Below are 72089 nucleotides of genomic sequence, written 5' to 3'. Positions count from 1 at the left end.
AAAAGAAATAAAATAAAACAAAAATCAATCAATCAATAAACAGTCAAATGTATTATATTAGTGGTATATGTTATTAAAACTACCTCTCAGAATGCATGGGTTGGAAAGATAATGAAAATGTTTCCCAGTTTGGGAATTACCTCCTTGTCATACGTCAAAAAGTTATTAGAATTAATTATTAATATTAATATTAATCAATTAATATTTACTTCCATCACTTTGTTCATATCTGCATAAGTCCCTATATTGCAGATACCTTATGTAGCCTTAATCTATATCTATACCTGTATGTAACCAAGTGTGCTGGAAATCTGAGACAAAAGAATAGCTTAAAATGGATGAGCATATTTTAGTCTATATGAAATTTACTATCAATTGAGACGATAGGTCTTAATTGATTTTAGTTATGTGTGTATGGGGGAGAGTGTAGGTAAAGGAAACATTAATTGTATCTTTGCCTCAAATTCTGACTCAATAGAAACTTGAATTTTTCATTTTAAATGTTATTTGTTTAACTATGTTAAGTTTATTTTTACCTGAGAAACTTAGGAATCACAGAGACACAAAGATAGTAGTGATCCCATTCTAAATAGTGTGGATATAAAATCTTTTCCTTATGGTGCTAGTTTGTACAGCTCATTTCCATGCCCTGTTACTCACTAATGCTATTATAGTTAAATTGGAATCTTTCTAGTGACAATCACACTACATGAAATGTTTCCTTGTAATTATATTAGAAGAAGATATGTTGTGAAAACTGTTAGCTTGACTAGTTAAAACTTGTAAAATGTATGTTATTCTTGCACTTAGCTACATATTTTTGGAAGAAAAAAAAGTATATACAGTGTTCCTTGGCACCTGTGCGTATGTGTGCTCTCTCTAAAACAAACAAACAAACAAATAAATAAATAAATTATTTTTAAAAAAGAATCTCTGATTTGTAGCCAATTCCAGCAAAAATGTGGGTAACCTGGGGACCCACTACTTGTGATTGGTGTTTGAGGTGGGACAGTCTGAAGCTTTAATCATTGGGGTCTGCATACTGATCCTGGGTAGTTAGTAACGGAATTAAAATAAATTGTAGGACATGTAATTGGTATCTGCAGAAAATTGGAGAATTTCTTGGTGTAGAAAATCTACATATTTGGTGTCTAAAGTGTTGCCAAGAGAGAAACAATTTTCTTTTAAAGTCAAAATATACTCCCATAAACCTGGAATTCCCCAGAAAATACATTGTCTCCATAAGGATGAAATAGGAATTATGCCTCCCCTGCCACACTATGGAAATGAAAAATGTCTGGATTCTTTATCATTGAGTGAGGGCAGAAAATAATTCTAAAATAAGCAGAACGCACTGTATTTATAACCAAGTGCCATTTTACATATATGCAAGTTTGTTTTGGACATAGATATTATTCTTTTTTCATGATGCCATAATGAGGTCATACATTATGGTTGCATATTTGTTTAAAAAGGTTGTAAGCTTCCAGAAGGTGGGGATAGTAGCGTTGAATTTCTCTCATTATCTTCCTGCTGCTGGGTCCAGAGCAAATGTGCAATAAATGACTTGGGTGAAGAACATGGATTATTTGTGCCAGAAGGAGCAGTAGTGTTTGGGGGAAAGGTCATGGCCGAATGCCCTTATGGATTTTGCTTATCTTGGGCAAGGGATGTTAGAATAATTGTAAAATATGGAGAAATTCCTTTTCACTCTGGAAATTTGGGTTATTTTGTGTGCAGAGACCGATATCCTGATGGCTGAGTTATAACTAGAAGAAAAACACTGAATGTGGTTGGGGACAGCCATTTCTCTTTCTTTTATGGGAAGAAATTATGGTTATTACCTGAGATTTCATAGCCATGAATAGAGTACTGATAGAAAGATTCTGAAGTATCTCAGATTTTTCTAGGTATTGTTCTAATCCAAAGAATCAAGGGTTCATAGGTAGTATGAATTAGGAAGCATACAGTTATAATGTTAAGGATTAAACAAACACAAAGACAATGACTCTGAATCCAGACTGCCTAGATTCATATACCAACTCAGCATTTTTTAAAGACTTTATTTATTTATTTATTTAATTATTTGACAGAGAGAGAGAGAGAGAGAGAGAGCACAAGCAGGAGGAGTGGTAGGCAGAGGCAGAAGGAGAGAGAGAGGGAGAAGCAGACTCCCTGCTGGACAAGGAGACTAATGCAGGGTTCCATCCCAACCCTGAGATCATGACCTGGGCTGAAGGCAGACGCTTAACCAACTGAGCCACTCAGGCACCCCTAGCCACTCAGTTGCCCCCCAACTCAGCTTTAACTAGCTGTATAACTTGGAGATACTATTTCTTTGTCTGTACAATGGGGACACCCACAAATTTCACCTCATACAATCATTGACAATATAAGTGAGTTAATTTAGATAAAGTGTGTTTAGGTCATATCTTGACACAATATTACCATATTAATATTATCTCTCTGCTTTCTTACCTGGACACCAGTAAGCTGAGGGGAAGGGAATATACTATTCAACTCTACCTGTTCCACAGCTCTAAAGGCTGCAACATAATAATAACAATAAAAATGATAATAAAATTTATTAACATCTTGTATATCAGTCGCTGTAATTTTATATTTATTTCTTTCCCTTATTACAATGAGGATAGTAACATCAATATGTCCATCTTACAAAGAAACTTATCATTAAAGAAACTTATTACCTTGCTTAAAAACAAACAAATAATAAGCAATGATGTTAAATTCCGGCTTAGTCTAACTTCTGAGTACTCTTTTAAAACCAGTTATGCCATCTTAAAAGGAGAAGAATTTGATAAAACATGCATTGGATAGATGAAAGAACAAATGAATTTCAAAAAAAAACCACATCATCTCTTTTCACAATAAATTTACTTTATGGATATGTTTAGTAATGATAATGACTTCACATTCATTTCAGCACTGGTAAATGTGTTTTTTTTCAGTATCTTTTAAAGGTACTACAGCAAAGTGGTCTCCATAAGGCAAAATAAAATGTGGTGCCCTGGTATCTGTTTCTTTAATTGAGCTTTTAAAATATATATCATTTGAATGAAATTATAATGATTTCATTAACCTATTTTGCCCTTTCTCAAATATACTGACTATAAATGTGATAGGAAATTACAACTGCCCATTGCTGGAAGAAAGCAATCAAGCTAGATTGACCAATATGATTATTACATGCCTGTCTGACAACTTTTTCCCCCTAGATACTGAAGCTGAAGTTGGCAGACCATATAAATATCTATTTGTCTATTTATGAAAAAATTAAATCAGGAAAACTCAGGATCAAAATTTTAATTAATCAGTTTTACAGAAGGAAATCTCAAATTTTTAGTTCTTAGGGATTTCCATTTTAATAGTAATTATAAAACATTCTGGCTTAGTTTGTTATACAGAGGTGATGGATATACATTCAGTGATTTTCAACGGGAAGCTTAAAATGCATTCCCAAATACCAAAATGTTTTACTGTGAAATAATTTTAAAATTTAGGAGAAAAAGAGACTATTAAGCTCTTAAAGGTGTTTAGGTTCATTTGCTAGATACCATATAAGCCAGATGCTATATGAGATATAAGGACTTGCGGATTTAGTAATTTTCTCATCTTTCAAATGTGAAGAAGTGTTGTTAGATATGCCGACATATAGATACCCAGAGGAAAAAAAGAAACAAAAAGCGATGTGGTACTGGAGAGGAGGAAAATAAAATAGCAATCAAATAAAGAACAAAGATGCACTGCATTGTATAGGGGAATGCAACAAAATATTTTCTCTTTCTCCTTCCACCCCTTCTCACCTCACTCTCTCTCTCTCTCTCTCTCTCTCTCTCTCTCTTTCTCTATCTCTGTTTCTGTCTCTGTCATCTCTCTCTCTCTCTCTCTCTCTCTCTCTCTCACACACACACACACACACACACATTCACACTTACACTCTGGATTGTGACCTGTAGTTTAAAAAAAAAAAAAAAAGAAATCTAAAGTGTTTGGCTGCTGGCACAGAAGCCCCATTTATAGGTGTAGTCTTTTAGGAATAGAGATTACAGAGAATCATACATCAGAAAATGAAAAATTTTCTTTCCAAAAAATCATTGATCATTTTATTATATATATATAACTATTTAATTCACCCTACAGGCCATTTTTTCAAATAATTGCTACTTTTGCCCTTGCTTTCCAACATTATTCACTCATTTTACCCATTTGAGAAAAATCCTCCCCTTAATGAAATATATCTCAAAACAGCTAGCATAAAAGACAAAAGAGTAGTTAGAATATTGAGATTGGCTTATTTTTGTGGGTTGAAAGGATTTTCAACCCACAAAAAAGGGCTTGTTTTCAAATAGGTAGTCTCTACATACATACCTGTGAACAGGATCTAAATACCTCCTATTTAAATAATTTATTATTTGGTTAATGACTGAAAAAGAAATTACTTGTCTTCGTCCAGTAAAAAGTTATGCTCTGAATTAGTATGATGTCTTCTTGTTCAAACCACACATAAATACACAGAGACCTTGATTTTTGCTGAAGATGTGTCCTGAGATTTGATGTATAAACCCATAGTTTGCCCCCCTTTTGGTCTTTCCTGGCACTTGGAGTCCCCATCATATTTTAATATGCTTTATATTCCAATTAGCAGTCCGCTTAAAAATCAGGTTGAAAATTTCTTGTTTATGGGAAGGGACTTTTGTTTTCTCTGTAACACCATTAAGAATTAGAACTGCTGTTTGAAATAGCAGGAATAGACAAAAAAATCCATTGATATAATATTGGACGACGTCTTTCCATAGAATGCTTATTACAAATGATAAACAGGCCTTACCAGGAAGTCCAGGTCATTTAACTTTCTCAAATTATAATTATAATTACCTGTATTTTGAGTGACAGGACCAGGTATCTAGAACCTCAGAGAAGATGCTGTTTTCTCTCTCTCTCTTTTTTTTTCCCCATACCAACAAATTTAAGGGCAGTTTTGAAATAAGACATGTTAATTCTGGAAACGACAATATCACTCTCCAATTTTCTTACAATGCTGGTGCTTTCCTTCCCAGTGTCCAGTAAATTTCCTCAGATCCCTACACTGGGAATAATTAGAATACATATCTCTGTAATCCACATTCCAAGAAGCAAACTCAGAGCAAATCACAATTTTTCTTTTTGCAGAGTAACTTAGTTTATGTTTGTGAGGGGGAAAAAACAATAAGCATAAACTTACCTGTATCAACACATGATTGATTAATAACCTCAAACCCTTTCTGTTTATTTGTATTGGAAAATTGGGTACACGCTAACCATAATAATTTTTTTCTTGGTGAAATTCCAAACACTACTTTGAGTTATAAATAATTTTATGCAAGCAGATGTAGAACTTTTTTTCTTTCTTTCTTTAGTTAACTCTGAGTCTGGGGAGTTCTGCTCAGGAGTGAATTAGCAATTTTGCTTCCATCAGAACCACTTCTCTGCAGAGGTTTATTCTCCAAATAAACCTTTTTTTCCACTTAAAGTCTCCCTAGCAGCCACAAACCCTGTGGCTTCCAAATTTTGCACCTTCTAAGATTTTTCCACCAGCCTTCCTTTCCACTCTCATCTTCATCCCACACCTTTCTTTCATGAAATACCTTCCACTTAATTCACCAGACAATTGTAGAAAATTTTGCTGACCCGGAGTCACTGAAAGCCCAGAAACCAATATGTGGAACACAGGAACCTATATATATGCCTAGGACTTCAGAGTAAGGAGCTTAGGTGGTTCATCAATGAGGAATAGTTATATAAGAATACATATTAAATATACAGAGACAAAGATAAAAATAGAGGGCAGCCTGGGTGGCTCAGCGGTTTAGTGCCTCCTTCAGCCCAGGGTGTGATCCTGGAGACCCGGGAGGGAGTCGATGTCAGGCTCCCTGCCTGGAGCCTGCTTCTCCCTCTGCCTGTGTCTCTGCCTCTCTCTCTCTGTGTGTGTGTCTCATAAATACATAAATAAAATATTTAAAAGAGAGAGAGAGAGAATAGAGATATACTATAGAGATTTATGTACTATATATAAAGAAAAAGATATATGTGCCAGTAGGAATTTGTTTGAAAAGTGTAAATGGAAGAAAAAAAAAAGAAAAGAAAAGTGTAAATGGGCAAACTCTCCCTTAGTTTTTAAATTTTGTTTTGTTGTTGTTTAAAACAGTTTTAATTGTGCCCATTGTTCACAAGAGCGTGAAGAAATTGACACTCATGTTTAACAGCTGGTTTGAAAAAAAGTTCAAATTTTTCTGTAGTGTGATTTAGGAATATAAATACCAATGTATATTAGAAATCAGAAAACTGTGCAAAATATCATATGTAACAATTAGACTTCTAGGGACTCCTCACAAGAAGAATTTACAGATATGTTCACGTTCACCTCAAGTATGCTTAATACAACATTTTTATAGTAGTGAAATGTTGACAGTGATGTAAATACCCAACACAGAGAAATTATTAAATTAATAGTACACATGTACACATATACACACATGTACTGGAAAAATATATAGCTATTAAAATGGCATTATAGAAGACTACTAAATGATTAAGAAACTGTTCATGATCTATAAGATGACAAAGGGTCCTTAAATTATATATATATATAACAAGATATACACATGTGTGCATATGCATATATGTATATATACAAAATTAAACCTGGAATGAAGCCCACAAAAATGTTAATAATTTATCCCTGAGGTATGATAGTTTTGTTTTGTTTTGTTTTTGGTGAGAATATTTAAATTCTAATGTCTTAGCAATTTTCAATTATGTAACAGTGTTGTTGTCTATAGTTACCATGTTTCACATTAGATCCTCAGACTTCTTTTATCTTGTAGCTGAAAGTTTGTACCCTTTAACTAAGTTCTCCCTCTTTTCCCTCTTACCAGAGATGGATCCATCTCTGGCAACTGCTTTTCTACTATCTGTTTCTATGAGTTTTGTGTTTCTGTGTTTTGGATTTTTTGTTTGTTTTTCTTTTTAGATTTCACACATACATAATATCATGCAGTATTTGTTTTTTTCTGTCTGGCTTATTTCAGTTAGCATAAGCCCTCAAGATCCATATTGTCTTCAATGCCAGAATTTCCTTCTTTCCCATGGCAGAATAATATTTCATCATGTGTTTATATATATATCACATCTTTTTTTAATCCATTTGTCCATTAAGTGACACATATTATTTCCATATCTTGCCTGTTGTAAATAATGCTATTTTCATTTCCTTTGGATATGTACCCCAAAGTAGGATTGCAGGATCATATGATAGTTCTATTTTTAACTTATTATGGAAAGTCCATACTGGTTTCCTTAGTGGCTATAGATAATTATATAGATAAATATATAAATTCTTTGTTGAGTGAATGAATGAATACAAAACTAATGGAATAATTTAATGAAAAGTAAATGTTCAGGGTTAATTATAGTTATATTGCCTGATCTGTGCATACCACCCTCTCCCTTTATTCACTCCTGAATACAAAATTCTTCTATCACTCCATGTCTCTCATAGTGTTTAACACAATGCCAGAATGGTGTAAGGTGGAAAATCGAAGCCTATTTATAAGGTGGGATTCCCTCTATGTTAAGAAGTTCTGTGTATATGATACCTATGTGTTTTACACCAACAAACATGTTAAAAAGTAACATCTATTATCATAAATTGAATTCACTGCAGTTTTTACCACTTTTCCCTTAATACTCTTCTAATTATTATTTTTTATTTTTATGTTATAATTTCTCTGGTCAGCCCTTCTAGTGAATGATTTTGTCTTCTAGCACAGTATTTTTCTACCTAGTGGTGGTAAAGAAAGTTTTATTTCCTGATTTATCTTCAAATGCAGACCAATAATTACATAAAATACAATAAGAATTTTTAGAAAGAAATGTTAAAAAAAGACATGCCAAATAAAAACCCAAGCTTTTATATTTCATTCTAAATATAGGAATCCACTTCCATAAATAAGGAGTCCATAGGCAAAAGTGATGATAAGGGAGATTAATAACTATTTTTTCATGGAAATCTTGATAGATCTCTTTGAAACTCAGTGTTTTCACCTGCAACATGGGAATTAAGATAACTAGACTGAAGGATTATTAAAAACATCAAACAACTCACGTAAAATATCATGTAAGCAGGTTATCATGTATGCATGTTTGTGTATGTGACATCATTACGATTATTTATTTTCATTACTTGAGCCGTCTGATTCTCAAGCACTTCATAGTGTGTTCCCTGGTCTCCTCCACTCCTGGTTCCCTCAGGCAGAACATTATATATATTTTAACCAGAAGTTTCTTTTCTTTCCAAAAAGACCACTTTATTTTGACTCTGTTCTACTACTTCCCTTAGATGTTTGAAAACTGTTTTTAATATCTTCATCCTCAAGCTCATCAATTTCTGTTTTATACAGAGAGATTTCCTTTGTTATTTCTAAGTAGGATACTTTCTTGGTTTTGCTTTTTTAAGTGGCTTTTTATACTCCTATGCTGTCATATACTGTACTTCACCATATCCTTTTCAAGATTTCCCTTTTTCTTCCTTCAAAAATTTATCTTCCGGAAAGCATTCCTATCTGCTCATGCTTTCACATGAGTTAGTGAAATGTGAAATTTGTTCCCCAAAGTAATGTTCCAGTTCACTTTGACACAGGAAAATACAACAATAAACTGTAATTGTTCTCCTGTAAACAGGTACGTAACCCTCCGTTAAGCTGCTCCTGTGTGTGCAATGGAACTTGAAGTAGCGTGAGTAACCTGCTTGTGAGGAGACCACATAGAACTAAGACACACACACAAAAATGATCCCTGGAAGCTCTTTGTTCAGCCTTGCTCTACTTTCTAATAGTGGATTTTGCCTTCATTTCATTTGCTTTTCTTCTCCACGTTTTGTTTTGCACCACAGTCCTCTCTAAAGAGTGCAAGCCAGTAGTTCTCCTTGAGTCAGTCTCTCTGCATGGTCACATTCCACAGTGCCACTTTTGCATCTGGTAGCACATTTATGGTTTTGCTACTTTGATCTGTTTAATTGTACTTCCTACTGTTCTCTAGAGAACTCTCTTCGTATCTGTCTACAACCTGTGCTCCTCCTGTAAAAAGCAATGTCAGCTGCATTAAATAAAATTCATTTTTGAGTGTATATTAGAGTCCCAGTTTCACTTGTGTATTTTACTTTCCTGGAAGTACCTGAGAATCTCCTTGTAAAAAAGTCTCCAGGCCATATATACAGACAGAAGCTATAAAAGCAGGCTTGTCTCATTTCTCTGGCACCTTGCACTATACACCCTTCACACACAATCCCCCACCACTGCGTATGGGCTGCTGATGGGGTTGCTGGGAAATGTCTTCACATATTTCATCAGTGTTCAGACAGATGGTCTTAAACAGAAACTGTTTGTGTTGTTGTTTTCCTAATCAAACATTTGCTTCATAGAAATAAAATTAATATTCTTCCCACTTTCCTCTTAAAGCATGGTATCTCTTCAAATTCCTCAACCCAATAGCTTTTCTCCTTGCTACCGTTGTGCCTATCATATGTTTTATGCTATGCTTAGAAAATTCTTGAAATCAAGGTCCAGTTTCATTGTCTACAACTTTTAGTCTTTCAATTTTCAAAAATTACCAAGGCGAGATTCTGTTTGCAATTACTATTTTTAAATAGTGTAGTAAATCATATGTAAGATGTGCTTAAATATGTAAAACATTTCTTTAGAGTACTTACTTCCTTGAACTTAGTTCTTGAGCTGATCATTTCCAATAAATAAGCAAGTGCTTATTATTTTGTTGCCACCTTGCATCAGCTCAGACTCCTTCTTTCCTATTTCTGAAGTTCCTTTATAAATATTGCTACCATCATTTAGGGAGCACAAGTATCACCATTGTTTTTCTTTAGTGCCAACTTAAACTGCAACTTTTTTTTTCCTTTTACTCTCCATACTCTATCTCTGCACAACCTCAGATGTCTGTAGGAAGTGTCTTTGTTCTTGTCTGTTTTTCTCTTCTCTCACCATCCTATCTTTACAGACCTGTTATTTCCATTTGGATTACTGCTTCCATGTCCTCACCCTGACTTTCTCAGTCTATGTACTCCTTTAAAGATTTCTGCAGCTATTTTACTCTTTAAAGCTGTTGGCTTGATTCCTTCCCTGGGGAATTTTCTTTATATCATTTTTAAAAATATGAGCCACCACTTTGTGACAGCTGGAAAGGTGAACAGGAATTCTCTATTCTTGATTATTCCTCTTATATTTTTAAAAATTTCTTCTTCTCATAGGGACATTCTCAGCCTCCAAATACCTCTGCCAAATTTCTCAGCTGTTGAGAGATTAATTTCAGCTATTACCATAGCAGGATCAGAAAAACTAACATCTTTCACATTGCATTATAGAACCTCTATTTTCCCTTGTGTGTGTGTATGTATATGTATATGTATATATGTGTGTGTGTATATATATATATATATATATATATATATATATATATATATATATTAAAAAAATCTATCAGCTCCTATCATTTTTCCAGGGATCTTTTTGGTAATACAACTATAAATGTGTGTATGTAAGTTAGCATCATTTGATCTCATATTGAAGATTGGCTTACACTTTGATTTTATTGCCAAGTATCTTGGAGTCAGAAAAACCTCAAACACTAGCCCCAGAGGGAAGGGTGGAAGTAAGCTCTGGTGGCAGTTTAATGAATGTTTACCCTTTTGAATCAAAGAGTAGTAATCCTTCCCCCCATTGATATTATCACTTACTATAGATAAGCATTTCCATTCTGTGTCTCTAATTTTCCTGCCCTCAGTCTTACCCACTGATTTATAGAATACATTATTTGCTACAATTATCATCCCATACAATGTTGCTTCTGACCAAGGCATTCACTTTACAACAAAAGAGTAAAGCAAAGGACTCATACCCAAGGGAATCACTCACCTTGTTGGGTGCCTCATTACCCAGAAGCAGTTGGTCCAGTTATATAGTGGAATGGCTTATAGAAAATACCTGGTAGAATTGAAGAAATGTTCTAAATTTTTTTTTATTTATGACCACAAATGTTTTTTTCTGTCTTAGAAAACAGATTGGAAACTCAATGGTTGAAAGTGAGAATGACTCCTTTCATTATAATCCCTCAGAACACCCTCAAAAATGATTTTGTCTCCCCTCCCTATAATTTACTGCTTTGATGGTTTACAGGTGTTCGTTTCCAAAGGCGGAATTGTTTTACAAGGGCACAGTGATGGTTTCAATGAACTCGAAATTAAAAACAAAACAAAGAAAAAAAACCTTACTCTTACTGAGTTTCTAATGCAACCAAATTAATAGGTAAAGGCCAACTGTTTGTAGTTACAATCTTAATAGTAAGGTGCAATATAATTTCTGCTACACAGTAGAAGCAGAGAGGATTATGTTTGTCCAACTCATGGGTTCTCAAGGCCACAGCAATCAAATATCAAACATAGCATGATATTTAAGGAGTCAAAGTTTGAATCACCTTACTAAGCAGAGTATCACAAACTTTTGAGGCACTGACTGAGTATAAATGGAACATAGCGTGGAAAGTGAAAGAAACAAGTTTTAAATAGCAACTAAATACCAGTTGTTAAACAAAGACTAGACAAATAATCATATTGTCTTCATTGTTCTGTATCTTATCAGTTGCCTTTTTTAAAGCTTTTCTTTTCTCAGCACGCCATGACTACATTGGTCAGTAGAACTTGCGATTCTTGATCTCAGGATTGTGAGTTCAAGCTCCATACTGGGTATGGAGTATACAATAAATAAATAAACAAGTAAATAATATGAATTTAAAAAGTGAAGACTTTCTTTTTTTCTGCACAATTTTTATAAAGGGTTGAGGGAATGACTTATTAATCAGTCTTTACAGGTTATAGAAGGGGGTTTGTGATTACACTAGAAAAGAAATAAAGACTATCTAATGCTATATATAGTATAACATATGATGAGGATTTCAGGAAAAGAGCAAACACATTGTCACTTGCACATCATCTTTGTCAGTCACATGATCTTGTTGCCATTGTTTGGGAGATAAGCTTGAATAGAAGGCTGTGTACTGGCACTGAGGAAAAGGATTGTTGGTACTCAGAACCATTCTCACCACCTTCCGTGCTCTCTCCTATAGCTTAGAAGCATGTCTAGAACACAAATTTCCCAGGGTGCTTTGTGGCAGGGCTTTGGTTTAGATTATAATAATATGAGTGACTGTTAGATCTGGAAGGCAGAAGTGAAACAGTTCTATTCTTCCTTTTGCAGCAGAAAGCAAAAGCATGGATATGGTGAATGTGAGAATTTTTAGTGTCTGCTGGCCATTAAGAATCATTCTCTTCAGTGTTACAGCCTGCCCTGCAGCAACCAACAGCAGTGACTTCCCGTACCTTTTGAGCAGGGTTGGAAATAGGAACTTCATAATTCCCCCAAAGCTATCAACAAACCTGAGATCTATTGGTGGTATGCCCTGACCTTTTACTTCTCAGTCCTTTCAACAGATTTGTAAGCACTTAATTTGCTGTGCTAAACTCTAAATTGCTTGCAATATTTAAAGAGGTTTATGTTATCCTAATAGAACCATCAATGACAAAAGGTTATACATAAAGTGAATGAGGATTTATAAAGATTTATAAAATAATACTACATGGACTTCTATGCTCATTTAAATAACACTATGCATGTAACAAAATAATTTCTAGTAAATAAAGGGCTCTTAATATCAGTAATCAAATAATATCAATAAATAAAAGGCAAACATCTACAGAGAAATTAGACAAAAGTTGTTAAGAACCAGTACTTAAGAATGCGGTCATTGCTATCCCCTGCTAATTTCTTCTCTGAAAATCCAACTCAACAAAAATAGGCCAAAAAGCAAACCAAAAAAAAAAAAAAAAAAAAAAAAAAAAACCTCACAGAAAGAAACAACAACAAAACCAACAAAGGGGAATAGATAAAGCATCCATATAATGTTACTTTAAGAAAAGGGGTAATAAAAAAAAAAAAAGAAAAGGGGTAATAGGAAAACTTCCCAACAGAGAAAAAACATGGAAGAAAACCGAGACATTAAAGCAGATAAAATTTGAATCCAACACTCCCAACATTAACACAAAAATATTAAATATGTAATCACAACTTTTACAAAAAAAAAAAAAAACACTAAGCACACAGGAAAGAATGGCCAGTAAAGAGGAAGATAAATAGGAAGAAAAGAAACAGAACAGTAGGATACATAGAAAAGTGAAATGAGAAAAATTAACAAAAGGAAACTAAATTCAAATAAGTAGTGAACAAGTAGTAAAGAAAAGACAGGAACCAAATATATAACATGTGCAAAACTGAATATGTGAAGGAGAAAATGAAATAAACAAATGTTCCGTTGAGTTTATTAGGAAAGATCCATTTGGCTTCTTGGTGAAAAAGAGTATGTCACTTATAAAGGAAAGGAAACAAGACAGATAAATTGAAAATGAAGGTCCAGGTAATCACTTTGGCTGCAATATTCATTGATAGAAGATCAACACTTGCAAAGAGACTCAAGGAAAGAAAATATGATACAAGGATCTTATATCCAGCAAAGTCATCTTCCAAGTATAAAGTATATAGACAAAACAGTTTTTACCGTAAAATAGCAGGATACATTTTTCATACAAGCCTTTCTGGAAGAAAGGCTATAGTTAGGTAAGAAGTGAATGGAAAGATCCTGGCAAAAGACTATTAGGGAGAATTTATTTATTTACTTATTTTTAGAGATTTTATTTATTTATTTATTCATGAGAGACACAGAGAGAGAGACAGAGGGAGAAGCAGGCTCCGTGCAGGGAGCCTGATAAGGAACTGCAGGATAGTGCCCTGGGCGGAAGGCAGGCGCTAAACCGCTGAGTCACCCAGGGATCCTCCAGTGGAATGAATTTAATATATTCAACTAAAAATTGAAACCATAAAAACCAAGGCAGGAATAGGAATAATAGGATAGAATATAAATATTGGATATTCTGATAATATCAAATGAATAAAGGAAAACAAAATAATTTGGATATTAAAATAATTCTCCTTATTACCTTATGCACAATAGCTTGCAGCCAAAGGACATCTTTTAAAACGACAAATTCGGGCAGCCCCGATGGCACAGTGGTTTAGTGCAGCCTGCAGCTCGGAGTGTGATCCTGGAGACCTGGAATCGAGTCCCACGTCTGGCTCCCTGCGTGGAGCCTGCTTCTTCCTCTGCCTGTGTCTGTGCCTCTCTCTCTCTCTCTGTGTCCCTATGAATAAATAAATTTAAAAAATAAAATGATAAATTCAGGGACAAAAGCATAGATTTCATACAAAGATAAACACAAAAGGAAGATAATATTAAGTGACGGAGCAGAGGAAGGTATGAGGGAGGAAGAGAATGCAAGATTTTTTTCTCATAATGAATACAAAGGGGAGCCTAAATATTTTATTCAAAAGTCTCATTATAAAAATAATCACTTAAAAACTTACTAAATATTAGAGTAGTCATAATATATATGTATAATGTAGCTATATATGTAGATTATATATGTATAATATATCAGAAGATATATATTTATACTCAAACATAAGCACAAATATATACAAAATCTGATATAGCACATCACTTTAGAGTCACGGGAAAGAAGGAGGGAAAGGAGGAGGAGGAAAAAAGGGGGAAGAAGGAGGAAAGGGAGAGGAGAAAAATGGGGAAGAAGAGGAGAAAGAAAACAGATTAATTCCATAAATATTTTTTTTTTTATAATTGAGCTTTAATGAATAGTAGGAAACAATTCAGCATTGCTTCCACTCTCCAAGGGTAGGTTTTCTTTGTTATAAATATTGTTAAATGTTTCCCCAGGCAAGTGAAATATTTTAATGTAGAACTATAGACAAAATATAAATGAATATTGGAGGATATGTATCAATGATGAGTTTGAGAACTTGAAAATCTTTTACCTTAATATTGTCTCTCCGAATTAATTATTTAATGAATATTTTATTATTATCATAAAGAAAAAGAACTGTGTTGGAAAGGGACAGGGAAGGCAATTAGCTGTATGTGATTATTTAAAAAAGAGCAAGTGGTAGGAACATGTGAAGGTATCTTTTTATTTTGATTATTTTCACATATCTGGTTACAGAAACTATCATCTTTTCAGTGCTTCAAAATGCACTAGAATATTAGTTACTGTATACAGGCAGGATTATTTTTTTACTTGTTTGTCTTGTTTTTACAGTTTGCTGCCTTATTCCTAGCACCTAACACCATACCTGATCTGATATATGGTAGATGCTCATTGATAGTTGTTGAATGAGAGATCATTTTTGGAGAAGTGTTCTTGTATTAATTCTTGTTCGCAAAGCTAATGGAAAAGAAACTATCAGGTTAAAAACTGTTTGCTCCTAATAATTATTTTCATCAAATGAAAACACTTCCAGTCATGAGATCAACACAAGAAAGCATTTCATAGAATAAAACATGCAGCCATAAATATATGGAAAAGTTATAGTCATTGTTTATACACATACTAAAAAAATAACTCTATATTGAGTAGTATGTAACCTAAAATTAGAGAAAATAGCTGACATTTTGCTCAACGAATTATTACTTGCAATAGCCCCAATTGGGGAAACATCTATATTTTCTCATATTCTTAGGGCTTTTGACGTGTGTTGCTAAGTTGCCTATTCACCTATTGATATGTCTACAAGCACCTTACCACATATATTCCCGGAACAACTGTAAATTATTGTGCATTAAAAAATCATTTTCAGTTATGACAGCCTAGTGAACGATATCTGGTTATCAGTTGATCACAATTAACATTGGACTACATAAATGCAATTATTGATTACTTGTATTTCCTCCTTTGAAAGTTTCTAGGCATAACAGCTTTTTTCAGTTTCTCTATTACTATTTTTTCAAATGACCATTTTATCTCTTTTTTGTTTAAGGATATCAGATTTTTATTTCACTATTTTTTGGAAAATTATATTCTCTCACATTTTTTTTGCCTAAGTCTTTTGTTTTGAAATTTTATGATTTTTGACATGCAGAAATCTTATATTTATTTAAGCTAATCTTTATATATGGATATATATACACATATATATTCACACCCTTCAAAAATAATTTGTGCATATTATAATTCTTCAAAATATATCTTTGAGTAATATCTTATTTTAAAATATATTTTGAGACACATACATTATCTACATTTTGCAGTAGGAATTTAATCTCTCCAGCATCATTATTGAAACAAATTGATCCTCTACCTACAGGTGTCAACAGCTGAATATTTGCTTCACTTGCATTTCTTCTGAGGCCTTCTTTGGTGTTCCATTGATTCATTTTTTTGAGAATGTATAGTGCATTGCTCTTACTCATTTTTATTTTTCTGATGTTAGAGATAAAAATATTCAATTGTCATTTGTTAAATAAATCATTACATTCAATGGTTCAAAAATGTTTCAAACTAATTGAGAAGCTGTACATTTAGAATTGTTACTTCCACCCAATCCTCACTCATCTTGAGACCACTACATTACTATGTTTTTGTTATTATATTACTTTTTCTTCACACAAATAAAGCAAACAGGAATATGTACTTATATTTCTTCCTCTTACAAAAAGTTGACAATCCATAGAGAGTGTTCTTCAGGTAACGTAGCATTATAGCCTGCAATTTTTCTGTATCTGTGTGTTTAAACCGCAGTTTATTTAACTTGTTTTTATTTGTGGAAGCTTTAATAGTTTCTAGTCTTCTGCTGTTACAAATGATGTAACAGAGAAACACTTTACAAATGGACTTTATTATTGTGCAGATGTATCTTTACTATAAAACATGCAAGGTAGTACTCATATGTCAAAATTTTCATTACTTAGTCTAACGTATTCATGGTTTTACGTCAGAAAATTTGGAGAGCTGGTATTGGGAGGGCAAGTCTTCTTTATCCTGAGAAAATCTGGCCTTAGCTGCGGCTAAGTTAGAGGAAAATAAAGCATGGAGAATTTACTACAGTTCTGAACTGCCTCTGCTTACAAATGATACATGGCACCTCTTATTATAATCTGTTGGCTGGAATCAAGAACATGCCCACCAACCCAACACTAAAGAAGTAGGTTGAGAAACATTTCAAAGTACATGGAAAATGCAAAATTACTTTCTGTACAATGGTTAAACCAAATAGAACCAAATAGTCCTTTGCTTATTTCTTCCCACACATTCTGCCAAACAGAAGCAAATCTCTATCCAGTAATTGTACCCAATGAGAATCTCATGTATTTTTCAAACTACTAGCATAAAACAGGCACACTCAAGAGGTAACTGGAAAAAGTCTAATGAGAGAGAGTTACACAAGGTGGTATTTATACAGGAGTTGGGATGATTAAGGGAAATGTAAAGAACGGTGAAGCGCCTGCCCTGAACATGAAGCAGCAGCAAGCAATCAATGCGTCTTTTACCCCTTAGACGTGAAGGGATAAAGAAGGGAACGGCTATCAGAACGCTCTTAGAAGTACAGTTGTGTAATGCATGACCAGAAGCTGTGGACAGTAGTAGAGAAATACACATGTTTAAAAACAAAACAATACAAAAACACCACCACCAACAATAAAAAACACACAAACCCTCAAACGAGCAGAGAGAAACACAGAGAAATAAGAAACCTGATATGTATCTCTCTTTCATCTTCCTCTAGCGTCCGATGTGTGCATTCCATGGGCTGATCACAACTAGCAGCAGAGGCAAGACAACCAGATTGATGAAGTCCATGGAGGTCAGCCTCTGCGACACAGCAGGATTGGGATGGGGGGAAGGTAAGTCTGGGATGAGCAAATAGGGAATATCCAGTTCATCACAAACCCTCAGGTAATGTCACATAGTTTCTTCATATGTTCAAATGTGGTTCCTTTGAGTCCGGAGCTCAATGGTCTAAAATGACAGGGCATCAGCTTTCATCTCTCCATAAATTCATGCAGAAAATGCATGGTAGATCAAAGGCAGGATTACTACATTCACTAACAGGCAAATATATCAAGCACTTGTCCACAGAAATTTTGGAATTCCTGCTGGGAAGACAGAGTGAAGCTGTTCTATCCTGGGGAGTTCTCCTTTGTCTCTAGCAAGAGTGCGAGGAGATACATAAAACAAGCAAATGTGATAATGTAGATTCTCTGTGTAATATAAGTGCCTGACATGAAGCTTTTTGTTGTTGATGGTGGTGTTGTATGAGCGGTTGACATTAGGTTTTTTTTATGGCCAGGAAATTTTTATTAAAAGACAGTCATCTTGAATAAATATATTATTAGTTCTGTGACCCAACTACTAGCAAAACAACCAGGCATGGAATTAGGCCACCCCCGCCATGAAGTTTCCTTTCGCAAAAAAGCCTTAGTTAACTGAGATACTTGACAGCTTGAGGGACCCTGCTTTTACATCCCCAACCCTAATTCCTGCTCTTATGCTTTAAATTAGCTGGTGAAAAGTGAACGCATGAAACTCTATAAACACTCCACACTTGAACCCTAATAAAGGCAGAACCCCAAGTTCAGGGTTGTCTGTCTCTCTGTCCGTCCCTTTCTCTCTCCATCTTCTATGTCTCTCACCCCCTTCTCTCTACCTTGCCTTTACTCTGTGCCTTTGGCATGCCATATTCCCTCCAGGACGTGTGAGTTATAAATCTTGTTCTTCGAAGTTCCTTGATGATTTCTTGCCGAAATGTGTCCTATAACCAAAATAAAAATCATATGAGCCAGTGCAGCCACAGTATTAGCAATCTTGAAGATTCACTACAAATCCAGAATAGGCAAAGGTATAGAAACATAAAATAAATGACTGATTGCTTATGGCTTGGAAGGTAGCTGGGATCATAAGGTGGTGAAAGCTAAAGGGTACTGGATTTTTTTTTAAGGTTTTACTATTTTAGAGTAGCTTAGGTTGCCAACAAGACTGAGAGGGAGGGAGAGATCCCATCTCTCCCCCTATATCCCACACACATTATCCCATTATCAACAATCAGCCTACTTTTTTTTTTTCTACCAAAACGGTAAGCTACTTTGACACATCATAATCACCTAAAGTCTATAGTTCACCTTAGGGTTCACTCTTGGTGTTATTCATCCTATGGGTTTGAATGAATATATAATGACATACATACATCATTATTATATCATACAGAGTATTTTCGCTGTTCTAAAAATCCTCTGTGCTCTACCTATTCATTTTTCCAACCACCCCGACCCCAGCTGACTACAGATACTTTTATTGTCTCCAGAGTTTTATCTTTTCCAGAATGTCACATATTTGGAATCATGTAGCCTTCTCTATTTGTTTCTATTTCTTACTAAAATGTTAATATATATGCTAATATACTAGTACTGAAAGTTCTTCATTGTCTTTTTGTGGCTTGATAGCTCATTTATTTTTAGTGCTAGATAAATATTTATTCATTCATTCATTCATCCATTCACTCATTCACTCTTCTACTCAAGGCCATGTTGGTTTTTTCCAACTTTTGGCAAATTAAACTGAAGCTGCTATAAACATACATGTGCCAGTTTTTGTGTGGGCACGATTTTCTATTTATTTGAGTAAATACCAAGGAGAATGTGGCTAGATTATATATTAAGAGTATGTTTAGTTTTGCGAGAAACTTTGAAATTGTCTTCCAAGTGCCTGTTCCACTTTTGATCCTCACCAATAGTGTGTGAAATTTCCTCTTGCTTCCTATCCTTACTAGGACCTGGTGTTGTCAGTGTTCTGGATTTTGGCCATTCTAGTAAGTGTGTGCAGGTATCTCCCTGTTATTTTCATTTTCACTTACCTGATAACATATATTGTGAAGCATTTTTTAATACGTGTATCTGCCATTTGTGTATTATCTTTGGTAAAGTATCAGTTAAGGTCTTTGGCTTATTTTTATTTATTATTATCATTATTTTTAAAGATTTATTTATTTTTATTTTACATAAAGAGAATGTGCAAGCAGGGGGAGGGACAAAGAAAGAGGGAGAGTGAGAATCCTTAAGCAGATTCCCCACTGTGCATGGAGCCAAATGGGAGGCTTGATTCCAGGACCCCAGATTATGACCCACGCCAAAATCAAGAGTCAGATGCTTAACCAACTGAGTCACCCAAGTGCCCCTAACCTATCTTTGGCTTATTTTAAAATCGAGCTGTTTGTTTTCCTATTATTGAGTTTTAAGACTTCTTGGCATATTTAAGGGGCCCCTGAATGCTCAGTCGATTAAGTGACCAATTCTTGGTTTGGCTCAAGTCATAATCACATAGGTAGTGAGGTAGAATGGGAGCCTGGCGTTCCTTCCCCACACTGAGCCCCACCTCAGGGTCTGAGCTCAGCAAGGAGTCTTCTTGAGGATTCTCTTCCTTTGCTCCTACTCCCACTCATGCTTCCCATGCATCTTCTTTCACTCTCTTTCTTTCTAAAATAAATAAATAAATCTTGTAAATAAAAAAGAGTTCTTTGTATATTTTGGATAATGGTTTTTTATCAGGTGCATTTTTTGGAAAAAAATATTACCCATTCTGTGGCTTATCTTCTAATTCTCTGGATATTGATTTTCATTGAGCAAAAGCTTTTAAATTTAATGAAATTCAGCTTATCTTTTTTTTTTTCATGGATCTTGCCTTTGGTGGTGTGGTAAAAAGACCTTATGATAGCCAAGGTAATCTAGGTTTTCTCATATACTCTCTTCATGGAGTTTTATACTGTTCTTTTTCACATGTAGGTGAGTTATTTTTTGTAAAGGGTACAAGATTTGTGTCTAGGCCCATGTTTTTGCAGATGATTGCCCAATTTTTCAGCATCATTTTTTGCAGAGACTATCTTTATTGTATTACCTTTTCTCCTTTGTCAAAGATCAGTTGACTGTATTTATGGAGATCTATTTCTGGGATCTCTGTTTTGGCCCATTACTCTATTTGTCTGTTCTTTTGTCAATGCCACACTGCCTTGATTACTATAGCTGAGTAGTAAGTCTTAAAACCAAGTAGCATCTGCCCTCCAACTCTGTTGTTCTCCCTCAATAGTGTGTTGGCTATTCTAGATATTTTGTCTCTCCATATAAATTTTAGAATTAATTTTTGATACATATAAAATAACCTGATGGGATTTTAATTGGTATTACATTGATAGCTCCCTCTATCCCCCCTTTATATATATATATATATATATATATATATATATATTTTACATTTTCATAATATTGAATCATCTTGTCCATAAAAATAGAATATATCTCCATTTATTTAGTTTTTGTTTGTTTTTTTGTTCATCTAAGTATTTCATTTTTTTACTTATTTATTTGTTTATTTATTCAGAGAAAGAGAGAGAGAGAGAGAGGCAGAGACACAGGTAGAGGGAGAATCAGGCTCCATGCAGGGAGCCTGATGTGGCACTCGATGTCGGGTCTCCAGGATCAGGCCCTGGGCCGAAGGTGGTGCTAAACCACTGAGCCACCTGGGCTGCCCTAAGTATTTCAATTTTGAGACTGTTAATGTAAATGTTATTGTGGGTCTTTTTTTTCCAATTTTTTATGTAAATTACAGTTAACCATTCAATATTAGTTTCAGGTTCAGAACCTAGTGATTCATCACTTACATACAATACCCCATGCTCATCAAAAGTGGTCTCCTTAATACCCATCCCCCATGTAATGCATCCCCTGCTCACCTGGGAAGAGTGATCATCAGTTCCTTCTATGTAGCTAAGTGTCTTTTTCCTGGTTTGCCTCTCTTTTACCCCCTGTTCATCTGTTCTGCTTCTTAAGTTCCATATATGAGTGCAATCATAAGGCATTTATCTTACTTGACTGACTTACTTTGCTTAGCATAATACTCCATAGCTCCATCCACGTTGTTGCAAATGGAAAGATTTCATTCTTTTTATGGCTGAGTAATATCCCATTTATTTATATATACACATTTGCTTATCTATTCATCAGTCGATGGCATTTGGGCTCTTTCCATAATTTGGCTATTGTTGATAGTGTTGCTATAAACACTGGGGTGAATGTATCCCTTCGAATTAGTATTTTTATATCCTTTGGGTTAATACACAGTAGTGCAATTCCTTGATCATAAGGTAGTTCTATTTTTAACTTTTTCAGGAAATTCTGTACTATTTTTCAGAGTGGCTATACCGGTTTTCATTTCCACCAACAGTGTGAGAGGTTTCCCCTTAAAATACAACATCCATTCATAATAAAAACCCTCAGCAAAGTAGGGATAGAGGGAATCTATATCAATATCACAAAGGTCATATGTGAAAAACCCGCAGCTAATATCATTGTCTGTGGGGAAAACAGAGCTTTTCCTCTATGGTTAAAAACAAGACAGTGTGGTCCACTCTCACCCATTGTTATTTAACATAGCAGTGGAAGTCCTACCCTCAACAGTCAGACAGCAAAAAGAAATAAAACACATCCAAATTGGCAAGGGAGAAATCAAACTTTCACTATTTACAGATGACATCATACTCTATACGGAAAACCTAAAAGACTCTACCAAAAAGTTGCTAGAACTGGCACGCAAGTTCGGTACAGTCACAGGGTAGAAAATCAATATACAGATATCTGTTGCATTTCTATACATCAATAGTGAAACAGCAGAAAGAGGAATTAAAGAATTGATTCATTTACAGTTGCACTCAAATCCATAAGATATTTGGAGTAAACTCAACGAAAGAGGTGAAAGTCCTGTATTCTGAAAACTATAATATACTGATGAAAGAAACTAAAGAGGATGCAAAGAAATGGAAAAACATTCCATGCTCATGGATCAAAAGAACATATATTGTTAACATATCTATACTACTGAAAGCAATCTACATATTTAATACAATTCCTATCAAAATACCACCAGGATTTTTCACAGTGCTAGAACACACAATCCTAAAATTTGTATGGAACTAGAAGAGACCTTGAATAGCGAAAGCAATCTTGAAAAAGAAAAACAAAGCTGCAGGCATCACAATTCTGGACTTCAAGCTGTATTACAGAGCTGTAGTGATTAAGACAGTGTGGTACTGGCACAAAAACAGACCAAAATCAGTGGAACAGAGTAGAGAACCCGGAAATGGATTCTGACAACTATATGGTCAGCTGATCAACAAAGCAGGAAAGAATACCCACTGGAAAAAAAGTCACTTTAACAAAAAATAGTGCTGGGAAAACTGGACAGCAACATGCAGAAGAATGAAACTGGACCACTTTCTTACGTTCAAATGGATTAAAGATCTAAATGTGAGATCTGAAACCATCAAAATCCAAGAGGAGAACACAGGCAGCAACCTTTTTGACACCAATTGTAGCAACTTCTTATTACATATGTCTCCTGAAGGGAAAGAAAAACAAAAATAGACTATTGGGATTCATCAATGTAAAAAGCTTTTGCACAGTGAAGGAAACAATCAACAAAACTAAAAGGCAACCTTGTAGAATAGGAGAAGATATTTGTTAATGACATATCTGATAAAGGGTTAGTATCCAAAATCTATAAAGAACTTATCAAACTCAACACCCAAAAAATGAATCATCCAGTTAAGAAATGAGGAGAAGACATGAATGGACATTTTTCCAAAGAAGACATAGAGATGGCTAACAGACTCAACATCAATGAAAACATGCTCAACATCAATCATCAGGGAATTACAAATCAAAAGTACAAAAGATCTCATTTCACACCTGTCAGAATGGCTAAAATTAACAACATAGGAGACAAGTGTTGGCTAGGCATTGTGTTTTTAATTTCAAATTCCACTTGTTCATTGCTGGCATGTAGGAAATCAGTTGACCTTTGTATATTAACCTGTCATTCTGTAGCCTCGCTATACTCATTTAATAGTTCCAGAAATATTTTTGTTGAATTTTCAGACTTCTACATAGATAGGTGTGGAGTGAAGAGAAATTAAGAAAAATGGAGTGCTTTGGCATGTTTCAAAATGGTTTCTCTTCCCCTTCCCTGCTGTAAGCCCCAGGGAATTTTTTTAATAGTATTTATTGTGGGAATCTGATGGAGCTCCTAGAAGTGAGTCTAACAGTATTGTGGGAGTTTCTTCTATGACTAGATCCCCTTGGAGTTTTTAATCCCCAGAGTTGCTTGCTCTGAGACTCCAGAAATTCAAGTTTTCAAGTACAAGCACAGTTCAAATTTTCATCTCAGGCCTGGTTCCTACAGGTGTTTCCGCTTGTGAGTGTCTGCTCCAGGTAAGCTATGACTCCCTCCTGTTATTCATTCACCTTTCTATATATCCAATCTTGGGATCAGTGATTTTTCCTGTGTCTTCCCCCTCTTAAAGATCTGAGAAGAGTTGATTTTTAAGTCTATTCAGCTTGTTTACTTGTTGTTAGGACAGAGAGTTGACTTCTCAGCTTCCTATGTGCAGAACTGTAAATCACAGTTCCAGTAATGAAAATGTTCTAAAATCGTGGAGATGGTTGTACATATCTCTGAATAGGAAAAGACCAATGAATTGTACATTTTAAATGGGTGAATAGTGTGGTATGTGAGATATGGCTCAACAAAGTTGTTAAAAAATATTTGGATTCTAAACAATATAAATGTTTTGTATGCCTGTGTCCCTGAGGTGTTATACCAGTCTTTCTAGAGAATATGTGCAAACGTTGTGATTTATGGTGAACACCTGTTCTCCTGGGTTTCTGGAGCCTCAGAAACTGGTCTTGTAGGCAATGGCTATATACCTACGTGGTGGACCACCAATAAAAGCCTTGGTGTTGTAGGCTCAGGTGACCTCACTGGTAGACAATACTTCAAACAGGTTTCCTCATCTTGTTGCTAGGGAAATTAACCATGTCCTCTACTGAGGGAGAACTTTCGGGAGCTTACATCTGGATTCCTTCAGACTTTGCCCCATGTACTATTTTCCTTTAATCATTTTGCTTTATAAAAAATCACTTTGCTTTTTGTCCATTTGCTGTAATAAGCCATAATTATGTGTACAAGAACTTCTGAGCCCTGTGGGTTCTAGCAAATCACTGAATCTGGTGATAGTCTTGGAAACCTCTGACATAGCTGCTTCGGGAAAGTCTTATGTAGAGATCAGCAGCCCTCTTCCTTATCTGGAACACGTAGGAGCAAAGATTGTAAAGATGTGAAAAGGGAGTGTGTAGAAAACTCATGCCTATCTTTAATCCTCACTTGAAAGTGACACAGAGATTGGGAATTATAGGGTTCCTCACTGCTGGACAGGGCATCTTGGCAACGTAAGGTAAAATATGAACTCTGGTGAGTGATGCTGCAGGCAGGCAGGTGCGCCGCTCCCTACACTTAGCCTCCCCCCGCCCCCTGCCCTCTCTCCCTTTGCTGCTGAGAGCGTTGGAGAATGTGCTGCAGCTGGTGCGTGGGCAGGTGCAGCCACCATCTGCTCTCGGAGTCCGCATGCGCACAAGCACCTCGCACCCAGGATCTGGCCCAGGCCCCACGGATCCCAGAACCTGCCGGGGACGTGGCTAACCCCGCCCCCTCGCGGTGGCGATTGGCTGAACCGTTCCTGAGGGCGAGGCGCGGTCAAGGCGGGCGAGGGTCTCCCCTGTGAAGTCGGGGCGAGACGTGTCCAAGGAGGTGAGACCGTGGGAGGGGTGTGGGCGGGGGTCGGGTCCTCCCTGCCCCAAGGGTCCTTGAGAAGCCAGTTGGTTTCTCCCGGCGCTTGTCTCCTCCCACCGCCTCCTCTCATTGGCCAGGCCCGGGAGGCGGGTGCGCTCCCATTGGCCGGGGGCTGTGTCTGTCCCTGCCAGGGTGGGGGCGGGGTCTCCGCCGCGCTGAGCTTGCCCTTGGGTCTGGCGCTGGGTAGAGCTGCTGCCGCCGCCGCCGCCGCCGCCGCCGCCGCCGCCGCCGCCGCCGCCGCCGCCGCCGCCGCCGCCGCCGCCGGTGCCTCTGCTGCTGCTGCAGCTCGAGCATCCGGGAGCCGCCGCCGCCGGTGCCTCTGCTGCTGCTGCTGCTGCTGCAGCTCGAGCATCCGGGAGCCGCCGCCGCCAGCGCTGCGTCCACCGCCGCCGCCTCCCCTGCCAGGACCCCGAGACACCCCGAGCGCGAGCGGCGGCTGCTGCTTGCCTGCGCCCCCTCTGCCCCCCCTCCCTTCCGTGACCTGCCCACCCCTGCAGCCCTCGCCTGCACCTTCTCCAACACCCCGGATTCCTGCACCACCTGCTCGGGCAGCCCCGGCGGGCTCTGGGACTTGCGGTGCGAGCCGAGGGGAAGGCGAGCTCCGACCCGGTGCCTGCCTGACGGGCTGTCGCGGCTGCACCACCACCAGCAGCAGCAGCAGCAGCAGGAGACACTCTTCCGCCCACCGCAACCCCATTCTGCGGGTGCGTCGCAGCTGCCGCTTCTGCTGCCTCCAGTCCGGGTCCGAGGGTTCGAGCACCGCAGCGGGGACCGAGGGTCCAGCCAGGAGGACGCCGGCGGCCCCTGCACTCTGGGGCCCCCGTCACCAGCATCTTCTCGCCCCCTCGTTCCTTCCCAGCCCCTTAGAGAAGGGACCGTGACCTGGAGACGCGGCGCCGTCCTCCGCTTCTACAGCGTCTGCGGGCTCCTCTACCAGGTCATCCCCGCCCCGCCGAGGGAGCATCAGCTTCACGCCCTTCCCCATCACGCCCACTGCACCCCGCATTTCCACTCTGCCCCTTCCAGTCCCCTAGTCCCCGGCGATGTGCACCCCCCCCCCCCTACTCCCCGGTGCGGCAGGGGCGGCGGCAGTTGGCTCCAGCCCTCGGGTCTCCGGCCCTGGCTCAGCCTTGCGCTCCCAGCAGGCAGCCCCGTGCGCGGCCCCTTCCGCCTCTTCACCCACCTGAGCTGCCTCCATCCCTCACTCAGTCCCCGCCAGCAGCACCCCCCACCCCTCCCGCCTTCCGGCGGGCACTTGGCGCCTTCTCTGAACATCACACCCTCCCACCCACCCCCACCGGCCACCTCCCACATCACGCTCCTGACCCGCCCTCTCCACCCTCCTCCTCGCTCTCACCTCCCCCTTTCCGGGTCGCCTTGCTCTTTTCTCTGCTTCCCACCATCACATCCGTGTGTCTTTGAAAAGTGAGTGAGAGCCTGGGAGCGAGCTACGGAGACGGCGAGAACAGCAGCAGCGGCAGCGCCATGTGCACTGCAGTGACATCCCCGGGGGCAGGTGTGTCGTGAGACGTGTCATGCACCTCCGAAAGGAGAGGAGACTGTCTGGGATGTAAAAGAGCGAGAGAAAGGAAGAAGGAAAAGAAAAAGAAAAAGGGGGTAAGGAGAGAGAGAATAAATCAAGAAATAAACAAGGGAAAGGGGAAGGGAAAAGTTAAAAGACTCAAAGCTACTTTATCAACAAGCCTGTTTTTTAAAATTAATCAGCCTGTCTGGTTTTCTTTTCCTCTCTGTTCTTTTTTTTTGTTTTCCTTTTTTCTTTAAGCAAAGAAATCTACGCACCTAAGCAGTTACTTTACTGCGAAGGGATTTCCCCTCGGATTCCCGACCTCTCTATGGCTCTGCTCCTGCCGCTTCTTTCCGTCATTAATATTGTCCTTTCACGTGCAATGTACGAACCCCTGCGACCGCGGTGGGGGGAACCGCACAAAACGCTGTTATGATGCAAATCACTGGGTTTGGATGCAGAGCGGCTGGGGAACCGGGGTGCACTTTTCCTCAGATCCTCCCTCTTGCAGGAGGAGGAGGGGGCCCTGTGGAAGGGGAGGAGGACGCGGGTGATGAAGTGAATGGCCATGTGCGGAGTAGGAGGGCGTGGGGAGAGCGCACTTGGGGGGTGGTGAGGCGGGGGCGGCAGGCCAGGGCTGGGGGGGCCGGGCCGGGGGGAGGAAAGTTGTTGCTTTGAAGAGAGGAGTCATACAGGGATGCGGGAGTGAGATACAGGAAGGATGGATGGGAAATGATGGACTATAGGATTTTCAAAGCTAGGTGACTCTTGATTTCTTGCTAAATCTTTGCCCACCTCTAACCCCTCTGTCGTCATTTCTGTAGTTGTGGGAAGGATAAGTTGATCAAATGTATTTGTCCCTTGGTAAAATGAATCTGGAAGTAAGACACAAGTAGACCGCAGGCGTGCAAAACCCAATTGGCCTTTGGAGGATTTAAATGAGGTCAATGAACCGTCTTTCAGCAAGTCCTTGGAATGCATCCTGCCTCCTATCTTGCAGGATATGGACTGGGATGGATTTTATTTATGCATATTTATGATGTGAAGGAAAACAGAGTGGACAGAGTTTTTCTGAATTAACTAACTGACCTTGCGGAGGTATTTCTTACCATCTTTTTTGTGTTTTATGTTAAATGTAAATTCCAGATATGAAATGTGCCAGCATCCCCGAGAAAGCCGGCAGCCTTCTCCCTGCTTACGCTGCCTCCTCCCATTTCCCACCATTCGCACTCCCACCTTCTCACAAGTACCCCGGGAGGCTGACACATCACTTGGGTCTCTAATCCATGCTGAAACGTGTTCCTAGATGCCCTATTTCACCTCTCAGTAACTTGCATTTCTCAACTCTGCATGTGTGTGTGTGTGTGTGTGTGTGTGCGCGCGCGCGCGCGTGCTCTCTACGCAGGGTAGTGGGAGTGTGATGTGGGGAAATCAGTTAATTCGGTGATTGCGATGAAAACTCGACACCGCTGGATGTGTTTTCCCTGCCAATCTGTGCGTGCTGGCCCCGGCACGTCATTGCACACACTGCTGGGCTGGTGTGAGATTATTTATTATAGAGCATGTGGGCAAAGGACTGCACTTGGGGGTCGCCTCCTCTGCCTTCAACATTTCCCATGAATTGTCGATTCACTGCAGTGCAAAATAACTGTCTGCTGGTGTCTCATTCTCTCAGCCTGGAGGAGGATTTTCTCTCTCTCTACCCGGAGAGATTCCATCAGCTGCATTCTCTTTTATTAAAAACATGGGTCTCTTGTATTAAGTATGTAAGCCAATTATTTAAAAAGTGCTGCTTTTCACAGCAGATTAGAGGTGGTGGTGCAAGGGGTGTGGGCATGCCAGAGAAAATGCACCACTGCAACCCACAGCAGCACCAGCATCAGGTCCAAGTATATAAATAAATAAGCGTCCTCTACAGCAACCAGGGAGAAAGCACCAGCCCAACAGGGTCTGTGTACTTATGAGCATCTTAGATCAGGCCATGTTAAGACACCAAAGGACAGAAGAGGATTTAAAAGGAAAAAAAAAAAAAAAACTAGAGGGGGAGGGGGTGCAAAGCACCATTGGATTGTAGTCTCATGTTTATGGCTGCCTCACATTGATCAAACACTGCTCCACAGACACATCGCACTTTGTTGATATTGTCAGTTCCTGCTCAAACAAATTGCTCAGGCCTTCCTTGTTTTACTCTTGGCCAAAAACATTGCTTCAGGGTTGAGGTTGTTTCTCCCAGCATCCTACACTTTTATTAGGACTTGGTTAGGTTGTAAAATGAAAAGCTTTATTTCCTGGACACAGATTAAACACTTAGCAGGTCTTTCCTTTCCATGTGCAGAGAAAGAAGGGTGGCGGCGGAACTAGTGAGCAACTAACTGATTTTGGCTAGAGGGAGTCTGTTCTGCCTGCTGGTAGTTATGACTAGGCAAATGCTATAGGCAGCCTATAGCTTCTTATTTTTAGCTTTATCGGAACTATGGTGGTATCTGTGACTTAAGTAATACTGATCAATTAATTTAGCATTTCTATTATTATCCCCTTTCTTGCACTATGCCTTATTTTAGACAAGAAGACTCATTTGAACGTATCTTCTCTGTGTTTTATATTGTCACCAATATTTTACTCTTTCTGGGAAGCAAAATCAACCTTTTGGCTTGTTAATATGTAAAGTTAATGAGCCAGTGGTGAGAATCAAGTCAATGATAAAATAAGTTAAAAAAAATAGTACTATTCTAAAAATCTACCATTTTGTCTTCAGTGGATTCTTAGGAAATGAAAATGAATCATTAGAAGGAAATAAATATGTTTCTGACCAAAGCACAACTCGCAATGTATAGACTAGATAGACTAGACTAGATAACAAAAATTTGCTTCTGTGTTAGTTTATGGGGCATCCTTGTTTATTTTCCTCCATCACAGGTAGGGGAAAAATCTGGAATGAGGGTACAGAACAGTTTAGAGAAATGAATTTCTTTAGAAGGAGGCGTGCAAAAGCTTGCCACCTGGAACTAAAACCTCTCTTGGTTACAGAGCAGATCCAGTTCAATTGCTAACCCTGGCTGAAGCTGTGTCCCCTTTCCATGCCTGAGGGGGCACTGCAAAGATGGAGACTGTCTTGTTTAGCACAAGAAAACGGTCCTAGAAAGGGCAAAGAAGAAAGGACAAAAATACAACCAGAAAATAGACATACATAGAGATTTTGTTGAGAACTTTGTTTCCTTTTTAGATTTAGTCTTACAGAAAAACACATCCAACACAAATACTGGGATTTTAGTGTTTGGTTTTGTCTTGTTTTATTTTCCATGAGATATTTTGATGAATGATCTGTTATTTTAGAAAGACTTTCAAATTGAAGGTCAATTGGACATGCATAGTACTTGCCTCAGTGAATACACTGAACATAAACTTCCCCTTACATTTTTAGAAAGTGTATTATAAAGTACAAACACACCTACATACACTTAATAAAATACTGATAACTTAATGCTTCTCAAAAGCCTCTCTCTCCCATTCATTTCCTTCTATTTGTAATAGCCTTAGTCTTGTTGAGCTCATTTCTTATGTTGAATGCAAGAACCCTATTCCTCCCTTTCTTGATTAACAACTGAAACTTTAAAGAGTAGAATCTGTACATAAGAGCCAAAGACTATGATTTAAATGGTCAAACCCCAAACACTTAGTAATTAGGAAAATCTCCCTGCAAATATGGGGAGTCTCTGGGCAGATTTTCTATCAAGATATGGAAACTTACTTCATTGTCTTCACCATTTCTACAACTATTAGAACTGTGGGAGCATAACATGACCAAAGTAAGCATTGATTGAGAGGCCTCTTTCTGCTTTCTCCCCTGAAAGATCAGATACTTGAGAACTATTTGCCCCACGTTGAAATAGTGAGATGCCATTTTTTTTTTAATGAAAAAAATTACTTGAATTACTTAAGGAGCAAATGGAAGTACAAAAATGCTGGAAGAAATGTGAGTCATGCATTTTAAAGTGACGTAAAATCAATATCAAATAATATTAATTTTCTTTTTAAAATGAGAAATCTATGGGGTATCAGATGGTTGAGACAAGTAAGGTTTATTTATTATGAAGGATTTGGGGTACATTCATAATATAAATAGACCTATCGTATTGATGTTTTATTTGATAACACTGATGTGCGTTCCACGAGATTTATTGAGAAGGCGTCCTCATTTTAATAGGCTCATTGAATAACCTTGGCAAAACCACCCAATGTGTAACAGCTGGCTTAGTAGGCTGAGGAAGTGGTGAGAAATCACAAACTGAGGAAGCCAAACTCAAAAGCTGAAGTTAGAGTTCTTTGTGGAATTGGCAGGTATTGGTTTTTTGGTCCTCCTAGAACAGCTCTAGTGCCCAATGACTACTAAACTTAAGCTTCCTGAGGGCAAGCCCTGAGCCTTTGTCATCTGTGCAATCTTCTTATTCTCAATTTAGTAGATACATAATAAATAGTGTTGGCATGAATAGGTATGTCCTAATGGACTTAAGTAGCTGCATCTCTTCATAATATGTCAGCACTTAAACTTTTTTAAGTTGTTGGACCCTGGCTCACGGGTGCCAACGTGTCCAGGTGACTCTGACCCCAGACAGGCAGATGCAATTAGCAAGAGGGTTTATTGAACGTTTGTGCAAATGGGCTCTCTGCCTCCCAGGAGGAAGAGAGCCCAATTAGCAATTACAGGCATCTTTTAAAGGTAAAAGAAAAAAAAAAAAAACCTCTTAAAGACAAAAGAACCTTGGCAGTAGCATAGCATTCAGGTTATCGATTTCTCAGGTCAACATGAACCTATTCAGGGACATTCCAATCAGGGAGTGGGGGGAAATGGTTTTCTTATCACAAACAGAATGCTTTTTGTTGCTAAAACTTCAGGAAGGCACCTGGATGGGCTGCCTCTGGATTAGGGCTGGTACTACTTAAAGGGGGGGGGGGGGTTTCTTCAGTATCTTTATAATTTGGGAGCTGTCAGGGATGGGATGTGATGTGAGGAAAAGGCAAGAGTTTGTTTTCTTTGCACTCAGTTATTTTCTCTTACCCTTTTTATGAGGGTTAAAAAGTATATTTTTGAATAAATTTTCTTAGGCTTTAACAATGATTAACGTTTCCCCTTAAAAACACACAAGCAAGATATACATTTCTGAATTTGTGATAGAGCTGAGCATCTATTCTGAATCTTCTTTTGTGCTTATGAAACTAAGTAATGAGACCCTTCCACTACACGAATAGACACAGGGCTGAAGTTGTAAAGGGATCTGCCTTAGAGAGGGCTGGCTACTAATTATTTACATTCTATTTTAGAGGTCTTTGAAGTAAATATTAAGACAGTCATTATTCAACATTTGATATAACTCTAAGTCAACAAATAGTTTTTACTTGAATCTTTAAATTATCTTTCAGCCACTTGAATGCTGAACAGGAAGCTCCAATTTAGCGATAAACAGTCATTCTGGGGGCTAGATGCAGAGGTCATTAGAGATTAGAAAATAAAAATATTTATTTTTAAATAAAATAAATATTTTATCCCATTGTTATTTTGTTTATTTTTAAATAAAATAAATATTTTATCCCACTGTTATTTTGTTTATTTTTAAATAAAATAAATATTTTATCCCACTGTTATTTTGTTTATTTTGTATTATTTTGTATTTTGCTTTGAGAAATAAAAAAATCTCAGAGCTAAGTATGATCAAGTAGTGCAAATCACTTCACATTAAGAAAGCAACAGTTCTTATTGGTCAAATTGATCCCCTAACAATTTTATGTTTTTGATGATGGCTTATTTACAGTAACGGCGCACTCATTGTTTATCTAAAGTCATCTTTGGGAATAGAGCAAGAAAGCACCTTTCCTGACAAGCATGTGCTGCCAACTGTTAAGTGTATAGCTGTTATATTGATTCAGTATGATTTATAAAAAACAATTAATTTGTTCTTATAGAGAAATATTTTTGGCTTCTTTGTTAAAAGTGTTTGCCTTTCAAAATGCAAGTGACTCCCTTAAGGTTTACTTAAACATCCAAACTCAAATTTATGGTGTGTAAAATACATTTTTACTCTCTTAATGAATTCATATTTGATGTTAGCTTGTCCTCTATCCCCTCTGGGGGAAAATGCCCATGACACCTACGTATCTTCCATTCATTCTCATACCTTATATGCCCCCTACTTTCCAATCTTAAGTAGTAGATTTAGGTTGAAATGAGAGATGGTTAGAATATTTGTGTTAAAAAGCAAACAAAAAATATACAATAAGCTTGTCTAATTGTCACTCCTTTGCTGCTCTCTATTTTCTCTTTTTTTTAATTTTTTATTTACTTATGATAGTCACAGAGAGAGAGAGAGAGAGAGAGAGAGAGAGAGAGGCAGAGACACAGGCAGAGGGAGAAGCAGGCTCCATGCACCGGGAGCCTGATGTGGGATTCGATCCCGGGTCTCCAGGATCGTGCCCTGGGCCAAAGGCAGGCGCCAAACCGCTGCGCCACCCAGGGATCCCTGCTCTCTATTTTCTATTTTGAAGTCTGAGTAACACAGTAACTCAGCTTCCTTTGCACTGTCCAGGAATATAATATCCCCCCAGTCCCGACCATACTCCTAACCTGAAAGACCTATTAAAAGTAATTAATGAGGAATGAAGAGTGGTTCAAGAAAGGGAGATTTGCTAAAGCCTATGTGCTGAATACGTACAGTTTGGGTGATTTTCCTTTTGACCTCCACAATGCATACCCCAATGTTTTAGCAAGGATAAAACTCCTATAATGTGCTTTTGCTTGTTTTTGTTATTGCTATTATTGCGTTTTGTGAGAGTTCAAACTCCTTACTTTCATAATGAAATGGCAAAAAGGAGAGGCAAGGAAGGTGAGTCAGCCAGCCAAACACACAGAAACACCTGGCAAAGCTGACTAAATTAGCATATGCTAGGGTGAGTATTTCCCTCTGTTGTTACATAATCCCTTTCTAATAGGAAATCTGTTCTCATACTTAACCCTTTCAGGAGGGTTGACATTCTCCCACTGTTATTTTGTTTATTTTGTATTATTTATTTTCTCATGAATTGTGTAAACCATCTATTGAGGGGCTTTTATGTCAAATTCTTCCCCCCCCCCCTTCAGTGTTTCTGTATACAAATGTTCCATTCTGTGCCCAACTTCAGGATTCAAGAATCAACTTTTCTATAGCTTTCACTGAGAGGATCTAATTAGCATTTTGGGCCCTCTTTACTCATGTGCAGCTTCCTTTAGAAAATGTATTAGTTCTATGAGGTTCCCCTAAGGATTCATAATACTCTAGCTTGTTACATGTACTGTGGTATTCAGTGTGCCTTAATTATGCACGTGGCCTCATTTCAAAGCCTTTTCAAGGATCATGTGGGATAGAACAGGAGTGTGGCTGTAAGTTCACCGTCATGTATTAATGTGTAGGTGGTATTCAGAGAAGGATGTTTCTGAAGGCAATTATATACCCATGACTCCAGTATAGCAAGCAGCTACATTCTACACTTACTAGTTACCCTGCCAAGGCAGAATGAAATTCACCATTGTGATACATAATACAGTATCTGTTATTTCTAAGTAGTTCTTTGGCCTGGGAATGAAATAAAATAATGAGTGAAAATGTGTATCCCTTATCTTGAATAGGGATTGTCCCTTTCACTCTCTCAAAACAAGAATCAAAAATTGTTCCTAAATCAATACTCTATTCCATAACTAGTCCGTTAACACATTTGCTGTGGTGGGATCTTCAAGTTACGCTGGTTATTATTTGAGGCTATAGATTTTTAGATAGTATTAATTGCCTTCAACTGCATGGGCTGCCAAATGTCAGTGCACTGTCAAATCTGAGACATGATTTTTTCGATTTTTGTTTTGGATGCAATTTGAACAACTGTGAAACTATATAGGGACATTGAACCCAACAGAGCAAGAGGAGAGAAAGAGAAAGAAAGACAAATGTTTTTTAAATAGGGACTTCATTTGTGGAGGGATGGTTATAAGAATTGGCTCATTTAGTACATGTCACCACTTATATGGAGGATATTTTCCTGCATTGCACGAGTTTGAAGGCATACTTATCTTAATTGTACCTTTTGACTTGCATTGGCCTATGTGTCATATCATCAGAAAACTTCAGTTTGACTTGTAAGTACACTTTTTTCTTTTATTTATGACTACTGCAATCAAAAGCATTTTGTATATACTAACTAACTTTGATATATACTAACAATTTTAACCAATTTTTGTTTTGAAGACGCGCAGAAATGGCACCTCGTAAGGGGAAGGAAAAGAAGGAAGAACAGGTCATCAGCCTTGGACCTCAAGTTGCTGAAGGAGAAAATGTGTTTGGTGTCTGCCACATATTTGCATCCTTCAATGACACTTTTGTCCATGTCACTGATCTTTCTGGCAAGGAAACCATCTGTCGTGTAACTGGTGGGATGAAGGTGAAGGCTGACCGAGATGAGTCTTCTCCCTACGCTGCCATGTTGGCTGCCCAGGATGTAGCCCAGAGGTGCAAGGAGCTGGGTATCACTGCTCTCCACATCAAACTCCGAGCCACAGGAGGAAATAGAACCAAGACCCCTGGACCTGGGGCCCAGTCAGCCCTCAGAGCCCTTGCCCGCTCAGGAATGAAGATTGGGCGGATTGAGGATGTCACCCCCATCCCCTCCGATAGCACCCGCAGGAAGGGGGGTCGCCGTGGTCGCCGTCTGTGAACAGGATTCTTCAAACTGAAAATAGTTTGAAAATAGTTTGAAAATAGTTTGAAAATAGTTTAACAGAAAATTGTTAATAAATTGCCTTTGTGTAAGCTAAAAAAAAAAACTTTGAAACTTTGTAAGCACATTATTTGAGCCACATTATTATTTGAAAGCCACATTATTATTAATGATAGTTTAAAAAAATACTGGTCTCCAGTAACTCACTGGAGTTTTTTATTAAGAAAAATTTTGGCCAACATCTGATGTGTTTAAGTAGACAAAAGAATGCCATCTGCCCTTGATATTTGAAACATTTTATTTTGTCTATGCTGTGATCTATATAACCCCTTTGTGTATTTTTATTATAGTATTTTGAATGTTTGGTATTTATCTGTCTGTTTGTTCTACTGGATTATAAACCCATAAAGTACAGGGTCTTATTCTTCATTTTATTTCAAGTGCTTAATCTAAGGTCTGGTCTGTGTCTTTTTTTTTTTTTTTTTTTTTTAATGTTTTCATTCTACTGATTGATTAGTTCTCTTCCAATCCATTTAATCCTGACACATCTCTTTACTTGGATCCAAATAATATTTAAGTATTTATGTTATAACTGCCAAAGTGCCAATACACTATTCTGAATAGAATAAATATTTGCAATGAATGTTTATTCGTATTTAAGGTACAGAGAGAGTACAAAAAAATGGCTACTAAGAAACACAAACAATTCTGAATAATGACATCCTTCACAAAACTATGAGACCATTGCTTTCAATTAGGGCAAGCAATTCGAATTTGCACTGAAAACATTCATCTCATAGCTTTGAATCTCCCTGATTTCTCCGGGCATCATAACCCCTTGTCTTTTTTTTTTTTTTTCTTTACTTATTAAAGATTTCTATCTGTAGCCCTCCAAATATTCCTGATGATGGCTTTAGGTAAACATGAAACCAAATCATCTTACTGTTCTACTTAGAGTAACCAGTATTTCCGGATAAATGTATGAACAAAGAGGAATTACAAACTGACCTTGATCTGCCAGATTATCAGTGGGGACTGACCTGCTTTTGTTATTGCCAAAGCTGTGGAGTAGATGTTCTGGGAATCTTCTCTGAAGTATGGATTCAGGGTGCACTTCACTTAACTTGACTTGGGAAGATTACATCCATTTTATTTGAAAGGCCTTTTAAAGAAAATCCTAAATGTTTTGGGGTTTTTCTTGATACTTAGTCATACTTCTGCAATTGAAGACACATGTTTGCTGTGGTTGAATTTGATTTATTTCCCTTTTAGCATTTTGAAAGACCGTGGGTGGTAGGATGGGAATATTAACTGCTTTTTGAAGAGAATTTAAATATACTTACTGGGAGCTGAACACCAAGGGAAAAAAGACTTTCTACAATTCGTAGTGACTTTAATGCCACATAAAGTGTTTTAAGAATGCTTTTTCTTAAAAGTCCCAGGGAAATATAGCTTTTCTTTAAAGCCATAGAATTTTTCTTCAAATTTAGAAAATCAATTTCTTGATATCTTTTGGATTTTTAACTGTTTCATGACTTTGGGCATCTGAAAAGGTATTATTGACTAGGCTAACGTAAGATTTACCTGATGGGGGATCCCTGGGTGGCGCAGCAGTTTGGCGCCTGCCTTTGGCCCAGGGCGCGATCCTGGAGACCTGGGATCGAATCCCACATCGGGCTCCCGGGGCATGGAGCCTGCTTCTCCCTCTGCCTATGTCTCTGCCTCTCTCTCTCTCTCTCTGTGACTATCATAAATAAATAAAAAATTTAAAAAAAAAAGATTTACCTGATGGAAGGTGCTGAAATCACTCTATCGTCATTGTGTAGAAATGCACATTCAGTAAATAAAAATATCCCAAGCAGATTAAACTAGTTCAATTTATTAAATGTTGTTACCACTTTATGGAGTTGATATTAAGAATTATATTCACCCATAGCTGCTGTACTTAGAATCTTCTTTATGTTAAACTGTGACTGTCAATGTGATGCAACAGCTGCAGAATAACCTTCTAATGTGGCTTCGGTTCGGCCCTTACTGACTGACTTTACAGAGCCTAGGGAATAAACAGGAAGGTAGATTCAGAAGCAGTTTTTGTTGACTGTTTCCCTGTTATGGTGAAAAAAATATAATATGTTACTGAATTTTTATTATATAGAGAATATTCTTGTAAATCCATTTTTAGAAGTGACATGATTTTTTAATGTGTAACCACTTAATATCAGAAACACTGGAAATGTGAGGAAGAGTTATACCTGTTTATTTCTCAAGAGTTTTAGTCATAATGACCCACTCAGAAAATGAATTTTTTTAATTTGATAGAAGGAAAGCATTTCAGGCCAAAGTTTTTGTCCAGAGTCACCAAATTAAAAACAATATCCGTTATATTCTTCAAAAGAATACTGAACAATGTCTTTATGGAAAGACCTGATGCTAACTAGCATGAAAATGAAGTGTGTTCAGTAAAAATTATATATTTTTAATATATAAAGTTATATATCTAGTTTTAATATAAAAAACGTATCTTTAAAAGGCCAAGTAAAATTTACATATGATAGTTTCATGCCCATTGGCCTGCATTTTTTTCTTTAAACATAAAAATGCTATGGGTGAGGTAAGACTAATCGTATTCTGAAACTTCAATCCTCCCTATCCTTTCACTTCCGTGGAATAGCTAAGATGAAAGTATTGATACAGTGATAAGTTCATAGTTTTTTAGAGATCTAGTAGAGTTCAGTAAGGTCAGATTTATTTTAAACCTTCACTTCGCTTTACCGAATTTTATTGGCTCCACAAGTACAGACGACCAACAAAGCAGAACATCAAGTTATCCTTGAAGGACAGGACAGCCTGAAAGTGTATTTTGTAATACCACAACTTTGTTTGATGGATGGGTGTGGACAAGTTGGGAAGACAGTCTTCCTATCATTTAATGATGGTCTTATCACAAGCCAGTAGTAAACTTGATCAGGTGTTAGAGATAATTTCCTCTGAAAACTTTCATATCATCTTGGGGGACTGAACAGAGAATGGGAGTAACTTGTGACAGGGGAGGAGGCATGAATCACAGCCCTGATCCTTCAGGAGAACATACGCAGCAGCCATGCCAAACTACTGCTAGCGTGGAGGCACAGTAAAGACTCTGGCCTCGTGGTGGTAGGTTCCATATTCTGTACAGCGAGGAGATATCGCTGGACTAACTCAAACTCTGAATTTTGGAAGTGCCCTGCAGCAGCAAGACATAATGGTAGGAATGAAAAGGCCTCAGTTCTCATCTACACCATGCCACTATTTTAGAGACCTTGGGCGAGTTACTTTCTTTTGCTTTCTTCTTTTCTGTGTGAGGGGGAGGGAGAGGGAGAGAGGAAATCTTAAGTAGGCTCCATCTCCAGCGTTAGCCCAATGGGGGGCTTGATCTCACAACCCTGAAATCATGACCCCAGTCAAAATCGAGAGTCAGATGCTTAACTGACCGAGACACCCAGTAACCAAGCAAGTTACTTCTGCAGTTTCTTCTGTAGACTGAGAAACTGGAATCACACTCATTCTTTGGTCATGGGTTGTAGAAGAATATTATGGATGATTGAAGACTACAGAAATGGCATATCTCTTTTCACTTTCCACCTAAAAATAGTTTGTAACACAGTGTAACATTCACTGTGTAGTCTTAAAAAATACCTTTTACTAAAATTTAATTTTTGATATCTACCCGTGCATTATTCAGTTAAGATTTTACACTGTAAAGAGATTTTTATTCTGATACATATGTCTACATAAATTTCAGAGCTTTCTGTCTCTGTCAATGAGTTTTATGAATTAGTTTTGTAGTCATCAGCCTGAGCTTGGGTCATACATGCCTTTCTCATGAAATTACATCCGTAGATATCAACTTCAAAAATTAGTAAATTTTTGCTGTTAGTCCTTTATTTTATTTTTTTTCTCTTTAAATTTTTTACTTAAATTATAGGTAGTAATACAGCACAACATTGGTTTCAGAAGCAGAATTCAGTGATTCATCACTTTCATACAACACCAGCTCTCATTCCATTAGCCATTTTTATTATAAGAAAATAGACTGTTTCAATTTTAAATTGAATTTTGCTTTTGTGCATTATTCAATGTGTGCATGTGTAAATTTCTATAATCATTTTATTCTTCATAGGCTTTGGTTTTCTTAAGCATAACTTACTCATTCACTGTTTAATTTTTTTAAACCAATATCTACTTGCAGGCACTGTTTTAAATGTTAGATATACACAGTAACAAGGTGGAAAACGGTTTCCACCCTCATGGGGTTAATAGTCTAGTAGCTGAGACACTAGTTACACAAAAATATGTAACACCCTAGCTTATTTTCTAAAATAAAAAATCCATTTTTATAGTAATATGTTTTCAATAGTTACCTAATGTGGATGTATCAATGAAAATATGAAATCACTGATTTAAGAGCATTACTATAAGCCTCACTGAGCTTTTAACATTTTTTTTTTATTTAAGTTTGGCCTAAAGAGCTCTCATTTCCTCCAGTTGTTTATCCTGAAAACATTCTCAGTATGATTCCAGTTTCTTTCTTTTTTTTTTATTAATACAACTTGAAAGAAGCTGACAAGTGAACAAGAAATATTCAAGCATGGTCTATTCTAACTGATTTGTTCAAGAGGATGATTCATTTAATTTCATAAAGGCTCAGTGGGCCAGAACAGTAGATGACCAGGTCAGCAGAGGGAATGTAGGGGAGAAGAGGTCTGTGAGAAGAATCTATGTAACAAGCAACAATATTTAGTTTTTTTAGAGCTGAAGTTCTGCTTGAGCAATTCTGATGTTACCAGTGACAGTCATTTAAAGAGCTGCTGATGCCTCAGGGAAAACATTTTTAAGGTGTCCTATCCAGAAACAATGCTCCTTATACTGTGTCATATATATTAAAACTCTGTCCCTTGCTTATATTACAATACTACATTGTGCCTGATTAAAACCTGTGCTACTAGTATATGGCTTCTCGAGACTGCCGATGAAATGTTGTTCTTGAAATATTTCCTCCTGCTCAAGCTGCCCTGAATATGGCTGAAATAAGAATCACCTGATAAATAAAGCTGGAGAATAGATGAGAATACCACTTAAAAACTTTAAAAATAAAATGAATTGTATATACAGTTGTGTGAAATGTTGGAATATGTAAAATAATGAGTGGGATACAAATATTCTCGATATCTTTATATTATTTCTTTTAGTATTTAACTTTGATTGATGACCTCAACATGCACATGAGGTCATATTCCTAACAGGTCATATGGTGTTTTTATATTATTATTTATTGTCCATCGGTGTCCCCGGGGTAGATGATATATATATCTTGTAGTAGATAGAGTAAAAAAAAAAAAAAAGATATATACTTTTGGAAATCATAATGGTGGTGGTCAAGCATGTACAGTTAGTCTACTTAGAGATTTACTTATCTGGATTACAGAATGCAGTGCCTTGCACAACTAAAAAACCTCAGCTTAACTGTTATCTTTAATTTTGCTTTTTCTTTTAAATGAAACGTTAAAATCAAAGCAATTGAAGTAAATGCTCTGTTGCAGGTAATAATTTGCAAGCATATAGTTTTATATTAAATGACTTATTTTTGAGAGTATATTCAATTCTCTGAAGTAAGTCAGAGATGCATACATATTTTAAACTTTTATATAGAGAACTAGGTGGTGCTGTTCTGTCATCTTTGTGTCTCAGTGACTTCTTAAAACACTTTCATTCAATAAGTGCATTAGGTAAGATACAGTATTCTAGTAGCATTACTTTTTATTAACCAGCTAAGTTTATAGTGATCTTACATGTTTGTTTTCAGCAGTATTTTCATACAGCAGAAAAAACTTTCTTCTAAGCAGTTAACTTTTATCATACTGTACAACTTCCCTTTTTTTAACATTTAAGATAATATGAAATCTTTATGTTACTATGTGCTTTAAAAGGCTCTGTACCTGGCTTTTTCATTTTCCAAAATTCTTACTATTTTGAGTCAGAATTTAAAGTGGTAAAATTTTGTACAATTTGAGTTGATGTCATATCAAAAAGTCATAAAATACAGAAGCTCAAGGAAAACATTTTAATTATTTGAAATGCTAAAAATTGGGATCCCTGGGTGGCGCAGCGGTTTGGCGCCTGCCTTTGGCCCAGGGCGCGATCCTGGAGACCCGGGATCGAATCCCACATCAGGCTCCCGGTGCATGGGGCCTGCTTCTCCTTCCGCCTGTGTCTCTGCCTCTCTCTCTCTCTCTGTGACTATCATAAATTAAAAAAAAAAAAATTAAAAAAAAAAAAAAAGAAATGCTAAAAATTGAATTAAGCTTTAACACAAAAGAAATAAGATAGATTTCCTTGAAAAGAAATTGTTTGCTTAATACACTTCTCTGTAAGAAAACTGACATAGGTAGGCTGTCAGTTAGTGTTTTCATGTTTCAGGATATCATTAACGAAAATAATCGAATCAAATCAAAAACAATCGAGTTGAAACGAAAATAATTGAGTTGAAACAAAAATAATCCAATCGAAATGAAAATCGAATCAAAACGAAAATAATCGAATGGAATAAAAAGAATACAGTCAAAAGAAAAATAATCAAATCGAAATGAAAAAAATGGAATGGAATCGAATCGAATTGAAGAAAATCAAATCGCATCGAATCGATAAATATCGAATGGAATGGAATTGAATCCAAACGAAAATAATCGAATCAAAACGAAGATAATCGAATCGAATAAAAACATAATCGAAACGAAAATAAGCGAATCGAAACGAAAAAAATCGCATCAAAACGAAAATAATCGAATCGAAACCAAAATAATCAATCAAAATGAAAATAATCGAATCGAATCGAAAATAATCACATCAAAACGAAAATAAACGAATCGAATCAAAAAATTCGAATCGAAAAGAAACGAATTGAATCGAATCGAAAAAAATCAAATCGAATAGAAAATAATCGAATTGAAATGAAAAAAATCAAGTAGAAGCGAAAATAATCTAATCGAAACCAAAATAATTAAATGGAAATGAAAATAACCGAATCAAATCGAAAATAATCAAATCGAATCGAAATTAATCAAATCGAATCGGAAATAATGGAATCGAAACCAAAATAATCAAATCGATATGAAAATAATCGAATCGAAAATAATCAAATCGAAACCAAAATAATCGAATCGAAATGAAAAAAATCAAGTAGAAGCGAAAATAATTAAATCGAATCGAAAATAATCTAATCGAAATAAAAATAATCAAATCGAAACGAAAATAATCAAATAGAAACGAAAATAATTGAATCAAAAAGAAGCGAATTGAATTGAATCGAAAAAAATCAAATCGAATCGAAAATAATCAAATCGAAATGAGAAAAATCAAATCGAATAAAAAATAATTGAATCGAATCTAAAACAAATCTAACTGAAAATAATCAAATTGAATCGAAAATATTCGAATAGAAAAGAAACGAATTGAATCAAATCGAAAAAAATCAAATCGAATAGAAAATAATCAAATCGAAACGAAAATAATCAATTGAAATGAAAATAATCGAATCGAAACCAAAATATTCAAATCCACATGAAAATAATTGATCGAATCGAAAATAATCAAGTCGAATAGAAAATAATCGAATCGAAATGAAAATAATCAATCGAAACGAAAATCGAATCAAATTAAAAATAATCAAATCGAAACGAATATAATCTAATTGAATAGAAAATAATCAAATCGAAACGAAAATAACCGAATCGAAATTAAAATAATTGAATCGAAACGAAAATAAATAATCAAAACGACAATGATCGAATTGAAACGAAAAAAAATCAAATTGAAACACAAAAATAATCGAATCGAAAAGAAAAAAATCCAATCGAATAGCATCGAATCGAAAAAATCGATTCGAATTGAATCGAAAATATCGAATCGAAACGAAAATAAATGAATCAAAACAATAATGATTGAATCGAAACGAAAATAAATGAATCGAAACGAAAAAATCATGTAGAAGCGAAAAAATCAAATCAAAAATAATCAAATCGAAAATAATCAAATAGAAATGAAAATAATCGAATCGAGATGAGAAAAGTCAAATCAAAATGAAAATAATCGAATCGAAACGAAAATAATCGAATCGAAAAGAAAATAAACGGATCGAATCGAAAAAATTCGAATTGAAAAGAAACGAATTGAATCGACATGAAAATAATCGAATCGGATAGAAAATAATCGAATCGAAACGTAAAAATTCGAATCGAAAAGAAACGAATTAAATCGACATGAAAATAATCAAATCGAATAGAAAATAATCGAATCGAAACAAAAATAATGAATCGAAACGAGAAAAATCGAATTGAAAAGAAAATAATCGAATCGAATCGAAAAAATTCGAATACAAAAGAAACAAATTGAATCGACATGAAAATAATCGAATCGAATAGAAAATAATCGAATCAAAACGAAAATAATCAATCGATACAAAAATAATCGAATTGAAACCAAAATAATCAAATCCACATGAAAATAATCGAATCGAATCAAAAATAATCAAATCGAAACTAAAATAATCAAATCGAATCGAAAATAATCAAATTGAATAGGAAATAATCGAATCGAAATGAAAAAAATCAAGTAGAAGCGAAAATAATCGAGTTGAAACCAAAATAATTAAATCGACATGAAAATAATCGAATCGAAATAATAAAATAGAAACGAAAATAATCGAGTCGCAACCAAAATAATCGAATCGACATGAAAATAATCGAATCGAAACGAAAATAATCGGATGGAATAAAAAGAATAGAATCTAAACAAAAATAATCAAAGCGAAATAAAAAAAAGGAATCGAATCGAATCTAAGAAAATCAAATCTCATCGAATCAATAGAAACCGAATGGAATGGAATCGAATCGAATCGAAAAAAATCGAATCGAAATGAAAATAATCGAATCGAAATGAAGATAATCGAGTTGAATAAAAACATAATCGAAACGAAAATAATCGAATCGAAACAAAAAATCGCATCAAAACGAAAATAATCGAAACCAAAATAATCACACAACATGAAAATAATCGAATTGAATCGAAAATAATCACATCGAAACGAAAATAATCAGATAGAATCAAAAGTAATCAAATTGAAACCAAAATAATCGAATCAAATCAACAATAATCGAGTCGAATCGAAAATAATCGAATCGAAAATAATCGAATCGAATCGAAAATAATTGAATCGAAATGTAAATTATCAAATCGAAGTGAAAATAAACGAATCGATTTAAAAATTCGAATTGAAACGAAAATAATCGAATCGAATCAAAAACAATCGAGTTGAAACGAAAATAATTGAGTTGAAACAAAAATAATCCAATCGAAATGAAAATCGAATCAAAACGAAAATAATCGAATGGAATAAAAAGAATACAGTCAAAAGAAAAATAATCAAATCGAAATGAAAAAAAATGGAATGGAATCGAATCGAATTGAAGAAAATCAAATCGCATCGAATTGATAAATATCGAATGGAATGGAATTGAATCGAAACGAAAATAATCGAATCAAAACGAAGATAATCGAATCGAATAAAAACATAATCGAAACGAAAATAATCAATCGAAATGAAAATCAAATCGAAGCCAAAATAATCAAATCCACATGAAAAAAATCAAATCGAATCGAAAATAATCAAATCGAAACTAAAATCATATCGACATGAAAAAAATCAAATCGAATTGAAAATAATCAAATCGAAACTAAAATCAAATTGACATGAAAAAAATCAAATCGAATCAAAAATAATCAAATCGAAACAAAAATAATCAAATTGAATCAAAAATAATCAAATCGAATCGAAAATAATCAATCGAAACGAAAGTAATAGAAACGAAACCAAAATAATCAAATCGACATGAAAATAATGGAATCGAATCGAAAGTAATCAAATAGTAACTAAAATAATCGAATAGAATAGAAAATGATGAAATCGAAACGAAAATAATCAATCGAAATGAAAATCAAATCGAAAACAAAATAATCAAATCGACATGAAAAAAATCAAATCGAATAGAAAATAATCGAATCAAAACAAAAATAATGAATCAAAACGAGAAAAATCGAATCGAAAAGAAAATAATCGGATCGAATCGAAAAAATTCGAATTGAAAAGAAACGAATTGAATCGACATGAAAATAATCGAATCGAATAGAAAATAATCGAATTGAAACGAAAATAATCAAATAGAAATGAAAATAATCGAATCGAAAAGAAACAAATTGAATTGAATCGACAAAAATCAAATCGAATTGAAAATAATCAAATCGAAATGAGAAAAATCGAATCGAATCAAAAATAATTGAATCGAATCTAAAATAAACAAATCTAACTGAAAATAATCAAATCGAATCGAAAAAATTCGAATAGAAAAGAAACGAATTGAATCGACATGAAAATAATCGAATCGAATAGAAAATAATCAAATCGAAACGAAGATAATCAATCGATACAAAAATAATCGAATCGAAACCAAAATAATCAAATCCACATGAAAATAATCGAATCGAATCGAAAATAATCGAATCGAAACTAAAATAATCGAATCGAATCGAAAATAATCAAATTGAATAGGAAATAATCGAATCGAAATGAAAAAAATCAAGTAGAAGCGAAAATAATCGAGTTGAAACCAAAATAATTAAATCGACATGAAAATAATCGAATCGAAATAATAAAATAGAAACGAAAATAATCGAATCAAATCGATAATAACCGAATCGAAATGAAAATTATCGAGTCGCAACCAAAATAATCGAATCGACATGAAAATAATCGAATCGAAATGAAAATAATCGAATGGAATAAAAAGAATAGAATCTAAACAAAAATAATCAAATCGAAATGAAAAAAATGGAATCGAATCGAATCGAATCTAAGAAAATCAAATCACATCGAATCAATAGAAATCGAATGGAATGGAATCAAATCGAATCGAAAAAAATCGAATCGAAACGAAAATAATCGAATCGAAATGAAGATAATCGAATCGAATCGAAAATAATTGAATCGAAACGTAAATAATCAAATCGAAGTGAAAATAAACGAATCGATTTAAAAATTCGAATTGAAACGAAAATAATCGAATCGAATCAAAAACAATCGAGTTGAAACGAAAATAATTGAGTTGAAACAAAAATAATCCAATCGAAATGAAAATCGAATCAAAACGAAAATAATCGAATGGAATAAAAAGAATACAGTCAAAAGAAAAATAATCAAATCGAAATGAAAAAAATGGAATGGAATCGAATCGAATTGAAGAAAATCAAATCGCATCGAATCGATAAATATCGAATGGAATGGAATTGAATCGAAACGAAAATAATCGAATCAAAACGAAGATAACCGAATCGAATAAAAACATAATCGAAACGAAAATAAGCGAATCGAAACGAAAAAAATCGCATCAAAACGAAAATAATCGAATCGAAACCAAAATAATCAATCAAAATGAAAATAATCGAATCGAATCGAAAATAATCACATCAAAACGAAAATAAACGAATCGAATCAAAAAATTCGAATCGAAAAGAAACGAATTGAATCGAATCGAAAAAAATCAAATCGAATCGAAAATAATCGAATTGAAATGAAAAAAATCAAGTAGAAGCGAAAATAATCTAATCGAAACCAAAATAATTAAATGGAAATGAAAATAACCGAATCGAATCGAAAATAATCAAATCGAATCGAAAATAATCAAATCGAATCGGAAATAATGGAATCGAAACCAAAATAATCAAATCGATATGAAAATAATCGAATCGAAAATAATCAAATCGAAACCAAAATAATCGAATCGAAATGAAAAAAATCAAGTAGAAGCGAAAATAATTAAATCGAATCGAAAATAATCTAATCGAAATAAAAATAATCAAATCGAAAATAATCAAATAGAAACGAAAATAATTGAATCAAAAAGAAGCGAATTGAATTGAATCGAAAAAAATCAAATCGAATCGAAAATAATCAAATCGAAATGAGAAAAATCAAATCGAATCAAAAATAATTGAATCGAATCTAAAACAAATCTAACTGAAAATAATCAAATTGAATCGAAAAAATTCGAATAGAAAAGAAACGAATTGAATCGAATCAAAAAAATCAAATCGAATAGAAAATAATCAAATCGAAACGAAAATAATCAATTGAAATGAAAATAATCGAATCGAAACCAAAATATTCAAATCCACATGAAAATAATTGATCGAATCGAAAATAATCAAGTCGAATAGAAAATAATCGAATCGAAATGAAAATAATCAATCGAAACGAAAATCGAATCAAATTAAAAATAATCAAATCGAAACGAATATAATCTAATTGAATAGAAAATAATCAAATCGAAACGAAAATAACCGAATCGAAATTAAAATAATTGAATCGAAACGAAAATAAATAATCAAAACGACAATGATCGAATTGAAACGAAAAAAAATCAAATTGAAACACAAAAATAATCGAATCGAAAAGAAAAAAATCCAATCGAATAGCATCGAATCGAAAAAATCGATTTGAATTGAATCGAAAATATCGAATCGAAACGAAAATAAATGAATCAAAACAATAATGATTGAATCGAAACGAAAATAAATGAATCGAAACGAAAAAATCATGTAGAAGCGAAAAAATCAAATCAAAAATAATCAAATCGAAAATAATCAAATAGAAATGAAAATAATCGAATCGAGATGAGAAAAGTCAAATCGAAATGAAAATAATCGAAACGAAAATAATCGAATCGAAAAGAAAATAAACGGATCGAATCGAAAAAATTCGAATTGAAAAGAAACGAATTGAATCGACATGAAAATAATCGAATCGGATAGAAAATAATCGAATCGAAACGTAAAAATTCGAATCGAAAAGAAACGAATTAAATCGACATGAAAATAATCAAATCGAATAGAAAATAATCGAATCGAAACAAAAATAATGAATCGAAACGAGAAAAATCGAATTGAAAAGAAAATAATCGAATCGAATCGAAAAAATTCGAATACAAAAGAAACAAATTGAATCGACATGAAAATAATCGAATCGAATAGAAAATAATCGAATCAAAACGAAAATAATCAATCGATACAAAAATAATCGAATTGAAACCAAAATAATCAAATCCACATGAAAATAATCGAATCGAATCAAAAATAATCAAATCGAAACTAAAATAATCAAATCGAATCGAAAATAATCAAATTGAATAGGAAATAATCGAATCGAAATGAAAAAAATCAAGTAGAAGCGAAAATAATCGAGTTGAAACCAAAATAATTAAATCGACATGAAAATAATCGAATCGAAATAATAAAATAGAAACGAAAATAATCGAGTCGCAACCAAAATAATCGAATCGACATGAAAATAATCGAATCGAAACGAAAATAATCGGATGGAATAAAAAGAATAGAATCTAAACAAAAATAATCAAAGCGAAATAAAAAAAAGGAATCGAATCGAATCTAAGAAAATCAAATCTCATCGAATCAATAGAAACCGAATGGAATGGAATCGAATCGAATCGAAAAAAATCGAATCGAAATGAAAATAATCGAATCGAAATGAAGATAATCGAGTTGAATAAAAACATAATCGAAACGAAAATAATCGAATCGAAACAAAAAATCGCATCAAAACGAAAATAATCGAAACCAAAATAATCACACAACATGAAAATAATCGAATTGAATCGAAAATAATCACATCGAAACGAAAATAATCAGATAGAATCAAAAGTAATCAAATTGAAACCAAAATAATCGAATCAAATCAACAATAATCGAGTCGAATCGAAAATAATCGAATCGAAAATAATCGAATCGAATCGAAAATAATTGAATCGAAATGTAAATAATCAAATCGAAGTGAAAATAAACGAATCGATTTAAAAATTCGAATTGAAACGAAAATAATCGAATCGAATCAAAAACAATCGAGTTGAAACGAAAATAATTGAGTTGAAACAAAAATAATCCAATCGAAATGAAAATCGAATCAAAACGAAAATAATCGAATGGAATAAAAAGAATACAGTCAAAAGAAAAATAATCAAATCGAAATGAAAAAAAATGGAATGGAATCGAATCGAATTGAAGAAAATCAAATCGCATCGAATTGATAAATATCGAATGGAATGGAATTGAATCGAAACGAAAATAATCGAATCAAAACGAAGATAATCGAATCGAATAAAAACATAATCGAAACGAAAATAATCAATCGAAATGAAAATCAAATCGAAGCCAAAATAATCAAATCCACATGAAAAAAATCAAATCGAATCGAAAATAATCAAATCGAAACTAAAATCATATCGACATGAAAAAAATCAAATCGAATTGAAAATAATCAAATCGAAACTAAAATCAAATTGACATGAAAAAAATCAAATCGAATCAAAAATAATCAAATCGAAACAAAAATAATCAAATTGAATCAAAAATAATCAAATCGAATCGAAAATAATCAATCGAAACGAAAATAATAGAAACGAAACCAAAATAATCAAATCGACATGAAAATAATGGAATCGAATCGAAAGTAATCAAATAGTAACTAAAATAATCGAATAGAATAGAAAATGATGAAATCGAAACGAAAATAATCAATCGAAATGAAAATCAAATCGAAAACAAAATAATCAAATCGACATGAAAAAAATCAAATCGAATAGAAAATAACCGAATCAAAACAAAAATAATGAATCAAAACGAGAAAAATCGAATCGAAAAGAAAATAATCGGATCGAATCGAAAAAATTCGAATTGAAAAGAAACGAATTGAATCGACATGAAAATAATCGAATCGAATAGAAAATAATCGAATTGAAACGAAAATAATCAAATAGAAATGAAAATAATCGAATCGAAAAGAAACAAATTGAATTGAATCGACAAAAATCAAATCGAATTGAAAATAATCAAATCGAAATGAGAAAAATCGAATCGAATCAAAAATAATTGAATCGAATCTAAAATAAACAAATCTAACTGAAAATAATCAAATCGAATCGAAAAAATTCGAATAGAAAAGAAACGAATTGAATCGACATGAAAATAATCGAATCGAATAGAAAATAATCAAATCGAAACGAAGATAATCAATCGATACAAAAATAATCGAATCGAAACCAAAATAATCAAATCCACATGAAAATAATCGAATCGAATCGAAAATAATCGAATCGAAACTAAAATAATCGAATCGAATCGAAAATAATCAAATTGAATAGGAAATAATCGAATCGAAATGAAAAAAATCAAGTAGAAGCGAAAATAATCGAGTTGAAACCAAAATAATTAAATCGACATGAAAATAATCGAATCGAAATAATAAAATAGAAACGAAAATAATCGAATCAAATCGATAATAACCGAATCGAAATGAAAATTATCGAGTCGCAACCGAAATAATCGAATCGACATGAAAATAATCGAATCGAAATGAAAATAATCGAATGGAATAAAAAGAATAGAATCTAAACAAAAATAATCAAATCGAAATGAAAAAAATGGAATCGAATCGAATCGAATCTAAGAAAATCAAATCACATCGAATCGATAGAAATCGAATGGAATGGAATCAAATCGAATCGAAAAAAATCGAATCGAAACGAAAATAATCGAATCGAAATGAAGATAATCGAATCGAATCGAAAATAATTGAATCGAAACGTAAATAATCAAATCGAAGTGAAAATAAACGAATCGATTTAAAAATTCGAATTGAAACGAAAATAATCGAATCGAATCAAAAACAATCGAGTTGAAACGAAAATAATTGAGTTGAAACAAAAATAATCCAATCGAAATGAAAATCGAATCAAAACGAAAATAATCGAATGGAATAAAAAGAATACAGTCAAAAGAAAAATAATCAAATCGAAATGAAAAAAATGGAATGGAATCGAATCGAATTGAAGAAAATCAAATCGCATCGAATCGATAAATATCGAATGGAATGGAATTGAATCGAAACGAAAATAATCGAATCAAAACGAAGATAACCGAATCGAATAAAAACATAATCGAAACGAAAATAAGCGAATCGAAACGAAAAAAATCGCATCAAAACGAAAATAATCGAATCGAAACCAAAATAATCAATCAAAATGAAAATAATCGAATCGAATCGAAAATAATCACATCAAAACGAAAATAAACGAATCGAATCAAAAAATTCGAATTGAAAAGAAACGAATTGAATCGAATCGAAAAAAATCAAATCGAATAGAAAATAATCGAATTGAAATGAAAAAAATCAAGTAGAAGCGAAAATAATCTAATCGAAACCAAAATAATTAAATGGAAATGAAAATAACCGAATCGAATCGAAAATAATCAAATCGAATCGAAAATAATCAAATCGAATCGGAAATAATGGAATCGAAACCAAAATAATCAAATCGATATGAAAATAATCGAATCGAAAATAATCAAATCGAAACCAAAATAATCGAATCGAAATGAAAAAAATCAAGTAGAAGCGAAAATAATTAAATCGAATCGAAAATAATCTAATCGAAATAAAAATAATCAAATCGAAAATAATCAAATAGAAACGAAAATAATTGAATCAAAAAGAAGCGAATTGAATTGAATCGAAAAAAATCAAATCGAATAGAAAATAATCGAATTGAAATGAAAAAAATCAAGTAGAAGCGAAAATAATCTAATCGAAACCAAAATAATTAAATGGAAATGAAAATAACCGAATCGAATCGAAAATAATCAAATCGAATCGAAAATAATCAAATCGAATCGGAAATAATGGAATCGAAACCAAAATAATCAAATCGATATGAAAATAATCGAATCGAAAATAATCAAATCGAAACCAAAATAATCGAATCGAAATGAAAAAAATCAAGTAGAAGCGAAAATAATTAAATCGAATCGAAAATAATCTAATCGAAATAAAAATAATCAAATCGAAAATAATCAAATAGAAACGAAAATAATTGAATCAAAAAGAAGCGAATTGAATTGAATCGAAAAAAATCAAATCGAATCGAAAATAATCGAATTGAAATGAAAAAAATCAAGTAGAAGCGAAAATAATCTAATCGAAACCAAAATAATTAAATGGAAATGAAAATAACCGAATCGAATCGAAAATAATCAAATCGAATCGAAAATAATCAAATCGAATCGGAAATAATGGAATCGAAACCAAAATAATCAAATCGATATGAAAATAATCGAATCGAAAATAATCAAATCGAAACCAAAATAATCGAATCGAAATGAAAAAAATCAAGTAGAAGCGAAAATAATTAAATCGAATCGAAAATAATCTAATCGAAATAAAAATAATCAAATCGAAACGAAAATAATCAAATAGAAACGAAAATAATTGAATCAAAAAGAAGCGAATTGAATTGAATCGAAAAAAATCAAATCGAATCGAAAATAATCAAATCGAAATGAGAAAAATCAAATCGAATCAAAAATAATTGAATCGAATCTAAAACAAATCTAACTGAAAATAATCAAATTGAATCGAAAAAATTCGAATAGAAAAGAAACGAATTGAATCGAATCAAAAAAATCAAATCGAATAGAAAATAATCAAATCGAAACGAAAATAATCAATTGAAATGAAAATAATCGAATCGAAACCAAAATATTCAAATCCACATGAAAATAATTGATCGAATCGAAAATAATCAAGTCGAATAGAAAATAATCGAATCGAAATGAAAATAATCAATCGAAACGAAAATCGAATCAAATTAAAAATAATCAAATCGAAACGAATATAATCTAATTGAATAGAAAATAATCAAATCGAAACGAAAATAACCGAATCGAAATTAAAATAATTGAATCGAAACGAAAATAAATAATCAAAACGACAATGATCGAATTGAAACGAAAAAAAATCAAATTGAAACACAAAAATAATCGAATCGAAAAGAAAAAAATCCAATCGAATAGCATCGAATCGAAAAAATCGATTCGAATTGAATCGAAAATATCGAATCGAAACGAAAATAAATGAATCAAAACAATAATGATTGAATCGAAACGAAAATAAATGAATCGAAACGAAAAAATCATGTAGAAGCGAAAAAAATCAAATCAAAAATAATCAAATCGAAAATAATCAAATAGAAATGAAAATAATCGAATCGAGATGAGAAAAGTCAAATCGAAATGAAAATAATCGAAACGAAAATAATCGAATCGAAAAGAAAATAAACGGATCGAATCGAAAAAATTCGAATTGAAAAGAAACGAATTGAATCGACATGAAAATAATCGAATCGGATAGAAAATAATCGAATCGAAACGTAAAAATTCGAATCGAAAAGAAACGAATTAAATCGACATGAAAATAATCAAATCGAATAGAAAATAATCGAATCGAAACAAAAATAATGAATCGAAACGAGAAAAATCGAATTGAAAAGAAAATAATCGAATCGAATCGAAAAAATTCGAATACAAAAGAAACAAATTGAATCGACATGAAAATAATCGAATCGAATAGAAAATAATCGAATCAAAACGAAAATAATCAATCGATACAAAAATAATCGAATTGAAACCAAAATAATCAAATCCACATGAAAATAATCGAATCGAATCAAAAATAATCAAATCGAAACTAAAATAATCAAATCGAATCGAAAATAATCAAATTGAATAGGAAATAATCGAATCGAAATGAAAAAAATCAAGTAGAAGCGAAAATAATCGAGTTGAAACCAAAATAATTAAATCGACATGAAAATAATCGAATCGAAATAATAAAATAGAAACGAAAATAATCGAGTCGCAACCAAAATAATCGAATCGACATGAAAATAATCGAATCGAAACGAAAATAATCGGATGGAATAAAAAGAATAGAATCTAAACAAAAATAATCAAAGCGAAATAAAAAAAAGGAATCGAATCGAATCTAAGAAAATCAAATCTCATCGAATCAATAGAAACTGAATGGAATGGAATCGAATCGAATCGAAAAAAATCGAATCGAAATGAAAATAATCGAATCGAAATGAAGATAATCGAGTTGAATAAAAACATAATCGAAACGAAAATAATCGAATCGAAACAAAAAATCGCATCAAAACGAAAATAATCGAAACCAAAATAATCACACAACATGAAAATAATCGAATTGAATCGAAAATAATCACATCGAAACGAAAATAATCAGATAGAATCAAAAGTAATCAAATTGAAACCAAAATAATCGAATCAAATCAACAATAATCGAGTCGAATCGAAAATAATCGAATCGAAATGAAAATAATCGAATCGAATCGAAAATAATTGAATCGAAATGTAAATAATCAAATCGAAGTGAAAATAAACGAATCGATTTAAAAATTCGAATTGAAACGAAAATAATCGAATCGAATCAAAAACAATCGAGTTGAAACGAAAATAATTGAGTTGAAACAAAAATAATCCAATCGAAATGAAAATCGAATCAAAACGAAAATAATCGAATGGAATAAAAAGAATACAGTCAAAAGAAAAATAATCAAATCGAAATGAAAAAAAATGGAATGGAATCGAATCGAATTGAAGAAAATCAAATCGCATCGAATTGATAAATATCGAATGGAATGGAATTGAATCGAAACGAAAATAATCGAATCAAAACGAAGATAATCGAATCGAATAAAAACATAATCGAAACGAAAATAATCAATCGAAATGAAAATCAAATCGAAGCCAAAATAATCAAATCCACATGAAAAAAATCAAATCGAATCGAAAATAATCAAATCGAAACTAAAATCATATCGACATGAAAAAAATCAAATCGAATTGAAAATAATCAAATCGAAACTAAAATCAAATTGACATGAAAAAAATCAAATCGAATCAAAAATAATCAAATCGAAACAAAAATAATCAAATTGAATCAAAAATAATCAAATCGAATCGAAAATAATCAATCGAAATGAAAATAATAGAAACGAAACCAAAATAATCAAATCGACATGAAAATAATGGAATCGAATCGAAAGTAATCAAATAGTAACTAAAATAATCGAATAGAATAGAAAATGATGAAATCGAAACGAAAATAATCAATCGAAATGAAAATCAAATCGAAAACAAAATAATCAAATCGACATGAAAAAAATCAAATCGAATAGAAAATAATCGAATCAAAACAAAAATAATGAATCAAAACGAGAAAAATCGAATCGAAAAGAAAATAATCGGATCGAATCGAAAAAATTCGAATTGAAAAGAAACGAATTGAATCGACATGAAAATAATCGAATCGAATAGAAAATAATCGAATTGAAACGAAAATAATCAAATAGAAATGAAAATAATCGAATCGAAAAGAAACAAATTGAATTGAATCGACAAAAATCAAATCGAATTGAAAATAATCAAATCGAAATGAGAAAAATCGAATCGAATCAAAAATAATTGAATCGAATCTAAAATAAACAAATCTAACTGAAAATAATCAAATCGAATCGAAAAAATTCGAATAGAAAAGAAACGAATTGAATCGACATGAAAATAATCGAATCGAATAGAAAATAATCAAATCGAAACGAAGATAATCAATCGATACAAAAATAATCGAATCGAAACCAAAATAATCAAATCCACATGAAAATAATCGAATCGAATCGAAAATAATCGAATCGAAACTAAAATAATCGAATCGAATCGAAAATAATCAAATTGAATAGGAAATAATCGAATCGAAATGAAAAAAATCAAGTAGAAGCGAAAATAATCGAGTTGAAACCAAAATAATTAAATCGACATGAAAATAATCGAATCGAAATAATAAAATAGAAACGAAAATAATCGAATCAAATCGATAATAACCGAATCGAAATGAAAATTATCGAGTCGCAACCAAAATAATCGAATCGACATGAAAATAATCGAATCGAAATGAAAATAATCGAATGGAATAAAAAGAATAGAATCTAAACAAAAATAATCAAATCGAAATGAAAAAAATGGAATCGAATCGAATCGAATCTAAGAAAATCAAATCACATCGAATCGATAGAAATCGAATGGAATGGAATCAAATCGAATCGAAAAAAATCGAATCGAAACGAAAATAATCGAATCGAAATGAAGATAATCGAATCGAATCGAAAATAATTGAATCGAAACGTAAATAATCAAATCGAAGTGAAAATAAACGAATCGATTTAAAAATTCGAATTGAAACGAAAATAATCGAATCGAATCAAAAACAATCGAGTTGAAACGAAAATAATTGAGTTGAAACAAAAATAATCCAATCGAAATGAAAATCGAATCAAAACGAAAATAATCGAATGGAATAAAAAGAATACAGTCAAAAGAAAAATAATCAAATCGAAATGAAAAAAATGGAATGGAATCGAATCGAATTGAAGAAAATCAAATCGCATCGAATCGATAAATATCGAATGGAATGGAATTGAATCGAAACGAAAATAATCGAATCAAAACGAAGATAATCGAATCGAATAAAAACATAATCGAAACGAAAATAAGCGAATCGAAACGAAAAAAATCGCATCAAAACGAAAATAATCGAATCGAAACCAAAATAATCAATCAAAATGAAAATAATCGAATCGAATCGAAAATAATCACATCAAAACGAAAATAAACGAATCGAATCAAAAAATTCGAATCGAAAAGAAACGAATTGAATCGAATCGAAAAAAATCAAATCGAATAGAAAATAATCGAATTGAAATGAAAAAAATCAAGTAGAAGCGAAAATAATCTAATCGAAACCAAAATAATTAAATGGAAATGAAAATAACCGAATCGAATCGAAAATAATCAAATCGAATCGAAAATAATCAAATCGAATCGGAAATAATGGAATCGAAACCAAAATAATCAAATCGATATGAAAATAATCGAATCGAAAATAATCAAATCGAAACCAAAATAATCGAATCGAAATGAAAAAAATCAAGTAGAAGCGAAAATAATTAAATCGAATCGAAAATAATCTAATCGAAATAAAAATAATCAAATCGAAACGAAAATAATCAAATAGAAACGAAAATAATTGAATCAAAAAGAAGCGAATTGAATTGAATCGAAAAAAATCAAATCGAATCGAAAATAATCAAATCGAAATGAGAAAAATCAAATCGAATCAAAAATAATTGAATCGAATCTAAAACAAATCTAACTGAAAATAATCAAATTGAATCGAAAAAATTCGAATAGAAAAGAAACGAATTGAATCGAATCAAAAAAATCAAATCGAATAGAAAATAATCAAATCGAAACGAAAATAATCAATTGAAATGAAAATAATCGAATCGAAACCAAAATATTCAAATCCACATGAAAATAATTGATCGAATCGAAAATAATCAAGTCGAATAGAAAATAATCGAATCGAAATGAAAATAATCAATCGAAACGAAAATCGAATCAAATTAAAAATAATCAAATCGAAACGAATATAATCTAATTGAATAGAAAATAATCAAATCGAAACGAAAATAACCGAATCGAAATTAAAATAATTGAATCGAAACGAAAATAAATAATCAAAACGACAATGATCGAATTGAAACGAAAAAAAATCAAATTGAAACACAAAAATAATCGAATCGAAAAGAAAAAAATCCAATCGAATAGCATCGAATCGAAAAAATCGATTCGAATTGAATCGAAAATATCGAATCGAAACGAAAATAAATGAATCAAAACAATAATGATTGAATCGAAACGAAAATAAATGAATCGAAACGAAAAAATCATGTAGAAGCGAAAAAATCAAATCAAAAATAATCAAATCGAAAATAATCAAATAGAAATGAAAATAATCGAATCGAGATGAGAAAAGTCAAATCGAAATGAAAATAATCGAATCGAAACGAAAATAATCGAATCGAAAAGAAAATAAACGGATCGAATCGAAAAAATTCGAATTGAAAAGAAACGAATTGAATCGACATGAAAATAATCGAATCGGATAGAAAATAATCGAATCGAAACGTAAAAATTCGAATCGAAAAGAAACGAATTAAATCGACATGAAAATAATCAAATCGAATAGAAAATAATCGAATCGAAACAAAAATAATGAATCGAAACGAGAAAAATCGAATTGAAAAGAAAATAATCGAATCGAATCGAAAAAATTCGAATACAAAAGAAACAAATTGAATCGACATGAAAATAATCGAATCGAATAGAAAATAATCGAATCAAAACGAAAATAATCGATACAAAAATAATCGAATTGAAACCAAAATAATCAAATCCACATGAAAATAATCGAATCGAATCAAAAATAATCAAATCGAAACTAAAATAATCAAATCGAATCGAAAATAATCAAATTGAATAGGAAATAATCGAATCGAAATGAAAAAAATCAAGTAGAAGCGAAAATAATCGAGTTGAAACCAAAATAATTAAATCGACATGAAAATAATCGAATCGAAATAATAAAATAGAAACGAAAATAATCGAGTCGCAACCAAAATAATCGAATCGACATGAAAATAATCGAATCGAAACGAAAATAATCGGATGGAATAAAAAGAATAGAATCTAAACAAAAATAATCAAAGCGAAATAAAAAAAAGGAATCGAATCGAATCTAAGAAAATCAAATCTCATCGAATCAATAGAAACCGAATGGAATGGAATCGAATCGAATCGAAAAAAATCGAATCGAAATGAAAATAATCGAATCGAAATGAAGATAATCGAGTTGAATAAAAACATAATCGAAACGAAAATAATCGAATCGAAACAAAAAATCGCATCAAAACGAAAATAATCGAAACCAAAATAATCACACAACATGAAAATAATCGAATTGAATCGAAAATAATCACATCGAAACGAAAATAATCAGATAGAATCAAAAGTAATCAAATTGAAACCAAAATAATCGAATCAAATCAACAATAATCGAGTCGAATCGAAAATAATCGAATCGAAAATAATCGAATCGAATCGAAAATAATTGAATCGAAATGTAAATTATCAAATCGAAGTGAAAATAAACGAATCGATTTAAAAATTCGAATTGAAACGAAAATAATCGAATCGAATCAAAAACAATCGAGTTGAAACGAAAATAATTGAGTTGAAACAAAAATAATCCAATCGAAATGAAAATCGAATCAAAACGAAAATAATCGAATGGAATAAAAAGAATACAGTCAAAAGAAAAATAATCAAATCGAAATGAAAAAAAATGGAATGGAATCGAATCGAATTGAAGAAAATCAAATCGCATCGAATTGATAAATATCGAATGGAATGGAATTGAATCGAAACGAAAATAATCGAATCAAAACGAAGATAATCGAATCGAATAAAAACATAATCGAAACGAAAATAATCAATCGAAATGAAAATCAAATCGAAGCCAAAATAATCAAATCCACATGAAAAAAATCAAATCGAATCGAAAATAATCAAATCGAAACTAAAATCATATCGACATGAAAAAAATCAAATCGAATTGAAAATAATCAAATCGAAACTAAAATCAAATTGACATGAAAAAATCAAATCGAATCAAAAATAATCAAATCGAAACAAAAATAATCAAATTGAATCAAAAATAATCAAATCGAATCGAAAATAATCAATCGAAACGAAAATAATAGAAACGAAACCAAAATAATCAAATCGACATGAAAATAATGGAATCGAATCGAAAGTAATCAAATAGTAACTAAAATAATCGAATAGAATAGAAAATGATGAAATCGAAACGAAAATAATCAATCGAAATGAAAATCAAATCGAAAACAAAATAATCAAATCGACATGAAAAAAATCAAATCGAATAGAAAATAACCGAATCAAAACAAAAATAATGAATCAAAACGAGAAAAATCGAATCGAAAAGAAAATAATCGGATCGAATCGAAAAAATTCGAATTGAAAAGAAACGAATTGAATCGACATGAAAATAATCGAATCGAATAGAAAATAATCGAATTGAAACGAAAATAATCAAATAGAAATGAAAATAATCGAATCGAAAAGAAACAAATTGAATTGAATCGACAAAAATCAAATCGAATTGAAAATAATCAAATCGAAATGAGAAAAATCGAATCGAATCAAAAATAATTGAATCGAATCTAAAATAAACAAATCTAACTGAAAATAATCAAATCGAATCGAAAAAATTCGAATAGAAAAGAAACGAATTGAATCGACATGAAAATAATCGAATCGAATAGAAAATAATCAAATCGAAACGAAGATAATCAATCGATACAAAAATAATCGAATCGAAACCAAAATAATCAAATCCACATGAAAATAATCGAATCGAATCGAAAATAATCGAATCGAAACTAAAATAATCGAATCGAATCGAAAATAATCAAATTGAATAGGAAATAATCGAATCGAAATGAAAAAAATCAAGTAGAAGCGAAAATAATCGAGTTGAAACCAAAATAATTAAATCGACATGAAAATAATCGAATCGAAATAATAAAATAGAAACGAAAATAATCGAATCAAATCGATAATAACCGAATCGAAATGAAAATTATCGAGTCGCAACCAAAATAATCGAATCGACATGAAAATAATCGAATCGAAATGAAAATAATCGAATGGAATAAAAAGAATAGAATCTAAACAAAAATAATCAAATCGAAATGAAAAAAATGGAATCGAATCGAATCGAATCTAAGAAAATCAAATCACATCGAATCGATAGAAATCGAATGGAATGGAATCAAATCGAATCGAAAAAAATCGAATCGAAACGAAAATAATCTAATCGAAATGAAGATAATCGAATCGAATCGAAAATAATTGAATCGAAACGTAAATAATCAAATCGAAGTGAAAATAAACGAATCGATTTAAAAATTCGAATTGAAACGAAAATAATCGAATCGAATCAAAAACAATCGAGTTGAAACGAAAATAATTGAGTTGAAACAAAAATAATCCAATCGAAATGAAAATCGAATCAAAACGAAAATAATCGAATGGAATAAAAAGAATACAGTCAAAAGAAAAATAATCAAATCGAAATGAAAAAAATGGAATGGAATCGAATCGAATTGAAGAAAATCAAATCGCATCGAATCGATAAATATCGAATGGAATGGAATTGAATCGAAACGAAAATAATCGAATCAAAACGAAGATAACCGAATCGAATAAAAACATAATCGAAACGAAAATAAGCGAATCGAAACGAAAAAAATCGCATCAAAACGAAAATAATCGAATCGAAACCAAAATAATCAATCAAAATGAAAATAATCGAATCGAATCGAAAATAATCACATCAAAACGAAAATAAACGAATCGAATCAAAAAATTCGAATCGAAAAGAAACGAATTGAATCGAATCGAAAAAAATCAAATCGAATAGAAAATAATCGAATTGAAATGAAAAAAATCAAGTAGAAGCGAAAATAATCTAATCGAAACCAAAATAATTAAATGGAAATGAAAATAACCGAATCGAATCGAAAATAATCAAATCGAATCGAAAATAATCAAATCGAATCGGAAATAATGGAATCGAAACCAAAATAATCAAATCGATATGAAAATAATCGAATCGAAAATAATCAAATCGAAACCAAAATAATCGAATCGAAATGAAAAAAATCAAGTAGAAGCGAAAATAATTAAATCGAATCGAAAATAATCTAATCGAAATAAAAATAATCAAATCGAAAATAATCAAATAGAAACGAAAATAATTGAATCAAAAAGAAGCGAATTGAATTGAATCGAAAAAAATCAAATCGAATCGAAAATAATCAAATCGAAATGAGAAAAATCAAATCGAATCAAAAATAATTGAATCGAATCTAAAACAAATCTAACTGAAAATAATCAAATTGAATCGAAAAAATTCGAATAGAAAAGAAACGAATTGAATCGAATCAAAAAAATCAAATCGAATAGAAAATAATCAAATCGAAACGAAAATAATCAATTGAAATGAAAATAATCGAATCGAAACCAAAATATTCAAATCCACATGAAAATAATTGATCGAATCGAAAATAATCAAGTCGAATAGAAAATAATCGAATCGAAATGAAAATAATCAATCGAAACGAAAATCGAATCAAATTAAAAATAATCAAATCGAAACGAATATAATCTAATTGAATAGAAAATAATCAAATCGAAACGAAAATAACCGAATCGAAATTAAAATAATTGAATCGAAACGAAAATAAATAATCAAAACGACAATGATCGAATTGAAACGAAAAAAAATCAAATTGAAACACAAAAATAATCGAATCGAAAAGAAAAAAATCCAATCGAATAGCATCGAATCGAAAAAATCGATTCGAATTGAATCGAAAATATCGAATCGAAACGAAAATAAATGAATCAAAACAATAATGATTGAATCGAAACGAAAATAAATGAATCGAAACGAAAAAATCATGTAGAAGCGAAAAAAATCAAATCAAAAATAATCAAATCGAAAATAATCAAATAGAAATGAAAATAATCGAATCGAGATGAGAAAAGTCAAATCGAAATGAAAATAATCGAAACGAAAATAATCGAATCGAAAAGAAAATAAACGGATCGAATCGAAAAAATTCGAATTGAAAAGAAACGAATTGAATCGACATGAAAATAATCGAATCGGATAGAAAATAATCGAATCGAAACGTAAAAATTCGAATCGAAAAGAAACGAATTAAATCGACATGAAAATAATCAAATCGAATAGAAAATAATCGAATCGAAACAAAAATAATGAATCGAAACGAGAAAAATCGAATTGAAAAGAAAATAATCGAATCGAATCGAAAAAATTCGAATACAAAAGAAACAAATTGAATCGACATGAAAATAATCGAATCGAATAGAAAATAATCGAATCAAAACGAAAATAATCAATCGATACAAAAATAATCGAATTGAAACCAAAATAATCAAATCCACATGAAAATAATCGAATCGAATCAAAAATAATCAAATCGAAACTAAAATAATCAAATCGAATCGAAAATAATCAAATTGAATAGGAAATAATCGAATCGAAATGAAAAAAATCAAGTAGAAGCGAAAATAATCGAGTTGAAACCAAAATAATTAAATCGACATGAAAATAATCGAATCGAAATAATAAAATAGAAACGAAAATAATCGAGTCGCAACCAAAATAATCGAATCGACATGAAAATAATCGAATCGAAACGAAAATAATCGGATGGAATAAAAAGAATAGAATCTAAACAAAAATAATCAAAGCGAAATAAAAAAAAGGAATCGAATCGAATCTAAGAAAATCAAATCTCATCGAATCAATAGAAACTGAATGGAATGGAATCGAATCGAATCGAAAAAAATCGAATCGAAATGAAAATAATCGAATCGAAATGAAGATAATCGAGTTGAATAAAAACATAATCGAAACGAAAATAATCGAATCGAAACAAAAAATCGCATCAAAACGAAAATAATCGAAACCAAAATAATCACACAACATGAAAATAATCGAATTGAATCGAAAATAATCACATCGAAACGAAAATAATCAGATAGAATCAAAAGTAATCAAATTGAAACCAAAATAATCGAATCAAATCAACAATAATCGAGTCGAATCGAAAATAATCGAATCGAAATGAAAATAATCGAATCGAATCGAAAATAATTGAATCGAAATGTAAATAATCAAATCGAAGTGAAAATAAACGAATCGATTTAAAAATTCGAATTGAAACGAAAATAATCGAATCGAATCAAAAACAATCGAGTTGAAACGAAAATAATTGAGTTGAAACAAAAATAATCCAATCGAAATGAAAATCGAATCAAAACGAAAATAATCGAATGGAATAAAAAGAATACAGTCAAAAGAAAAATAATCAAATCGAAATGAAAAAAAATGGAATGGAATCGAATCGAATTGAAGAAAATCAAATCGCATCGAATTGATAAATATCGAATGGAATGGAATTGAATCGAAACGAAAATAATCGAATCAAAACGAAGATAATCGAATCGAATAAAAACATAATCGAAACGAAAATAATCAATCGAAATGAAAATCAAATCGAAGCCAAAATAATCAAATCCACATGAAAAAAATCAAATCGAATCGAAAATAATCAAATCGAAACTAAAATCATATCGACATGAAAAAAATCAAATCGAATTGAAAATAATCAAATCGAAACTAAAATCAAATTGACATGAAAAAAATCAAATCGAATCAAAAATAATCAAATCGAAACAAAAATAATCAAATTGAATCAAAAATAATCAAATCGAATCGAAAATAATCAATCGAAACGAAAATAATAGAAACGAAACCAAAATAATCAAATCGACATGAAAATAATGGAATCGAATCGAAAGTAATCAAATAGTAACTAAAATAATCGAATAGAATAGAAAATGATGAAATCGAAACGAAAATAATCAATCGAAATGAAAATCAAATCGAAAACAAAATAATCAAATCGACATGAAAAAAATCAAATCGAATAGAAAATAATCGAATCAAAACAAAAATAATGAATCAAAACGAGAAAAATCGAATCGAAAAGAAAATAATCGGATCGAATCGAAAAAATTCGAATTGAAAAGAAACGAATTGAATCGACATGAAAATAATCGAATCGAATAGAAAATAATCGAATTGAAACGAAAATAATCAAATAGAAATGAAAATAATCGAATCGAAAAGAAACAAATTGAATTGAATCGACAAAAATCAAATCGAATTGAAAATAATCAAATCGAAATGAGAAAAATCGAATCGAATCAAAAATAATTGAATCGAATCTAAAATAAACAAATCTAACTGAAAATAATCAAATCGAATCGAAAAAATTCGAATAGAAAAGAAACGAATTGAATCGACATGAAAATAATCGAATCGAATAGAAAATAATCAAATCGAAACGAAGATAATCAATCGATACAAAAATAATCGAATCGAAACCAAAATAATCAAATCCACATGAAAATAATCGAATCGAATCGAAAATAATCGAATCGAAACTAAAATAATCGAATCGAATCGAAAATAATCAAATTGAATAGGAAATAATCGAATCGAAATGAAAAAAATCAAGTAGAAGCGAAAATAATCGAGTTGAAACCAAAATAATTAAATCGACATGAAAATAATCGAATCGAAATAATAAAATAGAAACGAAAATAATCGAATCAAATCGATAATAACCGAATCGAAATGAAAATTATCGAGTCGCAACCAAAATAATCGAATCGACATGAAAATAATCGAATCGAAATGAAAATAATCGAATGGAATAAAAAGAATAGAATCTAAACAAAAATAATCAAATCGAAATGAAAAAAATGGAATCGAATCGAATCGAATCTAAGAAAATCAAATCACATCGAATCGATAGAAATCGAATGGAATGGAATCAAATCGAATCGAAAAAAATCGAATCGAAACGAAAATAATCGAATCGAAATGAAGATAATCGAATCGAATCGAAAATAATTGAATCGAAACGTAAATAATCAAATCGAAGTGAAAATAAACGAATCGATTTAAAAATTCGAATTGAAACGAAAATAATCGAATCGAATCAAAAACAATCGAGTTGAAACGAAAATAATTGAGTTGAAACAAAAATAATCCAATCGAAATGAAAATCGAATCAAAACGAAAATAATCGAATGGAATAAAAAGAATACAGTCAAAAGAAAAATAATCAAATCGAAATGAAAAAAATGGAATGGAATCGAATCGAATTGAAGAAAATCAAATCGCATCGAATCGATAAATATCGAATGGAATGGAATTGAATCGAAACGAAAATAATCGAATCAAAACGAAGATAATCGAATCGAATAAAAACATAATCGAAACGAAAATAAGCGAATCGAAACGAAAAAAATCGCATCAAAACGAAAATAATCGAATCGAAACCAAAATAATCAATCAAAATGAAAATAATCGAATCGAATCGAAAATAATCACATCAAAACGAAAATAAACGAATCGAATCAAAAAATTCGAATCGAAAAGAAACGAATTGAATCGAATCGAAAAAAATCAAATCGAATAGAAAATAATCGAATTGAAATGAAAAAAATCAAGTAGAAGCGAAAATAATCTAATCGAAACCAAAATAATTAAATGGAAATGAAAATAACCGAATCGAATCGAAAATAATCAAATCGAATCGAAAATAATCAAATCGAATCGGAAATAATGGAATCGAAACCAAAATAATCAAATCGATATGAAAATAATCGAATCGAAAATAATCAAATCGAAACCAAAATAATCGAATCGAAATGAAAAAAATCAAGTAGAAGCGAAAATAATTAAATCGAATCGAAAATAATCTAATCGAAATAAAAATAATCAAATCGAAACGAAAATAATCAAATAGAAACGAAAATAATTGAATCAAAAAGAAGCGAATTGAATTGAATCGAAAAAAATCAAATCGAATCGAAAATAATCAAATCGAAATGAGAAAAATCAAATCGAATCAAAAATAATTGAATCGAATCTAAAACAAATCTAACTGAAAATAATCAAATTGAATCGAAAAAATTCGAATAGAAAAGAAACGAATTGAATCGAATCAAAAAAATCAAATCGAATAGAAAATAATCAAATCGAAACGAAAATAATCAATTGAAATGAAAATAATCGAATCGAAACCAAAATATTCAAATCCACATGAAAATAATTGATCGAATCGAAAATAATCAAGTCGAATAGAAAATAATCGAATCGAAATGAAAATAATCAATCGAAACGAAAATCGAATCAAATTAAAAATAATCAAATCGAAACGAATATAATCTAATTGAATAGAAAATAATCAAATCGAAACGAAAATAACCGAATCGAAATTAAAATAATTGAATCGAAACGAAAATAAATAATCAAAACGACAATGATCGAATTGAAACGAAAAAAAATCAAATTGAAACACAAAAATAATCGAATCGAAAAGAAAAAAATCCAATCGAATAGCATCGAATCGAAAAAATCGATTCGAATTGAATCGAAAATATCGAATCGAAACGAAAATAAATGAATCAAAACAATAATGATTGAATCGAAACGAAAATAAATGAATCGAAACGAAAAAATCATGTAGAAGCGAAAAAATCAAATCAAAAATAATCAAATCGAAAATAATCAAATAGAAATGAAAATAATCGAATCGAGATGAGAAAAGTCAAATCGAAATGAAAATAATCGAATCGAAACGAAAATAATCGAATCGAAAAGAAAATAAACGGATCGAATCGAAAAAATTCGAATTGAAAAGAAACGAATTGAATCGACATGAAAATAATCGAATCGGATAGAAAATAATCGAATCGAAACGTAAAAATTCGAATCGAAAAGAAACGAATTAAATCGACATGAAAATAATCAAATCGAATAGAAAATAATCGAATCGAAACAAAAATAATGAATCGAAACGAGAAAAATCGAATTGAAAAGAAAATAATCGAATCGAATCGAAAAAATTCGAATACAAAAGAAACAAATTGAATCGACATGAAAATAATCGAATCGAATAGAAAATAATCGAATCAAAACGAAAATAATCAATCGATACAAAAATAATCGAATTGAAACCAAAATAATCAAATCCACATGAAAATAATCGAATCGAATCAAAAATAATCAAATCGAAACTAAAATAATCAAATCGAATCGAAAATAATCAAATTGAATAGGAAATAATCGAATCGAAATGAAAAAAATCAAGTAGAAGCGAAAATAATCGAGTTGAAACCAAAATAATTAAATCGACATGAAAATAATCGAATCGAAATAATAAAATAGAAACGAAAATAATCGAGTCGCAACCAAAATAATCGAATCGACATGAAAATAATCGAATCGAAACGAAAATAATCGGATGGAATAAAAAGAATAGAATCTAAACAAAAATAATCAAAGCGAAATAAAAAAAAGGAATCGAATCGAATCTAAGAAAATCAAATCTCATCGAATCAATAGAAACCGAATGGAATGGAATCGAATCGAATCGAAAAAAATCGAATCGAAATGAAAATAATCGAATCGAAATGAAGATAATCGAGTTGAATAAAAACATAATCGAAACGAAAATAATCGAATCGAAACAAAAAATCGCATCAAAACGAAAATAATCGAAACCAAAATAATCACACAACATGAAAATAATCGAATTGAATCGAAAATAATCACATCGAAACGAAAATAATCAGATAGAATCAAAAGTAATCAAATTGAAACCAAAATAATCGAATCAAATCAACAATAATCGAGTCGAATCGAAAATAATCGAATCGAAAATAATCGAATCGAATCGAAAATAATTGAATCGAAATGTAAATTATCAAATCGAAGTGAAAATAAACGAATCGATTTAAAAATTCGAATTGAAACGAAAATAATCGAATCGAATCAAAAACAATCGAGTTGAAACGAAAATAATTGAGTTGAAACAAAAATAATCCAATCGAAATGAAAATCGAATCAAAACGAAAATAATCGAATGGAATAAAAAGAATACAGTCAAAAGAAAAATAATCAAATCGAAATGAAAAAAAATGGAATGGAATCGAATCGAATTGAAGAAAATCAAATCGCATCGAATTGATAAATATCGAATGGAATGGAATTGAATCGAAACGAAAATAATCGAATCAAAACGAAGATAATCGAATCGAATAAAAACATAATCGAAACGAAAATAATCAATCGAAATGAAAATCAAATCGAAGCCAAAATAATCAAATCCACATGAAAAAAATCAAATCGAATCGAAAATAATCAAATCGAAACTAAAATCATATCGACATGAAAAAAATCAAATCGAATTGAAAATAATCAAATCGAAACTAAAATCAAATTGACATGAAAAAAATCAAATCGAATCAAAAATAATCAAATCGAAACAAAAATAATCAAATTGAATCAAAAATAATCAAATCGAATCGAAAATAATCAATCGAAACGAAAATAATAGAAACGAAACCAAAATAATCAAATCGACATGAAAATAATGGAATCGAATCGAAAGTAATCAAATAGTAACTAAAATAATCGAATAGAATAGAAAATGATGAAATCAAAACGAAAATAATCAATCGAAATGAAAATCAAATCGAAAACAAAATAATCAAATCGACGTGAAAAAAATCAAATCGAATAGAAAATAATCGAATCAAAACAAAAATAATGAATCAAAACGAGAAAAATTGAATCGAAAAGAAAATAATCGGATCGAATCGAAAAAATTCGAATTGAAAAGAAACGAATTGAATCGACATGAAAATAATCGAATCGAATAGAAAATAATCGAATTGAAACGAAAATAATCAAATAGAAATGAAAATAATCGAATCGAAAAGAAACAAATTGAATTGAATCGACAAAAATCAAATCGAATTGAAAATAATCAAATCGAAATGAGAAAAATCGAATCGAATCAAAAATAATTGAATCGAATCTAAAATAAACAAATCTAACTGAAAATAATCAAATCGAATCGAAAAAATTCGAATAGAAAAGAAACGAATTGAATCGACATGAAAATAATCGAATCGAATAGAAAATAATCAAATCGAAACGAAGATAATCAATCGATACAAAAATAATCGAATCGAAACCAAAATAATCAAATCCACATGAAAATAATCGAATCGAATCGAAAATAATCGAATCGAAACTAAAATAATCGAATCGAATCGAAAATAATCAAATTGAATAGGAAATAATCGAATCGAAATGAAAAAAATCAAGTAGAAGCGAAAATAATCGAGTTGAAACCAAAATAATTAAATCGACATGAAAATAATCGAATCGAAATAATAAAATAGAAACGAAAATAATCGAATCAAATCGATAATAACCGAATCGAAATGAAAATTATCGAGTCGCAACCAAAATAATCGAATCGACATGAAAATAATCGAATCGAAATGAAAATAATCGAATGGAATAAAAAGAATAGAATCTAAACAAAAATAATCAAATCGAAATGAAAAAAATGGAATCGAATCGAATCGAATCTAAGAAAATCAAATCACATCGAATCGATAGAAATCGAATGGAATGGAATCAAATCGAATCGAAAAAAATCGAATCGAAACGAAAATAATCGAATCGAAATGAAGATAATCGAATCGAATCGAAAATAATTGAATCGAAACGTAAATAATCAAATCGAAGTGAAAATAAACGAATCGATTTAAAAATTCGAATTGAAACGAAAATAATCGAATCGAATCAAAAACAATCGAGTTGAAACGAAAATAATTGAGTTGAAACAAAAATAATCCAATCGAAATGAAAATCGAATCAAAACAAAAATAATCGAATGGAATAAAAAGAATACAGTCAAAAGAAAAATAATCAAATCGAAATGAAAAAAATGGAATGGAATCGAATCGAATTGAAGAAAATCAAATCGCATCGAATCGATAAATATCGAATGGAATGGAATTGAATCGAAACGAAAATAATCGAATCAAAACGAAGATAACCGAATCGAATAAAAACATAATCGAAACGAAAATAAGCGAATCGAAACGAAAAAAATCGCATCAAAACGAAAATAATCGAATCGAAACCAAAATAATCAATCAAAATGAAAATAATCGAATCGAATCGAAAATAATCACATCAAAACGAAAATAAACGAATCGAATCAAAAAATTCGAATCGAAAAGAAACGAATTGAATCGAATCGAAAAAAATCAAATCGAATAGAAAATAATCGAATTGAAATGAAAAAAATCAAGTAGAAGCGAAAATAATCTAATCGAAACCAAAATAATTAAATGGAAATGAAAATAACCGAATCGAATCGAAAATAATCAAATCGAATCGAAAATAATCAAATCGAATCGGAAATAATGGAATCGAAACCAAAATAATCAAATCGATATGAAAATAATCGAATCGAAAATAATCAAATCGAAACCAAAATAATCGAATCGAAATGAAAAAAATCAAGTAGAAGTGAAAATAATTAAATCGAATCGAAAATAATCTAATCGAAATAAAAATAATCAAATCGAAACGAAAATAATCAAATAGAAACGAAAATAATTGAATCAAAAAGAAGCGAATTGAATTGAATCGAAAAAAATCAA

General features: G+C 32.6%; 1 protein-coding gene and 1 long non-coding RNA gene across 4 annotated transcripts; one reads left to right on the top strand and one right to left on the bottom strand.

Annotated features, from left to right (window-relative positions):
• Positions 1-15134: 15134 nt before the first annotated feature.
• Positions 15135-27189, bottom strand: LOC140597490 (uncharacterized). The gene is made up of 2 exons (XR_011999309.1): positions 27051-27189; positions 15135-18776 (listed from the first exon to the last, which is right to left on the bottom strand). It is a non-coding gene; the product is annotated as an uncharacterized lncRNA (long non-coding RNA).
• LOC140597489 (small ribosomal subunit protein uS11) lies at positions 25502-36404 on the top strand. 3 transcript variants are annotated; one of them, XM_072746083.1, is made up of 3 exons: positions 27173-27310; positions 27477-27602; positions 35483-36404. In XM_072746083.1, exons 2-3 carry the CDS (start codon positions 27547-27549, stop codon positions 35946-35948), a joined length of 522 nt encoding a protein of 173 aa, XP_072602184.1. In that variant the 5' UTR covers positions 27173-27310; positions 27477-27546; the 3' UTR covers positions 35949-36404. The 3 variants fall into 3 exon arrangements, with proteins under 3 accessions (XP_072602186.1, XP_072602185.1, XP_072602184.1); XM_072746085.1 differs by lacking the exons at positions 27173-27310; positions 27477-27602 and adding an exon at positions 25502-25651; XM_072746084.1 differs by lacking the exon at positions 27477-27602 and having other exon boundaries at positions 27169-27310.
• Positions 36405-72089: the final 35685 nt, after the last annotated feature.

This window comes from Vulpes vulpes, unplaced genomic scaffold (assembly GCF_048418805.1).
Source record: "Vulpes vulpes isolate BD-2025 unplaced genomic scaffold, VulVul3 u000000762, whole genome shotgun sequence".
NCBI lineage: Eukaryota > Metazoa > Chordata > Mammalia > Carnivora > Canidae > Vulpes > Vulpes vulpes.
Note: the sequence above shows the minus strand (reverse complement) of the source record. Positions and strands in the feature narration are given on the sequence as shown.

Coding starts and splice junctions, on each gene's coding strand:
- LOC140597489 (XM_072746083.1), top strand. CDS start 27,547: ATGGCTCTGCTCCTGCCGCTTCTTTCCGTCATTAATATTGTCCTTTCA. Junction 27,603..35,482: donor ATTGTCCTTTCACGTGCAAT/GTACGAACCCCT, acceptor TTTGTTTTGAAG/ACGCGCAGAAATGGCACCTC.